Genomic DNA, 72,089 nt, shown 5'->3' on the forward strand with positions numbered 1-72,089 from the left:
TTGCCGCTGATCTGTTACCCTAAAAAAAGTCAGTTTTCTGGGACAGCTGCTGTACAACAGCGTAGCAGTGGGTAACCTCATTCACGACACACATTACAGGAAACACGAGGCCACCGCGGTCTGTAGTCTGAGGTGGCCTCGTATTAACAAACTCGTATGTGTTTCTGTGCGACGGCAACATTTATGGTTTTTTTGTCGTCAGCAGCGCCCTGCATTTCCAGCAGTTTAATCGTTTCAATGCCGCGTAAATGGCACAGCGGACTACGTATACGAGGACAGGAATGATGTCTGAAATATTCGACAGCATGTTGGCAGTCACTACGACATTACACTTTGGCCTGTATGATTTCGACTGATTGCGGAGATCTTTCCAGCTATCCTCCCATGTACCATCAGCGTCGGGAGATGTAGGGATCACGGGCAATGAACTTTAAAGGGAAACTGAGACATCCACCCAAATGTAGCAATTTGCTACAATGGAAACCCAAGCGGGTTCCTCTAAAGAAAGCCCCGCAGTTGAAGAAAAATTCGTCCTGGTCCGGGACTCGAGCCCGGGACCACCGCCTTTCCGGGGCAGCCGCTCTACCATCTGAGCTAACCAGGCGGCTAGCAGATGGCAGGGCGAAGTCGAATTTGTCGACAACTCAAATTCGACTTCGCCCTGCCATCTGCTAGCCGCCTGGTTAACTCAGATGGTAGAGCGGCTGCCCCGGAAAGGCGGTGGTCCCGGGCTCGAGTCCCGGACCAGGACGAATTTTTCTTCAACTGCGAGGCTTTCTTTCGAGGAACCCGGTTGGGTTTCCATTATAGCAAATTGCTACATTTGGGTGAATGTCTCAGTTTCCCTTTAATTACTTATCTCCACCTAGCGGATTTCCACTGAACTATTACGTCATGCAATGAACTTTGCACGCGTATTTTCTTTTCTCCTTCACCTAGCTGTCGAATGGACACGTGGTACTGAGAGACCGCCAGCTGCCTGTAGTGCCCAAAGCGCTGTTCTAAGCTGTCGGTCTGGAGCTTCCCAGAAGTACGTAAGAGCAACCCAGCTCGTCGAAACAGTAACTGGCGATTTATACCAGCACATATGTCGTTTGGTGAAGAATTGCGTGGGTTTCCTCGATGTGCATTTCACAAGCAAGGTCCTTGCTTCTCCAGTGTCCAGTCAGTCGAGAAGCTGATGCAAAAAGACCACTCTGGGACCGTCCTTTGAAGGAAAAAAAGGTTCCTGAAATACGTTCTTGAGCCTCTTCCCCCTGCGTGGTGTTCTAACGTTCACGATCTTCCACCACTTCGTTATTATATCCACAAAATTGGCAGTTTCATCGTAGAAAAGCAAATTGTGCTTGGCTCCTAGGGTTTATCTAATATATTTATTTAATAATAGTGTTAGCACATGAAGGCCCATTACCGGGTTCGTAGGGCATTGGGCAAGGACTCACGAAATATTTGCAATGCAAGTTTTACGTTTTGAATTTCAATGCTTGATGGAAAGAGGGCCTTTGTAGACAAACTGTACCCATATCTCAGCAGCTCTTCAAACTCCAATCTGTATATGTGCCGGATTGTTTGGAAAGAAGCAGAGCACATGCGTTGTTCTCGCGCTTTTTCCGTGGAAAACTCGGGGAAGAAGAAACAGAGCTTGTCGTTTATTTATTGAGCGAATTGTTTCGGCCGCACTTTAGTAAGTTCACAGTATCGATGACACAGAACAGCGGTCTTCAGTGTTCGGACGAATGAGGGAAGACAATTAGGTTGCTAGGAGGCAACGCAAATTCTGACATTGCTTTTTGATTCACTCTATTGGTGTCGATCACGACATCAACAACTCTATAACCAATATTCTCAAGGCCACAAATAATGTCTCTCACATGATTATGCAGACATACCGCATCAACTCGGTGCAAAGGACAATGTGCGCCACTTCCTTAAACTGGCACGTGAGGTTTTGTACCATAACGACAATTGCACTGTTGGTGGCTTCCTTAGAATTAGGTGCCACACCCGTAATGCTGCAAACTTTATAGTCGAAATATGGCTTGATATAGATCTAATCCACCATTAGACTCACGAAGCGTTGGGGGTGGTCAAGATCCGTAATTCTCATTTTCATGTAGCTCAGGAATGTGGCATCATCGTGCACTATCTAAGGGTTCATTCCAAAGGATGAGCAAATAGATCGCACCGTTGTCGGGTGGGGTAGGGTGATGTTGCCGTAGCTGCAAATATATCTGTATGCATGTGGCGATAGAGAAAAGAGAATGCAGGAAAATATAATGAATTTCGCGGACTACCGCCTGCGCTTTCTTTTTGCAGTCAAAAGTTTAACCTGCTCTTGTAGGAACTGTAGAACACGGGCTGCGTTTTCTTCTGGAAGAGACCACTGTTCAAGAAGAAACCGAATACTGTCGTAAACAACCATTTGTGTGTCCTGCGTGTATGAAAGCAAGTCCGCGTCCTATTTTTCGCTGTTTTCAAGGAGCTCTAGAATTTCTTTTTTGCTCTTCGCAACAACTGGAACGAGAATGTATGATGGCAGTCTTGTCACAGACGTCTTTAAAATAATTACAGTGACACTCATGTCATCTTTCACGCCTATAGAGTATTCAATAAACGGTGCTGCGTCTTCAACTACATTGACCATGATGAGGCTTTGGCTACCTTTAAAAAGTTTCCAAAATTATGACTTTCTTGCTCTTACGTTGTTATGGAAGTCATCGGTACTGGAGATCTTGTCTGCCTCCTCTGCGCGGCGGTAAGCGGGCGCATAATCTTCGAGCGCACGTTGTAAAGCAGCTGATTCAAGACGCAGTCGCTTTGACTTTCGGCTTTCTCTTGCACTTTGTTTGGTTGACAGGTAGTTCCGGCAATCCGACAAATGCGACGGTACTGCATTTGCGCGAAGCACCATGTGGGTTAACGGGGCAGTATCTGTGCGTCCGGTAGCGTCGTCCACGTACGATGCGTAACGGACGATGTCACTTTTTGACATATGTTTACTTTTCCCCTGCTATCGCTGAACCCAAGGGCTTCATGGAGGCCACAGGAGCCTAAACCGACCGCTGGGAAGATCTCTTCACATTGCATTAAAATATGTTCCATCGTTTCCCTAGCTACCGCACGAAGCACCTGCTTCGTCTTCCTTGTTGTAAAGCAACCCTTCATAAAGCCAGCCCTTTATAAGTAGGCTTTCTAATGCATCGCGTCGAAACGTAATGAGCTGCCCTTTGAGTTATCGTGAATTCTTTCTTTCCATATTTCGTTTCTTTCCTAATTACGTTTTATAGGTGCAGCCTTCTTTTTCTCACGTATTTCTGACGACCAACGTTCACTTTCACCTTTTATATTTGCTTGAAAGAGTATTTGAACCATAGATTTTTCACCTGGTATATTTCCCATTTTCTGTCTACTTCTTCCTGGGGCAACTGCGCTTTTTTTTGCCTGCCTAAGCTCGCGTGATGCTATCTGTCGTTCGTCATTCACTTCCTGTATGTCCCTGTTCCCCAACCTTTCGGTTTAATTTTGTCTTTCCAACAAGCATGTTGCTTCTCTTTCCTTATCTTACGCGTCATTCGACTTACAAGCTCACTACACCCCCAATCTTTGGTCGGGCATTTGCCAAGTTCTGGCCTTCGCGCATCCGCGCGGCGGCGAGCGCCTTCTAATGGTGCTGGCTGCAAGGAACCCAAGCGTGAACACGGAAACGCGTGGCTCGCGCGGAGCGCATTATCTAGCGGCGCGGCACAGGTGAAGTCGCGGATGCGCAGTGGGTCCGAAGGCCACGCCAGCGCTTTGTTTGGACGCACTCGCCGCAAGCCTGCTTGCCGACGTGGACACATTTCGGGCGGCAATCCGCTTGCCTCGTCATGCTTCGGCTGCACCCTCTTCCGCCACTTTTCTCCTCGGGCTCTGTTCACTTTATTCTTCCGCCGCGGCGCTCGTTCTTTCGGTTACGCCGAGGTACGACGCCGATGTTCAACACCGAGGCACGCCGACGTTCAACACAAGTACGGGGGCCTAAGAGATGCGCTCTAAATTTTATTTTGGTAGACCGTCATCGAACAATGGAGGCGAGTGCCGAGGAGGGCCTGCATTTGTCTCACGAGCTGTGATCGACGGCGATCCCCAAGTTCTGCCCACCAGAGGAGCTCATGCATCTTGCGCATGACGACATGCGGATGAATGCCCAAGCAAGAAAATTTAACCAAAGTGACTACAGTGCTTTCGCATTCCCTCACGTATGCAGTCTTAAGTGTCTCTGCCGAACTTTTTGCTTTGGGGGGTCAGGGCTGGAGGCAGGGGGGGGGGGGGGGCTGCGACTGAAGGTTTTGCAGCTGTAGCTGTGGCAGTAGTCTAAGGTTCTTCAGCGGAACGGAAAGGATGGTTTGGAATGCGGCTTCGCAAGGCGGGCTTCATTTACCAGTGCTTATGCCACCTTCACCTTAGAAACATTTTTGAAAGAGGAGCTGTAGCAGTGGATAGCGAGAAATGGATCCCGAAATTAGATATGGTTATCCTGTAGTGTAGACCAACTGGATGAGTAGTCCACCCTGTGTTGCGTACTATAAAAGGATTCGGGCAGTCACACAGATCTAGGGTGCAAAGTACACAAGACCCCAGTGAAAGGGGATGTATCAAACAATAAATTCAGAGAATCCTGAATCATTTTATCATCTAAAGGACGAACTTCGACATGCGCGATTAAGGCAAATATTATCTGGATAAACGAGGCAACTGTCGAGGCGTTCATCACCCGTATATTTGCTTATATATGACTCTCGTCGCCAATGTGTTTCTCTGGGTTGCCCACAGTGGTGTGCAACGTTGTGTCAACAAGGGAACTTTTAAAACGCAACTACAATAAAATCACTGCTTGGAAAAGCTAATACCTGTATTTGCTATCACTGTCTTAAAAAAAGTACCCAACCGATCAATTCAGTCAATTATCTTCTGCTTGAGCCTCGTTATGTGGCGACCTGTCACTGAAGCCCAGTCCCTCCGGCAGACAGGAACCGGATGCTTTTACTACTACACGTCGCATCGTCACATGACATCACATCACCTTGTTACCTTAAATATACGTTTAGGAGAGCTTTATAACGTGTGGGTGGCGGTAAAGAAGTACAGTGCTATACATGTGTTCGCGGCGATATGTTGCCAGCAACTGAATTGGAAAATTCAAATAATGTTATTCACTTGAGGTCATGAGGAATGTCATTTAAGTTTCTTGCTGTTCGAAAAAAAATGAAGCGGAAAAACCAGCAGTGCCGGCACGTGGGCGAAAAATCTGACGCGGGGGGCCAATTCGCCGAGATATGCGCGAACGAGGCATCGCGCTATGGAGGCATCGAGAGAAGGTTTGGCTACCAATAGAATTATCATTTGCTTTTCTTGCAACTAATATACTGTTATGCCATCCACTGTTATATTGCCAACAATTGTACAGATCTGTTGTAGTTTCTAACCGAGGGTCCCGTTTTCAATATTAATACCTTGGGACTCTCGTCTCTATATTTATGTACCTATGCCTTGCGTAGTAACAAACTTCAACTTCTACTTCAATGTAAGGCACGTCGTGAAGCTCGCTACAGAAAAACTGGCGAAACAACAATATACACGCGACGCCGCGACGAAAAGAAAGTGCTAACAAGCCGGACTGCGCTTTTAGGGTAGAAATTGCGCTGTCACCTGAGTTTGTGGATAGAATGAATCTTGTTGCAAGATTCGGAATAGATTCAATCTCGTTAATCAGATGTGTTTGGTACAGGTCCCAGATAGCAGAAGCGTATTCAAGCTTGGTCTCAAGAACAATTTTTATGCAATTAGTCTTACGTGTAGTGGGGCTAGACCTAGATGAAATCTCAGGAAATCCAAGGATTTGTTTGCCGATAAGATGAGTAGTGATTTGAGTGCGCTATAAGATGTTGTTAGACAGAGTAACACCGTAGGTATGTGAATAATTGAACTAGTTCAACGGGGGCGTTTTCTATTCTGTAACGGAAAAGTAATGGTTTGTGTGGGCGGGTTAAAAATACCAGTTTAAATTTACTCGGATTCAGAGTCATTAGCCATCCGTCGTACCATTCTAGCACGTGCTTAAGGTAACTCTGCAGAAAATTGTGATGAGAAATGTCAATAATAAATAAGTAAACAAACAGTTGTGCTATAGATAACGCATTCGTCAGTGAACAAGTGAATATTGCATGATACTTTTGTTACACAACTCTGAAATGTATTTGATACCCACTCCTGCCTAAGGCCTGAACTACAGGCCGGCAGTACTTAAATAAACAATAAATAAATAAAAATACACGCAGTGTTAAGTCGTTAGTATATATTGCTGCATCCCGTCCGTCCTGTACAAATCCTACGCTGACGCTCCTCACGAACGCGAACCTAATTGACGTAGACGTGGATGGTGTTCTATTCAAGGCATTGGTTGATACTGGAGCCCAAGTGTCCATAATGAGCGCTAATCTTTGTCGTCGCCTCAAAAAGGTTCTTACGCCTGCCATCACTCGGGCCGTACGCGTCGCCAATGGCACCACTGTTGCCGTCAGTGGTATGTGCACTGCGCGCGTAGGAATTGCTGGCCGCCACGTTCCAGTCCTGTTCACCGTGCTGACCAGTTGCCCTCACGACCTCATCTTCGGGCTCGACTTTCTGACGACGCATTCTGCCCTCATCGACTGTTCCACCGGTACGCTGTGCCTCGAGCTTCCTCTTGTTTCCAACGTTCGCCCCGAACAACCGAACACCCTCTGCACTACAGCGTTTGTTCGGTTACCTCCAAAAGCCATAACCTTCGTTGAATCGGCCTCAACGGCAACCGTGCCTGATGGTGACTATGTCGTTGCACCTATTCGTGACGTCCTCCTGGCGCGCGACGTCTCTGTGCCACACTCCGTCGTTACCCTTGCCGCTAATCGGATGTGTCTCCCCGTCATCAATTTTGGCTTGACGTAGCAAGTGTTACCTGAAGGCATAGTGGTGGCCACGCTCAGGTCTGTGACAGCTGACCACGTCACCGCTTTTGTAGCCGACGCATCTCCAGATCCTCCTGATTACCCAATATTATAAACGTAACAATATTATAAAGAAGAGGGGTCCTAGGACGAAGCTTTGTGGGACGCCAGACGTTGTTGGAAGTAGGTTAAAAGAATAATTATTGACAGCGACAAACTTCACGCAGTCAAGCAGAAATCATTTAACCTACTGAATGACATTAGGTTAGAAAGTTAGGGGAGAAGGTTTGGCTACCGCATGTTTTAGATACACTCCCCCCCCCCATCTAATATTTTATTCCAATCTGGACAAATGGCGCCAGTTGGCATATTATCAGGTTGAAGGTCATGAACAAACTGAGCTAATTGACTTTCCCAGGATAGATCCCTGCGAAATGCTTCTTGGGAAGGATTTCAGTACTCAAACGACTCAAGAAAGTGCGTGACGACAGCAGATGAGATGTTCCATAATAATTTGTAGCGGGGTATGACCATCATTTTCTAGTAAATTGGTACGACACCTGACGACACAGACTGATGACACAGACATAGACACAGAAAAGTTTAGTATGCCCTCGACATGTACCATGTATTTTTCAAAAGTTTCAATTTGTTTCGTCATTTTGATGTGATGTTGACACTTTCATGTTCACAATTACTTGATTTTATTGACGCAGAACTAGATAGAGGGCGTTGATGAGGCTTTGATAGTGCGGGGAAGCAAAACAGTGTTAGAAAGCTGACTCACGCAAACAGAAAAAAAGTCGCAGTTTCACCCGAAAGGCGAAGCGTCGATTGCGATAGCAAATTAGTTCACAGCTATACAAAGTAAGGATAGTAGTTTTATTGGCTCTATAAACAAGGAAACGTTCGCTTACTAACTGAATTAACAAGCATGGTGTCTTTGCGCGCATGCAAACACGAACACATCACATTCGATGTCCGCGGACACTCACTGTCAAAACGCTGGCGTGAGCAAGTGCGTTTCCAGCAGCAATCGAAGTGAGCTTCGTGCTGTGTATCGCTTCAACGCAAATTGAGTGACGTGAACACAGCACGCACAAAGGCATGAGCCCTCTGCAGATCGCTTTCAAGATACGGCGTGCGCGACCGAGCGCGGCCGCGCAAAGTACGCTGTTGCCGTCGGAGTAGAAGCTGCTCCCTTCTCTCCCGCGCTGCCTCTCCGCTTTCCTCCCTATCGCGCGCGAGATTGATCCACGATGGTCTGTTTTCCTTGCGCCAGGTCACCAAATACGCTGTTGCTGCCGGAGCACAACGCGCATTCCACCCACGGGCTTTCGCGCGACGGAAGACGGCGCGTTTGCTATTCTATCCGCTTTCCTCCTTCGCGTGCGCCAGGTTGAGCAGCGATCGTAGGCTCCCCTCGCGTGCTTTCGCTCGCACATACAGCATCTGGCGTGCGGCTGCGTATTATCGCCGTTGGAATTTATACGGAACATCACGGTGATGCCGACGACAAAAATGTGACTGGAGTGTCCATATAATTGCTACCGCAGTAAAAAAAAACGCGTTAAAAGCCTTAGTACATTTGGGTCTGAGACAACTTTGCCCGCAGCTCAATAGTGCATGTTGTTTGGCTAGTCGGTCCTACATCCTTAAGCAAGTGGCTGCGCAATACAATAATGGACGAGAAGAGAACAAGGACGGGCGTCGTTGTGCTCTCCGCCGCCATGTTTGTATTTCGCAGCATGCACCTTGCTTCGCCTGCAGCGTCTACCATGTTTATTGTTCGGTCCCCTTGACACTTTAGGTGTGGCCAAAATTTCCTTTCCTTCTTGGTCAGTATCTTATGCAAGTCGTCATGCAACAAGGAGTGCCTTGCACGCCGAACAGCGTTCTCCCTCGTGCGCGCGACCCTCTATAACGTATCCGCTTGTAAGCTTCGGGTCACTGTGGCCACTCGCGGCAAATAGTGCAAAATATAGTAATTCGCTTGATCTCCGTTTGTGATTAGAAATCTATAGCATTCAAAAGGAAAAACAGATACATTAAGAAAGAAAATGTTTATTTTATAGGTTGTATTTTAACGTATTCGATTAAGGGAAAGTGCCAGTGCAAGAATGCGCCGCATGTGCCCTGTTCGCATTCCACAGAGGATAGAAATATAATGCCCGAAAGAGGACGCGCCCGAGAAAGGCGGGGCGAGGAGCAAGTGCGCAGATAAACAGCTTGACCAAGGTCCATCTAAATAGGTCGCGAAACTTGGAACGAAAGGCGTGCCAAAACCGATCGCCAGAGATATCCGTTAGTGGCGCAGTATTGAAGCGCCACTAGGTGAGAGGGGGACAAACACTAACACTAGAAAACCCATTTGAAAAACAAACCTTTGAAAATTTTTATTCAGAATACTGCCATGGAGTAAATATTACATTTCAGATATTTTTCCTTGTGCTAAAACAAGAAATGTTATTTTTTTCTATTTCACAATTTAATAATTCGTTCTTGGTGACCCCTACCAACCAATGATTCTGGCACAAGGCTTGGCAAGATTGCAAGCCAGCTGTTATGTAGTGCGGAATGGCGTTGCTCGCTTCAACGTGGCTGTTTCTTCCGAGTTTGATTTTTTTAGCTTGCGTGTTTGTGCGAAGTGTGGGAGGCGCTTCACTTCAAAGTTCGCGTGACTTAGCGCACTGCATTCATTGGCGAAAGGTGCGAGTGCAGGTTTTTCGTTATCGTGCAAATCCGACGCGCTGTGTCTTGTCGTGACGATAAATGCGGAACTCTCCGCGAAGAAACTTAGCGCTATGATCGTTCACTCTCCTTAACAAAGGCTCTGAGTGTCCGACGGGCAGGAACATTGGTAAGTCGAATGTTTTATAAATAATAGTGTGGGGCAATGTTGGCCTCTATGATAACTGTTGGATATGAATGCATGGTGCCGCACGGAACTGCGTATGATTCTGCGAAAATGTTTCGCATATGCTGCTATACATTACGACTGTATGCTGGCCATAGTACTTTTCATGCACTGAAACATGCTCTCTTTGGTCAATTATATTTGTGGCATTGTTCTAGACGAATAAAAGTTAAGCTGGTTTTGAAACCTCTGAGGCGCTGTCATTTATTTCCGTACTATTGGCTTACATTCCCAAGAAACCTACTGGAGCAATTTCTGTCAACAACAGCCTAGTTATGTTCACTCCTATAGTTTAATGGCACGCTGGCGCTTCAGCTAAGGCGATTAGTATAAGCTTGCTTCAGCCTCAAAAGAAAAATAACTGCTGGCGTAGCGGTCGAAATGCCGGACGCTAAAGAAATTCAAACATTCGCGTCAAGTAGCATAAGATGGTAACATCACTGCCATTTGCAGTTGCGACTTCACCTTTTATTTATTTATTTTTTGCTTGTTGTTAGTTGTCCCCCCGATACGTAGATGCCGACGGTTGTGATGTGCCGTCATTTTCTTCACATGTGGGCTACTATGAAAGCTTCGCTACCAGTTTACATATACCTTGGCTTGACAGACACGGTATTACTAAATTGCGGTAATACGTTCATACGTTAATACATTGAATTCTGCAGTGCTGGCGCGTTTCGCTGCGCAGTCTTCTGTGCTTGAAACGTGGAAGCACTGTGCCGTGCAGGGTACGCTCATGTTGTTATACGCGGCTTTATCTCGACATTTCTTTTTACCTGCTGTTCTTGCGTGTTCCTTGCTATCTCCGTTCACTGAATGCCATCGAGCGAACGCGTGTAAAACTAGTGCGAAGGAGAAACTCGGCGCATCCTGCATAGCACCCTTGAAGGCGGAAGCCAGAACGTCGCTAACTTAATGACACCACGACCACTTCTTTTGCTGAGTCATCATCACTATGAAACCACAATATACAGTGATTTTTGCAAGTAGTCGTGTTTTTTTCACATGTCACCCTTCCTATAATTTACCAAACTCGAACCGTGCCGAAGCACTTTTGTTTGCTGATTAACTCTCGCTTAGGCTCAAATCTCACATACTGTGGGCGTTTATTACGCACAACTTCCTCATCTGTATGTTATCATCATCATCCTCGTACTTTTACCTATCCTCCTCTTCGCCTGTATATGTGTTCATCATCATCGCCTGTGTGCTGCGCTGGTTCGCTGACGAGCTCCCGGGCCTAATAAACGTCGTTCCAACCGAGACGTCACAAGTGGTGGAGTGTGCTCTTCGGTCCTACGTCCTCTGGCCGTCCGGTCTGCCTCCTGGAGCTTCGTTCAGGTCGCCGCTTGCGCCCACCGTCAGCTAGCATGCCGCAGGACGTGCAGCCTGGCGCTCCTATTGCCTCCATTCCGACATCGCAAGTGCCTCCTTCCTTTATCATCAACAGCGCCCAGCGTGACCCCCATCTCTTCGCTGGTCTTCGCGGAGAGGATGTCGAAGACTGGCTGGACGATTATGAGCGAGTCAGTTCCGCCAATCACTGGGATGATGTTAATAAACTACGCCATGTCTCCTTCTATCTGTCTGGCGTGGCCGAAGACGTGGTTCTTTAACCACGAGCCCGAATTGACCGACTGGACTCTCTTCAAGCACCAGCTTCGTGAAGTCTAGCCAAGAAAAGCCTCGATGCTCGCAAACAACACCTGCGCGAGTCGTACACCTCCTACATCGAGGACGTCCTTGCACTCTGCCGACGTGTGAATTCTTCAATGTCGGAGTCGGACAGGGTACGCCACATTCTCAAAGGCATTGGAACTCTTGCCTTCAATGCACTCGCCACTAAGAATCCGGCTACCGTCGCTGACGTCGTAATCACTTGTCAGCGCCTCGATGAGCTCGAGTCTGTCCGCCTACAGCCCGACATTGACGATGCCCATTCTACGGGGGACCATGACCTACGTACACTGATACGCACGCTCATACGCGAAGAGTTACAATCGACGAAGCCCAGCACAGCCGTGGGGTAGAAGCCGGGGCGGCGCCCGGTTTGCGGAACAGGACCAGCACTCCGGGACGTAGCCCGAGCCTGGAACACGGCAGCGGTTGTGCGAGCGGGAACGAGGCCCAGCTCCGCAGGACCCGCGTCGATGGTAGAAGCCGGGGCGGCGCCCGGTTTGTGGAACAGGACCAGGGGGCTCTGGGTCGTGGCCCGAGCCCGCCAGCACGGCAGCGGTCGTGCGAGCGGGAACGAGGCCCAGCTCAACAGGACCCGCGACGATGGTGGAAGCCGGGGCGGCGCCCAGTTCGCAGTGCAGGACCGGGATGCCGGGACGTAGGCCGGCGTTCGGTCCGCTCCATCTCGCTGCACTGCCCGTTCTGTCAGCATGGCTGCCCCGTCGTTCTAGATGGTCTCTCCCGGCACGCGCACCGACCACGCGCACCAGCGACGCTCACTCCCGCGCTTTTCGGCCCCGCACGCCGAGCACAAGCACGGAAAAGCCCGCGCTCGTCAAATATCGGTTCCGCACACCGATCACAAATATTAAGTTGTCGTCCTCCTACCATACTTCCCCCCTGTTCAAGAACGACGCGGTGGTGAGGTAGGACGCGTCGACTAAATATGAGTAACACACAACACAGAGTGCGCAGTTCGTCCGTTCGTCAGCTAGTTCTTTCTTGTGGTCCGTTAATTTCACTTCACATAACATAGTGCACTGCACTCAACTGTTAGAAATGTTCACTAGTTCATTGTCCCAAACTCTCCATCTATACACTTGTTCACAACACACATTTGTAACTGACATTCCAATTGTCCGAGGCCATTCCTAAATAATATTCGTTATTTATCATACCAGTTACACCTGTTCACTTTTTTTTCGCCTTTTCCTGAACTCCCATGCTTGTCTACTTTCTTTCTGCTTCCTTCTCGCTCCTACGTCTGCGGATTTCTTGTACCACTCTGAATGGCCCTGGTTAAATACGGACTTCATTTTCTGCCTCCTCGAACAGCACGTCTTATTCAGTACACGCGTTTTCTTACGCCATCGTGCTTTCAACCTTCTGTACAAGTTCTTCCTACCCTTATATTTTGCCTTACGTCTGGAGCGATTCGGGCATCTACCGGCTTTTTCGTTGCTAGGTTTCTCGGAATGCATCATGTCTGTTGCCTGGCGATCTCTGGTATCATTTCTGATTACCGATTCACTATAGTTGCCAGGTGAATCTACTTTTTTTCTGCTGCCCTCTCTTCGAAATCTTGCTTAGCTGGAGCAGGTTCCGCTAGTCGAACAGCCTCGACGCGTATCCTTTCTTCCTCAATTAGTTTGTGGTTGCTCACCGGTAGTCGCACGTTCAAACTGGTTGTCTGTTCTTGAAGCTTGAGCTTCAGCAGTAAAACGCGTTCCTCGACTTGCAACCGTCTTTCCTCGAGCTCCATGATCACGCGCTCATCTTCACGAACTTGCGCGCGGATGCGTCTTTCTGTTGCGCGTTCCGCGTCAATCCACTCGCGAAGAGCGGCGCCAGCTAAGCCCATGTCTTTGCCGATCGCGTACAGTCTCTCAATATCCATGGTTTCCTCCCGTGCGTCTAGCTTTCGGCAAGATGTTAAAGCCGATCCTGGCAAGCTCGCCAAAATTGTGATGATTATGTGTGGGCGCAGGTCAGCCAGACGCACAAGAAAGCAACCAGAGACACAAAGAGACGTATTTATGACACGAACGGCACGTGGGACGAATACATGAACATGAACTGTACAGATAAGCTGGTTAAGTGTCACGCTCGAGCACTCACAATTCTTCACAGGAGTCCGGTCTCATGGCGACGGCTCGGTGGACTTGGCACTGACGGCGGTGGGTATACGGGCGGCGGTTGGCGTTCAGGGTGGCACCGGGACGTAGCCCGGTTCCGGAGCGTTAGCTCTGGGTTATAGCCCGAGCTCGGCACCGTAGCGGTGGGATGAGAGCCGGGACGGCGCCCAGTTCACAGTGCAGGACCGGGATGCCGGAACGTGGGCCGGCGTTCGGTCCGCTCCATCCCGCTGCACTGCCCGTTCTGTCAGCCTGGCTGCCCCGTCGTTCCAGATGGTCTCTCCCAGCACGCGCACCGACCACGCGCACCAGCCACGCTCACTCTCGCGCTTTTCGGCCCCGCACGCCGAACACAAGCACGGAAAATCCCGCGCATTTCACCTCTCGGCCCCGCACACCGAGCACAAACCTTAAGTTGTCGTTCTCCTACCACAGGCGGCGTTACTCTTCACCTTCGCAGCGCTCTCCATCTCCGCCTGCATCACCTGATGCACGAGGCGCTTACCGTTCGGCCAGACGCCGTTCTCCATCACCCTACCGCCGCTCATCGTCACCACTTAGGCCTGCCTCCCTTACCTCTACCGTTCGCGCGGAAAACTAAGCGATGCAGTTTCCGGAGGAAAAACTGCATACGCACACAAGACTGAAATTCCTCCAGCACGCCCATCCAATATGATTCGCGTGTACGTTGAAGGGGTGCCCGTGGATGCTTTAGTGGATACTGGTGCGGCTTTGTCGGTTATGAATGTTCATTTGTGTTCCCGTATGAAGAAAGTTATGACGCCTTACGATGGTCCCACGCTGGTTGCAGCCGAAGGGAACACTATTCGACCTGCTGCCTTCTGTACTGCGCGTGTACTTATCGATGACATTCTCCATCACATACAGTTTGCTGTGCTATACCCGTGCTCTCACCAGCTGATTTTGGGATGGGATTTTCTATCTTCTGCCTCTGCTGCTATTTGTTGTGGGCAGCGTGTGATACACCTTACCGACACCGAACACTTGCTTGGCGAAGAAACCCACACGCCACTTCACCTGACCGCTGCGGAAGATACGGAACTACTCCCAGGACAAATCCAACTAGTTACGCTCCTATCCGACGACATTGACCATGGTGACGTCTTGGTGTTCCCTTCTTCACGTTGCCTTACTAAAGGCATAACATTTACATGAGGAATTGTTCGATTCCACAATGGATCTGCACTGGTCACTGCCACGAACGCAACTCCAGAAAAAATCCTCCTTCCGCAAGGCACAACCGTTGCATCCGTCGCCGATCTGTAGCCTGTCTGCGTCTTGCCACTTACACCAGTCTCTTCTGGAGACCCATCTTCTGGTGATTCTTCTTCGGCCGCCGCCCTTACAGCAGTCATCAGCACTGACTTGAAACCCGCGCAGACGCAACAGCTGCTGGCTTTGTTGAAAAAGCACGCCAATTCTTTCGACGTGTATTCGGCAACGTTGGGCCAAACAACCGTTGCAGAGCACCGCATTCTGACAGACAAAACATCTATCGTACGGCGCCGCCCATACCGTGTGTCTCTAGCCGAGCGGAAGATCATCGAAGACAACGTCGCAGACATGCTGGAACGCAAAGTAATTCGCCCCTCGGCTAGTTCTTGGTCGTCTCCTGTTGTCTTGGTCCGCAAAAAGGATGGCTCCGTGCGCTTTCCGTCGATTACCGGGCGCTCAACAAGATAACTCGAAAAGACGTCTACCCTATGCCGCGCATTGATGACGCCCTTGATTCCCTCCAAGGTGCGGAATACTTTTCCAGCCTGGATCTGCGTTCCGCCTATTGGCAAATCCCCATGCACGAAGACGATAAAGAAAAAACGGCGTTCGCAACCCCCGATGGACTGTACGAGTTCAACGTAATGCCTTTCGGGCTCTGCAACGCGCCTGCGACTTTTGAGCGCATGATTGACACCGTGTTGCGTGGCCTGAAGTGGAAGACCTGCCTGTGTTATCTGGACGACATTGTCATTTTAACACGAAAGTGTTTTATGCCGGGGTCCACCAAGACTTCACTGACGTATTTCCGTCACGGAAATACGTCATAGAACATAATACAAAGAAAGAAACCAGAAGAAAAAGTTCCACAAACATGCAAAATTTGGGAATCGAACCCACGACCTCTCGGTCCGCGACGATAGATCGCCGAGCGTTTAACCCATTGCGCCACAAACGCATCTGCAGAGAGCTACACAGACGCGCCTTATATATCTAACACTCCTCCGTGTACCCGCGCTCTTGCTCGGGGCGGTGCCGCCGCCTACGAGCAGAAAAGAGAAGTACTGCATTATGACACTAACGCGCACCGACAGTGAACGCTTCGGTGGTCTCAGCACAACGACGTCTCGATGCCAGCATTCGAAGGGACGCTGGCATCAAGAAGCACTACCAACGCCACCTAGGTGGTGGCGTTCACCGTACTCAGCACAGCGGAGCTTGGCCTCCGCAATTAGCGCTGAAAATGGTTCTGAAGTTGATCGCGGAGGCTGCAATTACGACGCGCTGTACGCGCTGATTTGACTCGGTGACGATTCAGTTACGTGCTTTGTCTTGCGCGTTGTATTGTGTGTCAGTTACGTGCTTCGTCTTTCGCGTTGTGCTAGCGTGTGCAGCGTAGTGCAGCTTCCATATGCACGACGGTTGCTCATGGTCATCGACGTTGGTAGTCGTGATGGAGGAGACGTGCCACCAGGCGTCAGCGTGGGTGCATCAACGCCTAAGGGCGCTTTAGCCACAAAACACCAATAGACATTATATATCAATGTGCAATAAACATTACACTACTTCTGTGAAGACACGTTTCACTTTCGTGTTCTATACCGATTCCTATATAAGAGGGATCAACCACATTTTTTTCATCCACATTTAATCAGCACCTACAACGCTTGGATGAAGTTTTGACGTGCCGCGCCCGCGCTGGTCTTCAGCTGAACACCAAGAAATGCCGTTTCGCCAGCAAAGCCATTAAGATCCTGGGTCATGTCGTGAGCAGGGATGGCATTCAGCCGGACCCTGATAAGACTGCTGCAGTTCTTCGCTTTCCTCGTCCTGACAGACCCAAAGACTTGTGCAGTTTCCTTGGCCTCCCCTCTTATTTCCGTCGCTTTATCCAGAACTTTGCCTCCATCGCAGCTCCATTACACAAGCTACTAGCTTCCGGTGTACCCTTTCTGTGGTCCCAGGAATGCGAATTGGCGTTTGCACGCTTGAAGGACGCCCTCACCTCTGCACCTGTGCTTTGCCATTTTGATGAGGCCGCACCGACTCTCCTACACACACACGCTAGCGGCCGCGGTATAGGTGCTGTTCTTCTGCAACGCGACAACTCTTCGCGAGAGAGAGTCATTGCATACGCCAGCCGTGTACTCAGCGCTTCCGAAAAGAACTATACGATCACTTAGCAAGAGTGCCTGGCTATTGTTTGGTCGATACAGAAGTTTCGCCCTTATCTCCACGGCCGCCATTTCACCATCGTTACGGACCACCACGCTTTATGCTGGCTTTCCACGCTCAAGAACTTGTCTGGTCGCCTGGGTCGCTGGATTTTACGCCTCCAAGAGTATGATTTCGAAATCATATACAAGTCCGGGAAGAAACACCAAGACGCCGACGCTCTTTCTCGCTGCCCGCTTCCTACGGCCCCGCTCGACGCCTCTGCAATCGCTTCACACGTCACCAGTTCGACCGACACCTGCTACGGTTTCCTCCCTGGCCTCTATGTACCAACTGCCTTTCGACGATGATCAGCCACTCGCCTCTCGTCAGCTGGCTGACCCGTACTGTCAACGCTTCATTGATCACCTCTCTGGGGCTTCTCGTCCACCTAACGCGCGCCTCCGTCGACAGCTCGCGCACTTTAAGCTGGACGATGGCGTGCTGTATCGCCGTATTTACCATCCTGACGGGCAACGCTGGGTGCCAGTTCTACCACGCTCTCTACGACTTCGTGTCCTCAACGCCTTTCACGATGATTTGACAGCTGGCCACCTTGGGTTCCATAAAACCTATGACCGCATTCGAAGTCGTTTCTATTGGCCTGGCCTTTCTGCTAGCGTCGCCAGATACGTCGGTTCCTGCTCTCCCTGCCAGCGTCGCAAGCTCCCAACATCTGCTCCTGTCGGCCAATTACAGCCGCTTGCGTGCCCTGCAGCCCCGTTCGAGGTTATTGGGATTGACCTTTACGGGCCCCTTCCGGTCACTACTGCTGGCAATCGATGGATAGTGACTGCCGTCGACCATCTGACGCGCTACGCTGCGACAGCTTCTGTGCTTACTGGTTCTGCTTCGGAAGTTGCTCACTTCGTTCTTGAAGCCATTATTCTACGCCATGGTGCTCCTCGTGTACTGCTCAGTGACCGTGGAAAGGCGTTCCTTTCCCAACTGCTAAACGAAGTTCTTCGAGCCTCCGGCACAGCCCACAAGACAACTTCCAGCTATCACCCGCAGACTAACGGCCTGACCGAGCGGTTTCATCGCACCCTTGCCGACATGATCGCCACTTATATTCAACCAGACCACAAAAACTGGGATGTTCTTTTACCATTCGTCACTTTCGCCTATAACACGGCCGTGCAGCGCACAACTGGCTACTCGCCATTTTACCTCGTTTATGGACGCTCGACTACTTTCTTTCTCGACCTTTCATTCTTCAAGTCCAAGGCTAATACATCTCTATCATCGTGCGAAGAGTACATTTCCCGACTCGACCACTGTCGCCATCTTGCTCGCCTGAACACAGAGGCCAGACAACAAGACCGGAAAAATATTTACGACGAATGCCATCGCGTTGTATCTTTTCGACCTGGCGACGAGGTCCTGCTCCTGACTCCTGTTCTCACCCCTGGTTTATGCGAAAAATTCCAGCCACGGTTTATCGGGCTGTACATAGTCCTTGGACAGACTTCGCCTGTCAACTATCGCGTTACTCCTCTTGACGCCCCCACAGACCGCCGTTGCCGCAATACCGAGGTTGTCCACGTCTCCCGCATGAAGCCCTTCACGCGGCGTGCCTCGACACCTTGACGGCCGGCCAGGATGGCCGCTTTCACGTCGGGGGGAAATTAGTGTGGGCGTTTATTACGCACATCTTCCTCATCTGTATGTTATCATCATCATCCTCGCACTTTTACCTATCCTCCTCTTCGCCTGTATATGTGTTCATCATCATCGCCTGTGTGCTGCGCTCGTTCGCTGACGAGCTCCCGGGCCTAATAAACGTCGTTCCAACCGAGACGTCACAATACATATATTTGCAAGTCACTTCCCCACTCCATAACCCCGTCATTCACACTTAATTCACACTTTATTCACTCTTGATTGACCCTATCACTGCTTTGTTCACCTTCATTCACTCTATCATCTCGGTTTTACTTTCATCAGACTTGGTTTGCTCTATTACTAAACATTTTAAATTTTCATCACTCTTGATTCACCCGATCACCACTTGATTCACATTCATTCGCTCTTAGTTCAGTCTCATTTACTCTTCATAATATTGGCTCACCCTATTTCATCATTTCCTTTCGTTTGACTCCTGTCACTCAGCTAAAATCCTTTAATTCACAATCAATTCACTCGTAATTCACCTCATTCACCTCTATGTATACTCATTATCACTGCAGTTCACTTGCTTATTCATTCTTCCACCCTTTATCACGGTTTCGTGGCATTAGCGCCCCTTATCCTAAGGGGACCACTTAGTGTCGACGACGCGGTTTTGAGATAGTCTTGAAACGGAGACCTCACCTTGAGCCACATAAGGCTTTCGCCTTAATAAATAATTGTTTAGTAATCCGTTTTCTGAACTCTGCTCCAACAAAATTTCGTATGTCATTTAAATACCAATATTATGCACATTACGTTGCGTGACCCGCACTACATCGTAATATAAAAATTTCAGGCAGCATTTCAGGTAAGTCTCAGCAGGACTACCTCAATCCTAATGGGAGCGGTCGCATTTGAGAGAGCTAACTTAGCCATGGTGGATATAATCGATCAAGCTGAAACTTGTGCTCTACATCAGTTATAAGGCCTACGAGCGGACAGTTCTTTGCAGGAAATTCACGCTTGGTCGTCTATGGCACCCGCGCGTTCTGCACGCAGTGTCCAGTAATGAAGACGCAGGAAGAATGAGGGGACGCACATCCGTACCCACCACATCTTTTTCACCACGGCAGGCCCACAATGAATAGCGCGTGATCACGATTGCAAGATAACACCATAATATCGCCACCACGGCTGATTCTGCTCTCTAAAATGCAAATATCCCCCCCTCGGATGAAATGAGGTGCTGCCGAGTTCTGCATCTATCAACAGCGAGCAAGAGGCGAAATTGAGCTCCGATTACGTCATGCCTGCCATGATGACGGCGCCATGTGTGCGCGTGGCACGCACTTCATGGAGCAGCGGTTTCTTTCCTCTATATAATAATGATGCTAAAATGAGGTGCTTCGATGGTACAGCTGCATATAAATATATACAATAGGACAATAACATGCTTTCGTTACATGTGGTTTTAGCAAGTTATACTCTGACCGATTACGAAAACGTTTCACGTCAGAAAATGTCTTTTGGTATCACGTCTGCTCTATTCTTAATGAGGTTTGCAGAAAGTTTTCACGATATTGTCCGTATAGTTTCGTATTGTAATTAGTAATTTTACTTGCAGATTCTTATACGCCAGAAAGTGATTCGCCACTTGTAGTAGGCGGGGACTGCTGTCCGAACAAAACTGTAGCCGCTGGATGACGAAATTAAGAGGACGACCGAGATGGCGAGGCCATTATGCGCGACACGCATGTACGTAGTAGATGGAACAAAATGACTAGCCACGCGAGTCTCGAACGCTGGCGTGCGCGTCACAGGTTTGTCTGATCACGTCACCAGCTGTTTTCACGAACCCTCACATGAAGCTATGCCCGCCTATATATGAAAACATCAGCTGCTTGCTATAATCAAAACTCCGAATATTTTCCATTGGACGGTTCCGCAAACGAGATTTGTGGCTGTGGCTGCGGCAAATGTGGCGGCGGTACGGGAACTCACAGTAATCGCTGAAGTCCTTCAGAGTTCGCTGGCGGCCCTATCCCTGAAACAAATGTAAGAATTTCAGGCAACAGAATATTACAAACGTGGGAACAATGTCTGTAGCTCCTGGTGCGCGATCACTCTAATGGTATCGCGCAATGTCCCGGGTGCTTAGTGCTTCAGCTACGGCTTAGCCTGCCGTGGGTTGGGTGGTTAAATTGCCATCTGCGCATATCAAACATATTTTGATAGGTGGCGTTTCTGAAACAAGAAACAAGTTCCCCAACAGTCTTTGGTGGGCTGGGTATCAATCGGCCAAATATCTTTTGTTGCACACCCCACATGAGCAAGCAAACTTTCCGTTCGTCTCACATGTCGTGGTCAGCTTGGCAAAAAAGCGAGTCAACTCCTTAGGGAAGGTTGCAATGTTCTCGTTTCATAGTTGTAATCGGGCTCCAAGCAGAACTTCTGTCCTCTATTAGAGCACGGAATTCGTGAACATGTTATGGGAGTGCGAACAAGGGCGGAGGGGGGGGGGGGGGGTCAGAGACGGAGACGCAGCCTCGAACCGAACGCGCAGGAAGACTACGCTGCTCAGCTGCGCCCTAAAGACCAACTCTGGGCCTTCCAGCGGGCCGAGGAAGCCGCCAGAGCTCAAGGGCTCGTGGCCGACGCCTAGGCTGGGATATTCGCCCAAATCCCTGAATAACTCGCCAGACTTTCAATAAAGTTATCGTTTTTCTTCTGCAAGTAGAACATTGTGATATAGTGGGCGGTTATATGAAGTGAAGTTTCTCCGGCTTTTCAAGGAGAAATACAGATGTCGGAACTCTCAACCAAGTTCAACCTGGAAAACGTAGATACATTATCAAATGACTGCAGCCAATTCTAGGTATTCTGACTATGATCCATAAAGGTCGCTGTCACCCTAAATTGTTGTAGTACGATGACCCTAGACAATGCTGGTTGTGTCATCGTGGTTGCTGACTTCTCTGCCACATTGTGTGCAGCCAGTTCGCTGGTCACTGGCGATGTTGGATTGTTTTCATAGCTTGCGCTTACATCGGGTTTCAGGTACACAACAAAGAGGCAGCTCCACCAAATGGCTAGTTGTCTGAACAATGAAGAACCAGGTGGTGCCAAAACTGTGACTCACAAATCTAGCTCTTTGTTGTGTCGAACGTACATTCATAGTTGTTTTTTCAGTGCAACTTAATTTTCTGGCCCCATGTTCGCCCAATAATAGTTAGGATCTTTGTTGATAGTACGGTTTTCTTGCGATAGAAACCGTACTATGGTGATGCGAATGAAGTACTTTAGCAGTGCGTGTTCAAAAGACCATAGCGTTAGGCTGGCGCTCTAACATAATTAAGCACCACCATTGTGTGCAATTGAGCTCAGAGAACCGGAATGCAAAATATCAAACATATTGCTCATCCCGTGCTGTATATCACATAAAAACACAAAATGTGAAGCTCAACACACTCCACCAGCATGACACTAAACATTAGACAGTTTTAGCAGAGCGCCGCTTACACTCCGCTCCGCTCATATTTCACGCTCTGAGACATTGCAGCGAACCGCGTAGATTTCGAATTTAATAAACGCGTCTTGCGTGACGGCAGCGACGCGCTATCAACTCGGCTGCAAAACTAAGTGGACACGCTCACAAGCTCCGCTCAGTTGGCTTTGTAGCGGAGCGAGAGATGCGATCTTCGTTCCACTGCCGGTATGAGCGTTGTGCGCAAGCGCACTAGCGTTCCCGCTGAGCGGTTGTGTGGCATTTGTTAGCATATGCTGGTCTGAGCGGAGCGGACAGCAAGCGCTCAGCTAAAACACTATATTGGCATTTGCATAACAGAGAGCGGAACGAACAGTATACGTGAAAATTTTAATAAATATTTTCTTAGACGCTGATAAACAACGATGTTTTTTTCGTTCTGATGTTCTACGCCATCCAGGTCCACTGCCAGCAACGCCACTGGCTCATCAGTTAAAGCTGATTCACACTACGCTGACACGAAAATGATTTTGGCCTGCCGACTGAAGACGCAAGCAGGTTATAGGACGGAAAACGCTGTGGCCAACGATTTAAAGTAAGGAAAACGCTGTCACCAACAGTCGGCAGATCAAAATCGTCGCCGTGTCGGCCTAGTGTGAATCAGCCTTTAACCAGAGTTTCTGAGACACCTTCAGCGCAATCAACCTTGCTATCTAATTCAATCTATCGCCTTTGCGCATAGGTCTCAATGTTTTTCTCTCAGCGAATTAGGTAGCTGCACGCAAAAGGGTGCACATTGTTGAATACGCTTTGTTAATTGCATAATTGTCATCATCATCATCAGCCTATATCTATGTCCACTGCAGGACGAAGGGCTCTCCGCGCGATCTCCAATTACCCCAGTCTTGCGCTAGCTGATTCCAAATTTCGCCCGCGAATTTCCTAACTTCATCCCCCCACCTAGTTTTTTGCCGTCATTGACTGCGGTTCGCTACTCTTGGTATCCATGCTGAAACTATAATGGTCCACCGGCTATCCATCCTACGCATGGCCGGCCCAGCTCCATGTTCTCCGCTTAATGTCAAATAGAATATCGGCTATCCCCGTTTGTTCTCTGATCCATACCGCTCTCTTCCTGTCTCTTAACGTTAAGCCTAATATAATAATACAGTAACAATAATAATAATAATAATAATAATAATAATAATAATAATAATAATAATAATAATAATAATAATATAATAATAATAATAACAATAATAATGACAAAGCACTGGGCGTATGCAGGCGTGCCTAGCTTTTTCATATTACGCGTAGGCTACTTCTACGCCTGTATACCGGGCGTTGATTTCTAAGTTTACGAAATTTTTAAAAATAGCCTGTGGCAGGTACCAGAATTCGCATCGTTGAGCTAGGTTATTCGAAATGGCGGAAATTAGTAGCATGAGAAATCGAAACACAGATTCAAGTAATGAACAAAAATAGACTAACGAAATTGTTGGTTAATTACTTTACGACACATATTGCAATTTACGAATTTGAGCCGGCGAGTTTGCAAGACGCATCCACTTCAAATGAATTTCCAGGATGGCACCAGTTTCGAGATATTATTTCCCAAAGTGTAGGACGGAATACACGGGCGTTCCAGTTACTTTTGTGCTTCAATGTATAACAGAGCATTTTCGTGAAAAAGTGAGTGGAACAACAGTGCATGCTTATGGCGAATTTGATGACGCATATCTCAAACTGGTGTCATTCTGTAAAGTCATTCTAAGTTAATACGTAAGACAAGGTCAGCGGCTACAATTTGTAAATTGCAATATGTGTCGTAAAGTAATGAACTAAGAAGGTAAGTAGTGATTTTTTGTTAATTAGTTGAATATGTGTTTCGATTTCTCGTGATACTAATGTCCGCCTCATCGAATAACGCAGCTCAATGATGATTATGCTACCTGCCGCAGGTGATTTCTAAAAATTTCGTCAAACTTAAAGATAAACACCCTGTATATTCAAAGTCCTAGTGTATAGTACTACAGCAACTAGTCTAAGCGAACTTATTAACGAGATCTTGCGCTCTCTCAAAATCTGAATTAGTCTTTACATAGAGCTAATTCAGGAATTTGTTGATTAAAAAGGCAGCATGAGCAACGAAATTTTGTTTCGGTTCCCACCACTTTTTAAAATTTTGTCGAGTGATATTTTATGCATGGGTTGGCAATCTCATCAAGGATCAGAATAATGACAATCACATTTGGAACTATTTCAGTCTAATAAACTTGAAGATATGACGTAGAGATAGGTGTATCTGACGACATCAAAATCCATTTCCACAGCGCAGCTTTAAGTTGTGTACAATGGTACTCAGCTGCCAGGGGCGCGATCGGAGATATTTGTTCGTTTCGCGTTCTGTTCAGTTGCTGCGACGTCACAAAAGTGGCAGCATGCATTTTTTTAAGAACGGGAGGAAGATAGCAGCGAATCGGCAAGCGGTAAACCATTCCGTAACTACAACCGCCGTTTTGATCCAATCCAATCCACCAGACGTGCCATGCGAAGCCAGTCTTGTAGCGTGCGGATGATAGCACGAACTTGACATCTCTCGTCGCGTTCTGCTCCTAGAAGACGACGTGCTCGTAATCAAAATGATTGACAGGAGCGTTTCGTCATTCTGACGTCACCCAAACGACGAACTCCCCGGACGTTTGCCGCTTGCCGATTGGCTGCTCTCACCTTTGCGTTGTCACAAATTTTGCATAGGCCACTTTGTGACATTGCAGCAACTGAGGAGAACACGAAACGAACAAAGACCTCCCGTTACTCGACTCATGCCGCGAATTGATCATCTTCTGCTCTACTTGGTATTTATTAGGAAGTGACCTTACCAGCAGTCAATTATAATACCGGGAGTGACAGTCAATTATAAAACTTGGAGTGACTGATTGGATTTGCTGACGCTAGGCAATAAGGCCGTCTACCGCCAAGTTATTCGTAGGCTGTTTTCTGCTGGCGGGGAAAACGTCATATGAAGTTCGGGAACCTGACATTTGTCCAATGTGGGAGCCTGACATTTGGGCAGCTGACATTTGTCCAATGCTATAAAGAACCTCGCAGGTATAATGGTGAAAGAAAGTGCCTAGATAACTTGAAATATTACACCGTACAATGTTGAACTACTAATATACACAATGTCGCAGCTAACTTTAGCCAAAGGTTTACAAGTAATCCTAACTGCTTTAAGGCTGTTTCACATGATGCGAGTTTAATCGCACCGGCAGTGCGATTTCCGTCGCATGCGACGAAAATCGCAGTAGCAGTGCCGACTCTGCAATTTTCGGCTGCGACCAACCGGTTGGTCGCAGAGTCGCAGCGATCACTGCGATTTTCCGTCGAAACAGTGCCAAGAGCTATTTCGCGGTCAGTTTTGGAAAATAGCGTCGGTCGCTTAAGACAACGTTTATAGTATTTTCTTGTCTATAAATGTTGGCTGAACAAGCCTCGAACAGTGCAACTGATTGAGTGAAGCCGTGGATTGCGCAATCGGTACGTACCATCAGCACCGACACGCGAACTGTGCAGATAAAAACTCGTATGTCAGATTCGGTTCTGTGGTTTCTATGCGTTTGTTGACACTCTACGTTGCTAATCTCAGCCGACGCTTTTTTACGTTTGCTTCGGCTGCTGATAGTACGTACTTTTGCGTGCTTTTCCTTTATTCACACGCGCTGCGATTTTGTAAATACTACGAGGTGTCCCTTACGGGAAGACATGACCTTCGGATGTCGTCCCAATTTTCTGGTTGTACAAGCTACTCGCGATATACAAAAACGCCGCAGTTGCAGCGCGGTATGCTTTTACGGGCGGAACAATTTAAAGAATTTGCAACTACACACAAATGCTACGGTCAAATGGTCACGCTATACGCGCGACAATTTAGTTGCAGTCGGTTGGTTTGGGCTTTCATGTGCATTTTCCCCAATTAATAATCTAATTTCAAGGTTCTGTTACTTCCACTGCGAACGGGACTGCTTATCAAGCTCGCAAAACGAACGTGCAAACTATATATCATAATGAATGTTCTACAATAGCATATTTAGCGTATTGACTGGTAATAAACAGCTTTGTCAATTTGTTTTCGAAGCATTATTTAAAAGGTTTTTTCTCATTTTTCTGATGTATCATTTTCTCCGGCACAACAACGAATAAAGTTTCAATGTGTTGCTGACTTTGTACCCTTCTTCTTCTTTCTGGGGTTTTACGTGCCAAAACCAGTTCTGATTATGAGGCACGCCGTAGTGGAGGGCTCCGGATTAATTTTGACCACCTGGGGTTCTTTAACGTGCACTACAACGCAAGCACACGGGCGTTTTTGCATTTCGCCTCCATCGAAATGCGGCCGCCGCGGCCGGGATTCGATCCCGCGATCTCGTGCTCAGCAGCGCAACGCCTTAGCTGACTGAGCCACCCCGGCGGGTGACTTTGTACCCTTACTGCAACTGTATCGACCCTCACATTAAAAGGTAATTGCATATTTCGCTTACTTCAGTGCATCGAATTCCTTTTGTTTATGCTGCTCGTATCGCAGTATTCTAAGAAACTACTTCGTCATAAAAATCCTTGCCGTTCATTGCTTCCCTCTCTCTACTTCGTGTAAAACTAATGCAACAATGTGAAAATAAAGCAAACACCGTGTTTTTATAAGCAGTAGACAACACAATAAACAAGAACAGATTAAAATTTTGCAGTCAAGTCACCCTGTCGCATTCATTCATGTGAATGATTGCATCTTTTCAAGCGTGGGTGGCTCTTGCGTGTCCACAGCTCATAAAGTGTGCAGACTCATCACAAGGCGTAGGCCTTGCCCAACAAGATGGAGGGAATGCTGCTTATGAGTCTGCAATGACATGTAATACTGCGTAAACTCGTATAACCATATCCCATCATAACTCAGCTGAGCTTGCACCGAGTCATATTCACAAAAAATCACCTTAGCCGAGCTCGCTCTGACTCAGATTTACCAAAATTCTACTCAGCTGAGCCTGCTCTGACTCATATTCAGCAAAATTCTACTCAGATGAGCTTGCACTGAGTCATATTCACCAAAAATCTACTTAGCCAAGCTTGCTCTGACTCATATTCATCAAAATTCTACATTGCCAAGCTTGATCTGACTGATATTCACCGAAATTATACTCGGCCAAGCTTGCTCCAACTCATATTCACAAAGATCCTACTCAGGCGACTTTGCATTGAGTCATATTCACCAAACATCTGCTTAGCCGATCTTGCTTTGACTCATATTCACCAAAATTATACTCAGCTGAGCTTGGCCTGACTACCGCGTGACAATATTCACCAAACGTTTTTTCAACCGAGCTTGCTCTTACTCGCATTGACCAAAATTCTACTCAGCCAGGCTCACACGAACTCAGACTCGTGGTTAGTTCGAAGTCTTAGTGAGCCGACGTTTGAGTCAGTTCACCGAGGTATATATACATAACAATATGTGACCTGTGCGGTGCATGAGCAAACATTGCATATGTGTTGCATCGGATGAAATAAGGACAACTGTACACATTGCAGTTAGTTTTGAAGAGTTTAACTGACCGTTGCATGTAAGCTTCGCCTCATGTCGATTCAAGCAAGTGCATTGGATGTGCATCATATTTTGCCAATCCTGCTGGCTATCTTGGCCATTACTGGGTGGTCACATTTTGTACATTTCTGCACAAAGTTGAATAAATGAGTGTGGTGCAATATAATAAAGAAAAGATGCTTGCATCACTGCAAGTACAGCAATCAGAACATGATACAAACACATGCACATAAGATGCGCACAAATGCTAAATACATAAACAGACGGAATCAGTTGGCCACCACCTACTGCAAAAAAGAAAGACAATGCACAGGCTAATGATGCTGTGGGATCCCGCATAACCATTCCCCTTGCCAGGTACATGGGCTATAGGAGAACCACACGTGGAACCTAGCAGTTACCTCGATGGTAGCAGCTATGGATGCTTTTGCATTCGCAGCTGGCCACTCAACCACTCAAGTGTGTACTTGTACTTAGGCACATTTTTTATTGTATATATCTTAAAAATCTAATGTGGCCTCCTCAAAAACTTGAGAATGTTTGGATTCTGAGGCTTGCAAAGGTAAATATTTTAACACGAAAGTGTTTTATTCCGGGGTCCACCAAGACTTCACTGACGTATTTCCGTCACGGAAATACGTCACTATGACGTATTTCCGTCACGGAAATACGTCATAGAACATAATACAAAGAAAGAAACCAGAAGAAAAAGTTCCACAAACATGCAAAATTTGGGAATCGAACCCACGACCTCTCGGTCCGCGACGATAGATCGCCGAGCGTTTAACCCATTGCGCCACAAACGCATTCGCAGAGAGCTACACAGACGCGCCTTATATATCTAACACTCCTCCGTGTACCCGCGCTCTTGCTCGGGGCGGTGCCGCCGCCTATGAGCAGAAAAGAGAAGTACTGCATTATGACACTAAAGCCCGGGATACATGGAGCGAACTTTCTCGACGAACTTCACGCGTCAAGTAACGACGCGGCGACACGACGCAGGATGTTTGCTGTGTTGCAATACATGCGGCGAACGCCGCCGCGCGTTGGCCGCCGTGTTGGCGGCGGTCCCGGCCGCCCGCTTCGAACTGAATTTGGCGTTGTCCTTGTAGAATTCACTTAGTTGGAAGCAAATGACTGCGTAAACGGCTTTCGCTTAGTCTCAGGCCGCTTCGACGACAGAGTATTATGGATAACCTTGAGTAGTTTTCGAGATCGCTTCTCGTTTCGAACGCGTCTAAGCCTAGCGAAAGAAATATCCGATGCCAACGCCATCTATCGGGGAAGTCGGGAGATAGGCATGACGACAGCATGTGGCCTCTGAGATCAGAAGATTTCTGTTGAAGGTTGTTGTAGAGAGCTTGCACTGCTTGTCTGTTTCCTCGCAGATCAGCGGATATGGGATGTACAAATACAACGCGATTCCTGAGAGATCATACTAGGAACTACTCAATCGGTGCAGAGACATGCAGACACGGCAACACCAACGCGATTGCAGACGACGCGAAAAGGCGCGCGCGCGCGAAACACCAGCATGCATTGCGACCGGAACTAGTGCCTCCTGATTGGCTGTCGTCCACCGCTGCGCGCTAGACGCTTCCGGCGGCGGCGTTCGCCCGACGAAAATGTTTGGACAGGCAGATCGGCTGCGGACGGCAAATTTCTTGACGCCGGCCGTCGGACGTTCGCCGCCCGACGAAGTTCTTCGCTCGGACGCCGGTTATTCGCTCCATGTATTCCGGCCTTAACGCGCACCGACAGTGAACGCTTCGGTGGTCTCAGTACTACGACGCCTCGATGCCAGCATTCGAAGGGACGCTGGCATCAAGAAGCACTACCAACGCCACCTAGGTGGCGTTCACCGTACTCAGCACAGCGGAGCGTGGCCTCCGCAATTAGCTCTGAAAATGTTTCTGAAGTTGATCGCGGAGGCTGCAATTACGACGCGCTGTACGCGCTGATTTGACTCGGTGACGATTCAGTTACGTGCTTTGTCTTGCGCGTTGTATTAGTGTGTCAGTTACGTGCTTCGTCTTTCGCGTTGTGCTAGCGTGTGCAGCGTAGTGCAGCTTCCATATGCACGACGGTTGCTCATGGTCATCGACGTTGGTAGTCGTGATGGAGGAGACGTGCCACCAGGCGTCAGCGTGGGTGCATCAACGCCTAAGGGCGCTTTAGCCACAAAACACCAATAGACATTATATATCAATGTGCAATAAACATTACACTACTTCTGTGAAGACACGTTTCACTTTCGTGTTCTATACCGATTCCTATATAAGAGGGATCAACCACATTTTTTTTAGAACTCTCGACAACTTATTGGAAATTTTCCCGTAAAGATCGCACAGGCAAATATGGTTTTAATGGCGAATAATTTTGGCATTTAGGCAGAACACAAAATAGTTGAACATGATCATTCAGAAGGACCATACTATATTCAAATAAATCGAATTTCTAGATAACACGATCTGGATATAAAACAAACCATTACCTACCAAGTGTTTTCAGCATATAAAGAAAGCCCAGAGTTTCCTTCTGAGATGTATATCTTCCGACTGTTTACCAGTCTACACAAAATTATCTCTCCATCAATATAAACTCGGAATGCTATCACGGCCAGAGGATTCCTGGAATGAGGGACCCTCCCACCTAGAGTGTTCCACAGCTCAAACGCTCGGGAACACCGTCTCGAAAATTAAAGTTTATTTCATCATCATCCATTAATATGAAAAAATCTGAACTCTTATTTTGGTTTGACTTCAGTTTTTCTTCTTTTAAAAGATTCACAGTTCACTAGGTGTTTTAAATTTTATTGTTTAATGCTGCTTTATCCATGTTTATTCATTCCGAGTTCTGCCATACTTCTTGTGTAGACTGTCACGATTTTATTGTTGCGTTCCCAGTAATCTCACAATTGTTCAATATTGCATACGTATTACGCTTTTCTGCTAATAATGTGCTGTATTTCAGCATTTCCTCATATGAAGTCTCCCTGGCAGTTCATTAACCTGTAGTCATGTATACTGTACGGTACGCATTATTTGAAAATGAATATTTCAAATCCTCTAAACATAATACACTTGATCGGGTCTTTTTTAGAGTGCATCCGCATATTGTGTTTCAACGTTGCCTAATGTTGGGACACTCTGTATAAGAGCGCTCCAAACCATACAAAAAATCACCGCCCCGTCCACTCCGTTAAGACGGTCGAACAGCGAAGCTGCGTTCGTTACACCGGCTGTTACACCATGCAAGTCAAACTTGTCCAGCAGTGTTTCCGCCTATGTGTTTCCGCATCTCGGGCGCGCACTTCGTGATCGGCCTCCTGACGCAGCCGTTTAAATTTCGCATAGCGGACGCGCAGCTTGGGGTGGGCCCTACGACGAAGAGCCCATTCACGAGCCAACTCTCGCTGGCGCTCGTGGTAGACAGCTTCTTCCTCAGGAGTACGAACCTCTCGTTGTCTTCCCATAGTTGTAGCTGGGATTGAAAGTGCGGAACCACTAATCCAAAGCTCCGTATATACAACCCACGCTAACTCGAACTCCTCTCTCACCCCACTCCTCCGTTGACCTACTTTATTCCTACACCGCCATCGGTTGGCGCGCCTCAAGCTCTCCCCCTCCAACGCGAGTATTCACGGCGTGACCTACGTCAACCCCCCTCACCATTCTCCTTTTTATCTGCACCCTCTCACAGCATTCTCACAGGGGGAAAGGCGTCGCTCCAACCCATTTCCCCCGGCTGAGCTCTACTTTTCCTCTCTCCCTCTAGATCACGTGGGCACTTTCTAGCGAAGTCCGACAACGACGGCACAGAGTCCGCATAAACAGCTTCGCTGTAAAATTCATAGCACAAAATGAAACTGATAATTGACAAAACAAACTTCCTTTGCCCAAGTCCCTAATGGCATGCCTAGAAGCGAAAATAGTGGTAATGCGTAAAACAGGTGACAGAAGATGTTTCTGAGATTCTGTGTAGGACTGGTGTCCAGGTGCTGCTTGTTCAGCCACCGACGGCTTTGCAGAGCACTAAACCAGGAAAGGCTTAGGAGTGAGGATCAACGGCGAATATCTCAATACCCTCGGTTTGCAGATGACATTGTCCTATTCCGCAACAATGGGGACGAATTACAGCTAATGATCGAGAACCTTAACCGACAAAGTGGGGTTGAAGATTAGTATGCTGAAGACAAAGATAATTTTCAATAGCCTGGCAAAGAAACAAGTGTTCAGGATCGCCTGCCAGCCTCTAGATTCTGTAAAGGAGTACGTTTATCTCGGTCAGTTACTCACAGGGGACCCTGGTCATGAGAAAAGAATTTACAGAAGAATAAATTGGGGTTGGAGTACACACGGCAGGAATTGCCAAATGCTGACTGGGAGCTTGCCACTGTCGTTGAAAAGAAAAGTGTACAATAATTGCATTCTACTGGTGCTAACATATAAGACAGATACTTGGCGGTTAACAAAGAAGCTCGAGAGCAAGTTAAGGATCGTACAAAGAGCGATGGAACGAAAAATGTTCGCCAGAACGTTAGGAGACAGGCAGAGGGCAGTGTGGATCAGAGAGCAAATAGGTATAGCCGATATTCTAGTTGACATTAAACGGAAGAAATGGAGCTGGGCAGGCCCTGTAATGCGTAGCATGGATAACCGGTGGGCCATTAGAGTTACAGAATGAATACCAAGAGAAGGGAAAGCGCAAGCGAGGACAGAAGAAAACTAGGTGGGATGATGAAGTTAGGAAATTTGCAAGTGAAAGTTGGAATCGGGTAGCGCAAGACAGGGGTAATTGAAGATCACAGGGAGAGCCTTTCGTGCTGCACTGGACATAAATATAGGCTGATGAGGATGATGAGGAGGAGGATACTTACTGACGCATCACCACTTTCTCTTATATAAAAGGGAGACCCGTGTAGCAAATCTTTCAGTTCATTCTAAGACTGCCATGGTTAGACCACGGAATTTAAAGACATCAGAAGAATAGCGTGAATACAATGCTCGACCATGTGTGGTGTTTGAAACAGCTTCGCTGGACATTCACGTTCGGTGGGCGGGATGGTGGCCAATTTTTTTTTTACAAGATGCCTCTCTGTGCAGCGGTGCTCTCTTCATTTGGCAATTCTAAAAACGGCCTGGTGGACGCTAAGTTTGTTGATTATTAATTAGCCATCATAGGTGCACACAACACACGACAAAGTCCACAAGAAAAGGGCATTGTTAGATAATAACGAATCGCGTCTAGAGACCCGACGACTGCCTTTGCGTATGCTCTGCCCATATATCACTCTCAAATGATGCGTCTGAAGGGACAGAATATGTTAACAATTCGCAAGTTACTCCTCTAGGCGAAGCAGCCCCCGCGATTCACCACTGTTGAAAGAAAGCCACACGTCAATTCGCTTAACACGCTTATCTCATTTTTGGGTTGCTATACTACAATAGCACAGCCTTGCATGAAATGACAACAAATAACTTATTCCCCTAATGAAATTGCATGACAAAATTGGAAGATCAGCAGACATGCTGGTGTTAAGCTGAAGACTCGCACTTGAATAAAACCTAGATATACAATTAAATGGTTATTTAGAAATGCTTGTCACGAAGCTCTAAAGAAAGTCCGGAAAGTATGATTCAGCCGGAGTTTATATTAATGGGAAAGTTGTTGCAGCATGTAGTGTCTGTAACATCTACGGGGAATATTTCCCAGAAATCCCAAGCTGATCCGCGGTTCAAGATCCTTACTGAGATGTTCCAAACACGTCACCAGCAGGTCTACAATCGACAAAAGTGAACAGTTCTTTTTAGGCAACGGTTAAATCACTTTCTTGATAATCAATTCTGGTTCCAATACCGCAGTGCCCACCTCTTTTTTATGATGAACTTATGCCGTCACAAGACCTTAAGATACATTTGGTGACACATTTTTAAAAATGTATTTAAACAAGTTTATCATGGATATTCTCACAAATGAATCATTACTACATGTTGAAAGTATTTTTGAGATATACCATCTGCTTTCTGCCATTGCCTAAAATATATTCGACTCAGAGTTCAAGGTATATCTTGTGTGACGGTGTATATATATATTTTCAAACTCATGCCACGTACTTGAGAGCACGACACTATAGCAAGAAAACCTCACATTTAAAAAAAAATCCTGAGTGTCTGACAACTTTGCGTCCTAGCAATATTTATTGTCCAATCAACACCTCTGCGGTCACGAGCAACTTTCTTGGTAAGGTTCCTTTCTTTCAGTTCGATCAGTTTATATTTAGTGGAAATTTTAGGGATGAAATATTGACAAAATTCAATCACGGCAATTGCACTTACGTCTTAACTAAACCACAAGTATTAACCAGACAATCCCTAATGAACGTCCAGTGCATTTCTTTACTGCCATTTTAGTATTACTTAAACCGGTCCTGATCTGCTAAGTGTAAGGTATATCGGTGTTTATGTAAGTCATACTCAAGTCAAAATTTGCACTTTGATCTTAAGAACACTGAAGCCACACCAGAAATTCACCAGAAGCCGGAAATGTCTTAACAGTTAGAGTGAGTTACTTACCTGAGTTAGCACTATGGCGTACGGGTGAATTTTATAGAATTGTAATGCTCGCAATATTTTGAGCAACACAAACAGTATTCTTAGAGATGTGGATAGCGTGGAAGCGTTTTAATGATGGCGAAAATATTTTGCTTTGATTGCCCTGTTGAGTCCGAAGTGTGGTTGGAATATTTCGAAAAAAACTTGAATCTGTCAGCAAAGACTGGCAAGACTAAGAAACTAAATTCTGAGTTGTTCTTTGTGCAAAGTGAGGTAACGGCTCCCCGAGATGGCTGTGGCGAAAGTCTCATCGGACGTATCTCCTCCGTGTATGTACTAGTATGGTAGACGGGTTCGGCAGTATTTTATGAAAGTACTTGAGACCGATCTTGCTCACTCATCTATCCAGATTCCAGTGATGGTGGGCGATCCTATAATGGTGTCGAATCTACTGACGACACAGCTGCTTCGTCGACTGACAATTCACTATCATCCGTAGACGTTTTGCGAATTTCTTCCGCGACCTCACTGACATCCATCAGGTGATCGGTGGTAGTATCACCACCAGCTGGCTGATTTCCAAGAACCTTGTCCGGTAGGTTCCTACGCGTGCACCCACAAAGTAAGCGTAGCGGTGACAGTTGCTAAAGTGTGATGTGCTGCATGTGCGCCCCACCCTTCCGCACCGCAAAAAAAGTGACCATGTGCCAGGAGCCAAGCTGAGGCACTGAGTTTCATTTCATTCATTTCATTTCATTCTATACCCTTAAAGACTCCTTGCGGGGTTTTACATAAGGGGTCGGTGTACAAAATCAATAGGGAAGGTTGTCCACTATGTTATTTTACACAAAGAACAATTGTTAATTCTTCCATAAAGGCAGATTAGGCGCTTATGGCAGAGATGTCGTGGGGAAGGCCATTCCAGTCTTTAGCTTTTCATTTCATTTCACATGGTCAGTAGGTGAGGTAGATTACTGTTAGAAACTCCATCTTAAAATGTTAATGCCCCTCCGCAATTAGTCATTTGCCACACCTACATCCCCTCGCACCGCCGCATTACTGCATGATAGATTGCAATGTACCACTGTGTTCTATTGCTTCAAGAATACGCCCTAATTGGAGGGGTGGGGATGTGAGACAAGCTTCATGTTTAGTTTTTTTTGGCATTGCGAGTCTACCAAGAGCCACAACTAAAGCTGCGTTTACTTTTGGCAAATGCTTAAACCAAAATACTGCGACTTTTAGCATTACACACTTAACACTTTTCTTAACCTTTATTGAATTCGTGGTCATGCTTACTGCACTAATATAAAAGCCGTAATTATTCAAGCAGAAATTGCGATTGTTTTCTTCACACTTTTATGTAGTGCCATTTTTATTCGTAATAATGTTTGAGCTTTAAATAGTGTCTATCTCTTTTTTGTAAAACAATATTTATACTACACAAAGGTTGTAGCCCAAACTATACTGTAAATCAGTAACAATGGAGGCGCTGTGTATGTTAAAGATGCAATGGGCACGGAACTAGTTTCCTTCAGCAACTTCCGATGAATGCTTGCAGGAAAGGAGGCTAATTAACATTGTCGTTTTGTATTTATACAAGATTCTTTCGAACTAAATATTATAAAAATGAACATGTGATATTGCTTTGAAGGCGTATTAGACACCAGCAGGTCCTTCCGCATAAAGATACTTTATTCTCTTAACTTTCGCGCATTTGCAATGTGTTCTATTTTCCATTCATGTATTACTGCACATATAATTGTGAACCCTACTGCTTTTTATAAATTATCTAATTTCTTTGCATTGTTCAAAATTTGACGTCTATTTCTACACTGTATTTTACTATGCCACGTATCACATTGCTCGAATATCATGGATCTCATGGATCTTCAACTAGTGAATCTAAAAATGCAAGTGGCTAGTTTCCAGACACACTGTGAGCAACTTGGCATGTAAAAGTTTACAGTCACTTGAGCATACGCTAAAGAGGATAAAGACGAAAGCCTACGCAGTCACGAGACGTTCATTAGATTGCTTTGAAATTCTCATTCGAATGCGTTGATACTTACAATTACTTGCTTTCTCTTTGTTCTTCTATTTACTTATTCTCATTATTGTTCGCCAAGACATCGCCACTAATTCTGCGTCGTTAATTGCCCCTTAGAACGGTCGTGGCTTTTTCTTTCGTTTGCGTTCGTCGACTTTGTGTGGCGCAGGCAGATTGAGTGGGACAAGAAAATGCGCATAAAACTAACAGTGGTAAGTTTAAGGAACAGATTTATATCCAGTTTTCGCAGGCATACTTGTACTCTTCAAAACTTCACAAGACACGTCTACATTGCTCGGAAAATATAAACAAAACCTGCGAAACCGCACTGAGACACTTCTGTGACCACACTGATTATTTAGAAAGGCCTCAGCTCAACGTGAACAGAGGTAATGGAGCTCTTTTATTGATAAAGATGCTGATAGCTTACTGGCGCATGCGTCACGAAATGTGGTTATGTTCGTAGATTCTATAGTCATTACTAACTTGCTTCTACTCACTGGTAACAGTTTATTTAATGTGTCTGAGACGTAACCTGAGAGGTCATATGAGTTTTGATATACCATAACGCCGGATGGTCGTCGGATTTTTCGACCCATGAGACATCTAAGGCTTTCGCCTTAATACGAAATATGATAAAGAAATATGGAAAGCGTACGTACATATGTTTGGGACAATTGGCGCATGCTAATGAAAATTTGGCATTTGTTCTGCAGCTAAAAAACTGTAAAACCTGTTTTAACTCGTAGAGCCACAAGCGCTGTACAATGCCGCATAGCGTCTACGTAACGTTAGAAATTTAGAATCATGGCTGAACAATTCGTAGCGCGAGTCGTCCGTGTATGCGTTCTACTCAGCACGAATTCCGCGGTCACTGGTACGAAACAAATATTCGGCCTGTGGACCTATAATGAAGGTGGTGCCGTATTACGAACTTTCCAAATTTTCTATAGCTTCCACCAGGGAGAAGTGTGTCTGGACTAACACGCAAAATAAGTATGTGTGCGATTGAGGTCTAATTACAAAGAGAAAAAAGAAAGACGATCGCGGCATTTAAATTTCTGCTCTGCTGGCACACAGAATTCTGACGCCAATGTCAGCATCGCAATTTATTATATTGAAGAGGTCCAAACTCGAGGCTACATAAAAACCTAACTACCGCAATGGTCGTGCAGTATGGCAAAGGATGTCTCCCAACAATGAACAAGCGTTTGTTCGTGTTGTTGGATGAAAAACTGGCTTGAAAATCTAAAATCCTGACATTCGAACGAATAATAGAGGTGATTTGTGCATGTGCGAGCACCTCTCTCTCTCTCTTTTGTGTGGGCACTCACGATTCAGCGCCGTATTAGTCTCGCATACGCGTGTGCTGGCGTATGCATCTCAATGTACTTTGTCTGCCTTTTGCGTACAAATGACAATGTGTTCGACATTGGGACTGCACCATCGTTACCAAGCCTTCTTTATTAGGCTTATTCACTTGACGAAGCTTGCATAAATGAACGTGGAACTTAAAACCAAGACGCAAAGAATGCGCTAGTAAGAAGTTCCTGAAAGTTAGGCTCGTACAATGGGCCATTCTGGCGTATTTCGTATACGTCGAGACCGTTTATATTTAGCCTCGGCCGTATATTTCGTCGTGCCTTATATATAGGGTTCAGCGTTTTTGTTTAATAAAAAAACGATAAAATTATTCCAAATTTTTTCGCCGTATTTCTTTTTAACGGTCACTTTTTAAAGGGACCCTCACCAGCTCTGGCCATTTTGAACTAAGAGATGCCGTGCATACAATTGCCGCTAACGATAGTGTCTGCTAGGTAGTACGTCGCTATGCGCCGTGGAAAGAGCTGAAATTTCAAACCGAACGCCGTTTGCTCTTCTCCTCGCAGGCGCTGCGCTCCAAGTCGGAGGGTTGACGCATATGGGCAAGAGTGCCTACGTACATGAGTCTGTGCTGTGACGTCGCTCATAGTTACAGGTCACAAGTCGAGAATTATTGAAGGCAATATCTGGTATTTGTGTAATCTGGTTGGTTCATTAGACGAAATAAAGTTTAGAGAAAGATTAAAACACAGAAACAGAATGTCTGTGTGTTAATGCGAAGATTTATATATCTAGGCGAATTGAAAAGGCGTGTGTTAGTGGCCTGTCCAGAGAAAACTATCGCCATCATTGGCTCGAGCGTCAGCGCCTTCTTCCGCAGCTGCCTCGCTGGCGCCCCTCGGCATGCGCTCGTGCCACTGCTCCCGCATTCGTCGTCGTCGTCGTCTTCTTCCAGAGATGGCTCTTTGCCGCTCATCATTCCAGCGCAAGAGGCAGTAATGTCGCCACTACTGTCTAATTTAGCACTGCTGGACCTACCTAGGGCACTCAATGAGATACACGGAATCTACCACGCTTTATACGCAGATATTACAATATGGACCAACACCCGCAGCATGGGACAGATGAAAGAAGCACTCCAATGGTCAGTGGATACTGTAGAGCATCTCGGCCGCGCTTGCGGATTTCGATACTCCCCTACTAAATCAGAACTCCTGGTATTTAGGAAACGTGGCAACCAAATTCCGTTGAATATCCAACTCCATCAATCCCCGGTCAAAAAAGTGGACACTATCCGCGTCCTGGCAGCATACAATTATAATCAGGGCAACAACAACGCAGGAATTCAAAAGCTTCGCACTTCCTGCACCAATATCTCACGAATTATATCCAGAAGTGCCAATGGACACCGTGGCATTACACAAGCAAACATACTGCGTCTCGTACAGGCCTTTGTGATCAGTCGTGTCACTTACAGCTTCCCGTACCTGCGCATTCTCAAAAGGGACGAACACAAACTGCACCGCCTACTCCGCCTTACATATCGGAAAGCCCTCACTGTACCACCATGGGCCATGAATGACAGGCTCCTTGGGATGGGCATCTATAATACAGCGTCAAAGCTATTCTAAGCTGATTACATGTACGAAGTAATTCGGCTCGCACGCACCAAAGCAGGTCGCGCTACGCTAGAAGCAGGGGGAATCGTTCCACCCACGCAGGTCGCCAGCAAGCGATCACTACCACCAGAATAGTAGCAGGAAGTCATCGCTCGCCCGTTGCCACATAATATGCACCCCGTACAACACGGCAACAGGAGAGCTGCCGGTGCGAAAGCCTACGACAAATATTCGGATCAAGCAGGCGCCTTCTTTGTAGATGCCTCCGGACCGCTGCACAACCACTCCACAGCAACCGTTGTACCCAGGGGACAGGTGGTAGACTGCATCTCGGTCACCGGACTAGACACCACAGCCATGGAAGACGCCGGTATAGCCTTATCCATGCGTAATCCGCGAACCACCTTTGTCCTTACGGATTCCCTGGCCGCGTATCGTAACTTCGCAAGAGGTCAAGTCGGCCACCTTGCAAAGTCAATACTGCAATAGGTTGCGGCCAATCGTCGAGATGGTCAGTGGAAATAGCTGCTTGATTGATCAACATGATTCAATCTGGCATGATTGGAGAAGAGAGGGTTAGCGAAAACTCAGTTGAATTTCCGACAGCTGATCGCACAGAAGTAAGGTAGAAGCGGTAATGGTTTCGTATTCGTGCGCGGTCGCTGAGGAGACGTATGGCGCGCCGCCGTGAACGCCATCTCGTTTCTCTAAAACAAACTGCTCCGCGAAAAGGGTCAATACTCCCGGTTATCACAGCTGCGGAGCGCGGGGTGTGACGACGTACAGAGGGCGCAGCAAGCGCCCACCGGTTTACCACCGGCAGGAGCGGGGGCCGCGAGGTCCATGGTGTGACGTCACACAGAGGGCGCTTGCTCGTCCAGTGCATTTCTTTACTGCCATTTTAGTATTACTTAAACCGGTCCTGATCTGCTAAGTGTAAGGTATATCGGTGTTTATGTAAGTCATACTCAAGTCAAAATTTGCACTTTGATCTTAAGAACACTGAAGCCACACCAGAAATTCACCAGAAGCCGGAAATGTCTTAACAGTTAGAGTGAGTTACTTACCTGAGTTAGCACTATGGCGTACGGGTGAATTTTATAGAATTGTAATGCTCGCAATATTTTGAGCAACAAAACAGTATTCTTAGAGATGTGGATAGCGTGGAAGCGTTTTAATGATGGCGAAAATATTTTGCTTTGATTGCCCTGTTGAGTCCGAAGAGTGGTTGGAATATTTCGAAAAAACTTGAATCTGTCAGCAAAGACTGACAAGACTAAGAAACTAAATTCTGAGTTGTTCTTTGTGCAAAGTGAGGTAACGGCTCCCCGAGATGGCTGTGGCGAAAGTCTCATCGGACGTATCTCCTCCGTGTATGTACTAGTATGGTAGACGGGTTCGGCAGTATTTTATGAAAGTACTTGAGACCGATCTTTCTCACTCATCTATCCAGATTCCAGTGATGGTGGGCGATCCTATAATGGTGTCGAATCTACTGACGACACAGCTGCTTCGTCGACTGACAATTCACTATCATCCGTAGACGTTTTGCGAATTTCTTCCGCGACCTCACTGACATCCATCAGGTGATCGGTGGTAGTATCACCACCAGCTGGCTGATTTCCAAGAACCTTGTCCGGTAGGTTCCTACGCGTGCACCCACAAAGTAAGCGTAGCGGTGACAGTTGCTAAAGTGTGATGTGCTGCATGTGCGCCCCACCCTTCCGCACCGTAAAAAAAGTGACCATGTGCCAGGAGCCAAGCTGAGGCACTGAGTTTCATTTCATTTCATTCATTTCATTCTATACCCTTAAAGACTCCTTGCGGGGTTTTACATAAGGGGTCGGTGTACAAAGTCAATAGGGAAGGTTGTCCACTATGTTATTTTACACAAAGAACACTTGTTAATTCTTCCATAAAGGCAGATTAGGCGCTTATGGCAGAGATGTCGTGGGGAAGGCCATTCCAGTCTTTAGCTTTTCATTTCATTTCACATGGTCAGTAGGTGAGGTAGATTACTGTTAGAAACTCCATCTTAAAATGTTAATGCCCCTCCGCAATTAGTCATTTGCCACACCTACATCCCCTCGCACCGCCGCATTACTGCATGATAGATTGCAATGTACCACTGTGTTCTATTGCTTCAAGAATACGCCCTAATTGGAGGGGTGGGGATGTGAGACAAGCTTCATGTTTAGTTTTTTTTGGCATTGCGAGTCTACCAAGAGCCACAACTAAAGCTGCGTTTACTTTTGGCAAAAGCTTAAACCAAAAATACTGCGACTTTTAGCATTACACACTTAACACTTTTCTTAACCTTATTGAATTCGTGGTCATGCTTACTGCACTAATATAAAAGCCGTAATTATTCAAGCAGAAATTGCGATTGTTTTCTTCACACTTTTATGTAGTGCCACTTTTATTCGTAATAATGTTTGAGCTTTAAATAGTGTCTATCTCTTTTTTGTAAAACAATATTTATACTACACAAAGGTTGTAGCCCAAACTATACTGTAAATCAGTAACAATGGAGGCGCTGTGTATGTTAAAGATGCAATGGGCATGGAACTACTTTCCTTCAGCAACTTCCGATGAACGCTTGCAGGAAAGGAGGCTAATTAACATTGTCGTTTTGTATTTATACAAGATTCTTTCGAACTAAATATTATAAAAATGAACCTGTGATATTGCTTTGAAGGCGTATTAGACACCAGCAGGTCCTTCCGCATAAAGATACTTTATTCTCTTAACTTTCGCGCATTTGCAATGTGTTCTATTTTCCATTCATGTATTACTGCACATATAATTGTGAACCCTACTGCTTTTTATAAATTATCTAATTTCTTTGCATTGTTCAAAATTTGACGTCTATTTCTACAATGTATTTTACTATGCCACGTATCACATTGCTCGAATATCATGGATCTCATGGATCTTCAACTAGTGAATCTAAAATGCAAGTGGCTAGGTTTCCAGACACACTGTGAGCAACTTGGCATGTAAAAGTTTACAGTCACTTGAGCATACGCTAAAGAGGATAAATACGAAAGCCTACGCAGTCACGAGACGTTCATTAGATTGCTTTGAAATTCTCATTCGAATGCGTTGATACTTACAATTACTTGCTTTCTCTTTGTTCTCCTATTTACTTATTCTCATTATTGTTCGCCAAGACATCGCCACTAATTCTGCGTCGTTAATTGCCCCTTAGAACGGTCGTGGCTTTTTCTTTCGTTTGCGTTCGTCGACTTTGTGTGGCGCAGGCAGATTGAGTGGGACAAGAAAATGCGCATAAAACTAACAGTGGTAAGTTTAAGGAACAGATTTATATCCAGTTCTCGCAGGCATACTTGTACTCTTCAAAACTTCATAAGACACGTCTACATTAATCGGAAAATATAAACAAAACCTGCGAAACCGCACTGAGACACTTCTGTGACCACACTGATTATTTAGAAAGGCCTCAGCTCAACGTGAACAGAGGTAATGGAGCTCTTTTATTGATAAAGATGCTGATAGCTTACTGGCGCATGCGTCACGAAATGTGGTTATGTTCGTAGATTCTATAGTCATTACTAACTTGCTTCTACTCACGGTAACAGTTTATTTAATGTGTCTGAGACGTAACCTGAGAGGTCATATGAATTTTGATACCATAACGCCGGATGGTCGTCGGATTTTTCGACCCATGAGACATCTAAGGCTTTCGCCTTAATACGAAATATGATAAAGCAATATTGAAGGCGTACGTACATATGTTTGGGACAATTGGCGCATGTTAATGAAAATTTGGCATTTGTTCTGCAGCTAAAAAAACAGTAAAACCTGTTTTAACTCGTAGAGCCACAAGCGCTGTACAATGCCGCATAGCGTCTACGTAACGTTAGAAATTTAGAATCATGGCTGAACAATTCGTAGCGCGAGTCGTCCGTGTATGCGTTCAACTCAGCACGAATTCCGCGGTCACTGCTACGAAACAAATATTCGGCCTGTGGACCTATAATGAAGGTGGTGCAGTATTACGAACTTTCCAAAATTTCTATAGCTTCCACCAGGGAGAAGTGCGTCTCGACTACCACGCGAGATAAGTATGTGTGCGATTGAGGTCTAATTACAAAGAGAAAAAAGGAAGACGATCGCGGCATTTAAATTTCTGCTCTGCTGGCACACAGAATTCTGACGCCAATGTCAGCATCGCAATTTATTATATTGAAGAGGTCCAAACTCGAGGATACATAGAAACCTAACTACCGCAATGGTCGTGCAGTATGGCCAAGGATGTCTCCCAACAAGAACAAGCGTTTGTTCGTGTTGTTGGATGAAAAACTGGCTTGAAAATCTAAAATCCTGACATTCGAACGAATAATAGAGGTGATTTGTGCATGTGCGAGCACCTCTCTCTCTCTTTTGTGTGGGCACTCACGATTCAGCGCCGTATTAGTCTCGCATACGCGTGTGCTGGCGTATGCATCTCAATGTGCTTTGTCTGCTTTTTGCGTACAAATGACAATGTGTTCGACATTGGGACTGCACCATCGTTACCAAGCCTTCTTTATTAGGCTTATTCACTTGACGAAGCGTGCATAAATGAACGTGGAACTTAAAACCAAGACGCAAAGAATGCGCTAGTGAGAAGTTCCTGAAAGTTAGGCTCGTACAATGGGCCATTCTGGCGTATTTCGTACACGTCAAGGCCGTTTATATTTAGCCTCGGCCGTATATTTCGTCGTGCCTTATATATAGGGTTCAGCGTTTTTGTTTAATAAAAAAACGATAAAATTATTCCAAATTTTTTTGCCGTATTTCTTTTTAACGGTCACTTTTTAAAGGGACCCTCACCAGCTCTGGCCATTTTGAACTAACAGATGCCGTGCATACAATTGCCGCTAACGATAGTGTCTGCTAGGTAGTACGTCGCTATGCGCCGTGGAAAGAGCTGAAATTTCAAACCGAACGCCGTTTGCTCTTCTCCTCGCGGGCGCTGCGCTCCAAGTCGGAGGGTTGACGCATATGGGCAAGTGTGCCTACATACATGAGTCTGTGCTGTGACGGCGCTCATAGTTACAGGTCACAAGTCGAGAATTATTGAAGGCAACATCTGGTATTTGTGTAATCTAGTTGGTTCATTAGACGAAATAAGTTTAGAGAAAGATTAAAACACAAAAACCGAATGTAGTGTGTTAATGCGAAGATTTATATATCTAGGCGAATTGAAAAGGCGTCTGTTAGTTGCCTGTCCAGAGAAAACTATCGCCATCATTGGCTCGAGCGTCAGCGCCTTCTTCCGCAGCTGCCTCGCTGGCGCCCCTCGGAATGCGCTCGTGCCACTGCTCCCGCATTCGTCGTCGTCTTCTTCCAGAGATGGCTCTTTGCCGCTCATCATTCCAGCGCAAGAGGCAGTAATGTCGCCACTACTGTCTAATTTAGCCCTGCTGGACCTACCTAGGGCACTCAATGAGATACACGGAATCTAGCACGCTTTATACGCAGATATTACTATATGGACCAACACCCGCAGCATGGGACAGATGAAAGAAGCACTCCAATGGTCAGTGGATACTGTAGAGCATCTCGGCCGCGCTTGCGGACTTCGATACTCCCCTACTAAATCAGAACTCCTGGTATTTAGGAAACGTGGCAACCAAATTCCGTTGAATATCCAACTCCATCAATCCCCGGTCAAAAAAGTGGACACTATCCGCGTCCTGGCAGCATACAATTATAATCAGGGCAACAACAACGCAGCAATTCAAAAGCTTCGCACTTCCTGCACCAATATCTCACGAATTATATCCAGAAGTGCCAATCGACACCGTGGCATTACACAAGCAAACATACTGCGTCTCGTACAGGCCTTTGTGATCAGTCGTGTCACTTACAGCTTCCCGTACCTGCGCATTCTCAAAAGGGACGAACACAAACTGCACCGCCTACTCCGCCTTACATATCGGAAAGCCCTCACTGTACCACCATGGGCCATGAATGACAGGCTCCTTGGGATGGGCATCTATAATACAGCGTCAAAGCTATTCTAAGCTGATTACATGAACGAAGTCATTCGGCTCGCACGCACCAAAGCAGGTCGCGCTACGCTAGAAGCAGTGGGAATCGTTCCACCCACGCAGGTCGCCAGCAAGCGATCACTACCACCAGAATAGTAGCAGGAAGTCATCACTCGCCCGTTGCCACGTAATATGCACCCCGTACAACACGGCAACAGGAGAGCTGCCGGTGCGAAAGCCTACGACAAATATTCGGATCAAGCAGGCGCCTTCTTTGTAGATGCCTCCGGACCGCTGCACAACCACTCCACAGCAACCGTTGTACCCAGGGGACAGGTGGTAGACTGCATCTCGGTCACCGGACTAGACACCACAGCCATGGAAGACGCCGGTATAGCCTTATCCATGCGTAATCCGCGAACCACCTTTGTCCTTACGGATTCCCTGGCGGCGTATCGTAACTTCGCAAGAGGTCAAGTCGGCCACCTTGCAAAGTCAATACTGCAATAGGTTGCGGCCAATCGTCGAGATGGTCAGTGGAAACAGCTGCTTGATTGATCAACATGATTCAATCTGGCATGATTGGAGCAGAGAGGGTTAGCGAAAACTCCGTTGAATTTCCGACAGCTGATCGCACAGAAGTAAGGTAGAAGCGGTAATGGTTTCGTATTCGTGCGCGGTCGCTGAGGAGACGTATGGCGCGCCGCCGTGAACGCCATCTCGTTTCTCTAAAACAAACTGCTCCGCGAAAAGGGTCAATACTCCCGGTTATCACAGCTGCGGAGCGCGGGGTGTGACGACGTACAGAGGGCGCAGCAAGCGCCCACCGGTTTACCACCGGCAGGAGCGGGGGCCGCGAGGTCCAAGGTGTGACGTCACACAGAGGGCGCTTGCTCGTCCGGTGCATTTCTTTACTGCCATTTTAGTATTACTTAAACCGGTCCTGATCTGCTAAGTGTAAGGTATATCGGTGTTTATGTAAGTCATACTCAAGTCAAAATTTGCACTTTGATCTTAAGAACACTGAAGCCACACCAGAAATTCACCAGAAGCCGGAAATGTCTTAACAGTTAGAGTGAGTTACTTACCTGAGTTAGCACTATGGCGTACGGGTGAATTTTATAGAATTGTAATGCTCGCAATATTTTGAGCAACAAAAACAGTATTCTTAGAGATGTGGATAGCGTGGAAGCGTTTTAATGATGGCGAAAATATTTTGCTTTGATTGCCCTGTTGAGTCCGAAGAGTGGTTGGAATATTTCGAAAAAACTTGAATCTGTCAGCAAAGACTGACAAGACTAAGAAACTAAATTCTGAGTTGTTCTTTGTGCAAAGTGAGGTAACGGCTCCCCGAGATGGCTGTGGCGAAAGTCTCATCGGACGTATCTCCTCCGTGTATGTACTAGTATGGTAGACGGGTTCGGCAGTATTTTATGAAAGTACTTGAGACCGATCTTGCTCACTCATCTATCCAGATTCCAGTGATGGTGGGCGATCCTATAATGGTGTCGAATCTACTGACGACACAGCTGCTTCGTCGACTGACAATTCACTATCATCCGTAGACGTTTTGCGAATTTCTTCCGCGACCTCACTGACATCCATCAGGTGATCGGTGGTAGTATCACCACCAGCTGGCTGATTTCCAAGAACCTTGTCCGGTAGGTTCCTACGCGTGCACCCACAAAGTAAGCGTAGCGGTGACAGTTGCTAAAGTGTGATGTGCTGCATGTGCGCCCCACCCTTCCGCACCGTAAAAAAGTGACCATGTGCCAGGAGCCAAGCTGAGGCACTGAGTTTCATTTCATTTCATTCATTTCATTTCATTTCATTCTATACCCTTAAAGACTCCTTGCGGGGTTTTACATAAGGGGTCGGTGTACAAAATCAATAGGGAAGGTTGTCCACTATGTTATTTTACACAAAGAACACTTGTTAATTCTTCCATAAAGGCAGATTAGGCGCTTATGGCAGAGATGTCGTGGGGAAGGCCATTCCAGTCTTTAGCTTTTCATTTCATTTCACATGGTCAGTAGGTGAGGTAGATTACTGTTAGAAACTCCATCTTAAAATGTTAATGCCCCTCCGCAATTAGTCATTTGCCACACCTACATCCCCTCGCACCGCCGCATTACTGCATGATAGATTGCAATGTACCACTGTGTTCTATTGCTTCAAGAATACGCCCTAATTGGAGGGGTGGGGATGTGAGACAAGCTTCATGTTTAGTTTTTTTTTGGCATTGCGAGTCTACCAAGAGCCACAACTAAAGCTGTGTTTACTTTTGGCAAATGCTTAAACCAAAAATACTGCGACTTTTAGCATTACACACTTAACACTTTTCTTAACCTTTATTGAATTCGTGGTCATGCTTACTGCACTAATATGAAAGCCGTAATTATTCAAGCAGAAATTGCGATTGTTTTCTTCACACTTTTATGTAGTGCCATTTTTATTCGTAATAATGTTTGAGGTTTAAATAGTGTCTATCTCTTTTTTGTAAAACAATATTTATACTACACAAGGTTGTAGCCCAAACTATACTGTAAATCAGTAACAATGGAGGCGCTGTGTATGTTAAAGATGCAATGGGCACGGAACTACTTTCCTTCAGCAACTTCCGATGAACGCTTGCAGGAAAGGAGGCTAATTAACATTGTCGTTTTGTATTTATACAAGATTCTTTCGAACTAAATATTATAAAAATGAACCTGTGATATTGCTTTGAAGGCGTATTAGACACCAGCAGGTCCTTCCGCATAAAGATACTTTATTCTCTTAACTTTCGCGCATTTGCAATGTGTTCTATTTTCCATTCATGTATTACTGCACATATAATTGTGAACCCTACTGCTTTTTATAAATTATCTAATTTCTTTGCATTGTTCAAAATTTGACGTCTATTTCTACACTGTATTTTACTATGCCACGTATCACATTGCTCGAATATCATGGATCTCATGGATCTTCAACTAGTGAATCTAAAAATGCAAGTGGCTAGGTTTCCAGACACACTGTGAGCAACTTGGCATGTAAAAGTTTACAGTCACTTGAGCATACGCTAAAGAGGATAAAGACGAAAGCCTACGCAGTCACGAGACGTTCATTAGATTGCTTTGAAATTCTCATTCGAATGCGTTGATACTTACAATTACTTGCTTTCTCTTTGTTCTTCTATTTACTTATTCTCATTATTGTTCGCCAAGACATCGCCACTAATTCTGCGTCGTTAATTGCCCCTTAGAACGGTCGTGGCTTTTTCTTTCGTTTGCGTTCGTCGACTTTGTGTGGCGCAGGCAGATTGAGTGGGACAAGAAAATGCGCATAAAACTAACAGTGGTAAGTTTAAGGAACAGATTTATATCCAGTTCTCGCAGGCATACTTGTACTCTTCAAAACTTCATAAGACACGTCTACATTGCTCGGAAAATATAAACAAAACCTGCGAAACCGCACTGAGACACTTCTGTGACCACACTGATTATTTAGAAAGGCCTCAGCTCAACGTGAACAGAGGTAATCGAGCTCTTTTATTGATAAAGATGCTGATAGCTTACTGGCGCATGCGTCACGAAATGTGGTTATGTTCGTAGATTCTATAGTCATTACTAACTTGCTTCTACTCACGGTAACAGTTTATTTAATGTGTCTGAGACGTAACCTGAGAGGTCATATGAATTTTGATACCATAACGCCGGATGGTCAGTCGGATTTTTCGACCCTTGAGACATCTAAGGCTTTCGCCTTAATACGAAATATGATAAAGAAATATGGAAAGCGTACGTACATATGTTTGGGACAATTGGCGCATGCTAATGAAAATTTGGCATTTGTTCTGCAGCTAAAAAACAGTAAAACCTGTTTTAACTCGTAGAGCCACAAGCGCTGTACAATGCCGCATAGCGTCTACGTAACGTTAGAAATTTAGAATCATGGCTGAACAATTCGTAGCGCGAGTCGTCCGTGTATGCGTTCAACTCAGCACGAATTCCGCGGTCACTGCTACGAAACAAATATTCGGCCTGTGGACCTATAATGAAGGTGGTGCAGTATTACGAACTTTCCAAAATTTCTATAGCTTCCACCAGGGAGAAGTGCGTCTCGACTACCACGCGAGATAAGTATGTGTGCGATTGAGGTCTAATTACAAAGAGAAAAAAGAAAGACGATCGCGGCATTTAAATTTCTGCTCTGCTGGCACACAGAATTCTGACGCCAATGTCAGCATCGCAATTTATTATATTGAAGAGGTCCAAACTCGAGGCTACATAGAAACCTAACTACCGCAATGGTCGTGCAGTATGGCAAAGGATGTCTCCCAACAAGAACAAGCGTTTGTTCGTGTTGTTGGATGAAAAACTGGCTTGAAAATCTAAAATCCTGACATTCGAACGAGTAATAGAGGTGATTTGTGCATGTGCGAGCACCTCTCTCTCTCTTTTGTGTGGGCACTCACGATTCAGCGCCGTATTAGTCTCGCATACGCGTGTGCTGGCGTATGCATCTCAATGTGCTTTGTCTGCTTTTTGCGTACAAATGACAATGTGTTCGACATTGGGACTGCACCATCGTTACCAAGCCTTCTTTATTAGGCTTATTCACTTGACGAAGCGTGCATAAATGAACGTGGAACTTAAAACCAAGACGCAAAGAATGCGCTAGTGAGAAGTTCCTGAAAGTTAGGCTCGTACAATGGGCCATTCTGGCGTATTTCGTATACGTCAAGGCCGTCTATATTTAGCCTCGGCCGTATATTTCGTCGTGCCTTATATATAGGGTTCAGCGTTTTTGTTTAATAAAAAAAAACGATAAAATTATTCCAAATTTTTTGCCGTATTTCTTTTTAACGGTCACTTTTTAAAGGGACCCTCACCAGCTCTGGCCATTTTGAACTAACAGATGCCGTGCATACAATTGCCGCTAACGATAGTGTCTGCTAGGTAGTACGTCGCTATGCGCCGTGGAAAGAGCTGAAATTTCAAACCGAACGCCGTTTGCTCTTCTCCTCGCGGGCGCTGCACTCCAAGTCGGAGGGTTGACGCATATGGGCAAGTGTGCCTACGTACATGAGTCTGTGCTGTGACGTCGCTCATAGTTACAGTCGAGAATTATTGAAGGCAACATCTGGTATTTGTGTAATCTAGTTGGTTCATTAGACGAAATAAAGTTTAGAGAAAGATTAAAACACAAAAACCGAATGTCTGTGTGTTAATGCGAAGATTTATATATCTAGGCGAATTGAAAAGGCGTCTGTTAGTTGCCTGTCCAGAGAAAACTATCGCCATCATTGGCTCGAGCGTCAGCGCCTTCTTCCGCAGCTGCCTCGCTGGCGCCCCTCGGCATGCGCTCGTGCCACTGCTCCCGCATTCGTCGTCGTCGTCGTCTTCTTCCAGAGATGGCTCTTTGCCGCTCATCATTCCAGCGCAAGAGGCAGTAATGTCGCCACTACTGTCTAATTTAGCCCTGCTGGACCTACCTAGGGCACTCAATGAGATACACGGAATCTAGCACGCTTTATACGCAGATATTACTATATGGACCAACACCCGCAGCATGGGACAGATGAAAGAAGCACTCCAATGGTCAGTGGATACTGTAGAGCATCTCGGCCGCGCTTGCGGACTTCGATACTCCCCTACTAAATCAGAACTCCTGGTATTTAGGAAACGTGGCAACCAAATTCCGTTGAATATCCAACTCCATCAATCCCCGGTCAAAAAAGTGGACACTATCCGCGTCCTGGCAGCATACAATTATAATCAGGGCAACAACAACGCAGCAATTCAAAAGCTTCGCACTTCCTGCACCAATATCTCACGAATTATATCCAGAAGTGCCAATCGACACCGTGGCATTACACAAGCAAACATACTGCGTCTCGTACAGGCCTTTGTGATCAGTCGTGTCACTTACAGCTTCCCGTACCTGCGCATTCTCAAAAGGGACGAACACAAACTGCACCGCCTACTCCGCCTTACAGATCGGAAAGCCCTCACCATGGGCCATGAATGACATCGGAAGCCACCATGGGCCATGAATGACAGGCTCCTTGGGATGGGCATCTATAATACAGCGTCAAAGCTATTCTAAGCTGATTACATGAACGAAGTCATTCGGCTCGCACGCACCAAAGGAGGTCGCGCTACGCTAGAAGCAGTGGGAATCGTTCCACCCACGCAGGTCGTCAGCAAGCGATCACTACCACCAGAATAGCAGCAGGAAGTCATCACTCGCCCGTTGCGACGTAATATGCACCCCGTATAACACGGCAACAGGAGAGCTGCCGGTGCTAAAGCCTACGACAAATATTCGGATCAAGCAGGCGCCTTCTTTGTAGATGCCTCCGGACCGCTGCACAACCACTCCACAGCAACCGTTGTACCCAGGGGACAGGTGGTAGACTGCATCTCGGTCACCGGACTAGACACCACAGCCATGGAAGACGCCGGTATAGCCTTATCCATGCGTAATCCGCGAACCACCTTTGTCCTTACGGATTCCCTGGCGGCGTATCGTAACTTCGCAAGAGGTCAAGTCGGCCACCTTGCAAAGTCAATACTGCAATAGGTTGCGGCCAATCGTCGAGATGGTCAGTGGAAACAGCTGCTTGATTGATCAACATGATTCAATCTGGCATGATTGGAGCAGAGAGGGTTAGCGAAAACTCCGTTGAATTTCCGACAGCTGATCGCACAGAAGTAAGGTAGAAGCGGTAATGGTTTCGTATTCGTGCGCGGTCGCTGAGGAGACGTATGGCGCGCCGCCGTGAACGCCATCTCGTTTCTCTAAAACAAACTGCTCCGCGAAAAGGGTCAATACTCCCGGTTATCACAGCTGCGGAGCGCGGGGTGTGACGACGTACAGAGGGCGCAGCAAGCGCCCACCAGGTTTACCACCGGCAGGAGCGGGGGCCGCGAGGTCCATGGTGTGACGTCACACAGAGGGCGCGGCGAGCGCGCCAGCTGTTGCTGTTGCCAGGCAACGGCGGACGCGCGCCTGTAGGAGCGGTAGCCGCGCGGCGACCGCGACGAGCCGGGTTGGTGGAGAATCGAGGACCGTTGTGTGACGTCACAGTGCGGCCACGGCTCAAAGTGCAGCGACGGCGAAGAGGCGAAAACCTGGCGTAATGTAGCTATCGCTACAAAATTCACAGTCGTATGCACGAAGCAGGCCATAAAGAAAAAGTCACAGGCCTGCGCAGCACACGCAGCACAGTCACGTAAGCTGGAGAAGCGGCTCCATAGCAGTTTAATTCTCTGCACCAAGCACTACACTTCGCGGCGAAGTCTCTTCGCGTCGTCTTCACGGGAACAATTTGAACTGTCCGCCCGGCGTCGACGGCGAGCGGTGGTTTGCGCCGCAACACGTCGGGCTCTGCACAGCGGTCTGCTGAGTCCGACGTTGCCTGGTTGCACCCGCGCGTGTAGCTCTACGATTCGCTTCTTCAGCAGAGGTAAGTACATTTCCAGGAGGCGCCATAACGTATACCGAAGAGTAAACACAAGCATGCAGACTACATGGCGCACATGCCACATCCCTTGACCCGTGGCACGATGCGATGCTGTTGATGTTGACGATTATAATGAAAATGATGATGGCTTATTCGCATCCCCTTCGAAACGGGGTGGTGAAAAAATATTCACTTAGCCTGCTTGAGTTAACCAGATCCAGCTACATGCAGCTAGCAACTGCTGCATGTCGGCATACCTGGTGAAATGTAGCGCAACTGCAATGCAATGTTCGCACGTATCGACGCTACGAGGCGCGCATGTCACATCGCGTGACATGCGCAGCTGAATGATGAAGAGATTATCGTGTACGCCTTGACCGAAACGCATCTACGAGATTTGGAGCAGCCACCTGTTATTGACAATATTGTATGGGAAGGGTGCAACAGAATGACCGGGTCAATGAAAGGTGGAGGCGTAGGCGTACTAATTAGGCGAAGTCTGAAGTGGTAAAGGGTAAAAGGGACATGTAAGGAGCATTTATGGATTAGCGACACATGACAAGTCAAAAAGACGTGGCTGGGAGTAGCTACCTACGGACAGGTAGTGATAGCAGAGAGAAACATTAGGAATTGGTTGATTGCATTAGAAGTGATATTAATGAGTTCAAGAAATCGGGCGAGGTGATATTAGTGGGATATGAACGCGCACATGGACGATTTAGACGGATATACTGATTACAACGGTTCTCTAGTGCTGTATCTGTGCGATGAACAGAACCTCATAGTAGTTAACAGGGAGAATAAGTGTCATGGACAGATAATGTGGCAAAGCGGAAACAGGCAGTGATGTATTGACTACGCCTTAGTCTCAAAAATGGTCTACGAACTACTAGACCAAATGATAACAGACGAAAATGTAAAAAATAGCCTGGGTAGTGATCTCAGACATTTAGCGTTAAAGTCTGGGAGAGATAGTAACGCAGAACACGAACCAATAGCCTCAGAATATTTAAAAATGAATGAAGAGCAAATAACAGACATCGCAAAAAAACATACAGAAAAAAATGAGGCTTTTCCTACAGCAGTATAAGAAAATAAGGAACTGGTAGACGTTACGCAGTTGTTGGATTGGAAAGAGGAAACCCTGTAAGTGGTGGAATAAGGAAATAAAGCAAGCTGTTGAAGGACGGAAAGAGGAGTCTACTAGGGATAATCGAGAAGCCAAAAAGTAGGGATTACATGAAGATGTGCTCCTTAAATGGAACATATACCAAGAAAAAAAGAAGGTGGCGAGTGAGCTCGTGCAAGAGAAAATTAAATGCACATGTGAACGTTGGGCGCATAACATTATCAGAAGAGACAAGCGGCGCCCCAAAAAGATTCTAAAACCCTATAAAAGCACTAGGAGCTGCAACTATCTATTAAGGAGACGATGCGCTGCTGTACATCACAGACGTTATTAGGAATAACTTCGGCAGGAGAACAAGCGTAGTTCAGACAACAGATCCAGCAACATCAGAGAGGCCTGGGAGATCAAAATTTAGCATAGAAAGCGTTTATTGGAAAAATGCAGCAGAAGATGTGCCTAATAACACGCAAGCAGGACCCGATGAAATCCCAATGCAAATAATTAAAAACCTAGGTCCAAAGTGCAAGGCACTGCTGACTAAGCCATAGAGCAAGTGATTAGAACGAAAAGAACTCCGGTTGGATGGCGCGAAGGCAAGAGAACCTCATCTACAAAGGCAAAGGAGATAAGGGTAAGACAAGCTCGTACGGGTCAGTCACAGTAACGTCGGTGATATATAGAATGGCAATGCGAGCCATCAAATTAGAGCTATCGAAGTGGGTAGAGAAAAACACCGCATATCCACGGGGTGAATGATAATGAGTGGGCGAAGCTCCGGAGGGAATCATCGGTAAACCGTGAATCTTCCGTGTAATTCGCCCAGTCTCGCCGCACTAAATCGAACGATTGACTTCCACCAATGACACGCGCCATATGTGACGTCATTCATATTTTATAACAGCGCCCTTCATTATAATTGCACCATCTCCCGCTTAAGGGGACGCTAGCACAAACGCGTTAGAAACGTGCAGTACTCTCTAGTAAGGGGGAGAGGCCACAGCGTCTTACGCAGCCGTTTACACATGCCGGAACGTGCACCGCGTTTGCCGACACCATCACATGACTGCTGAGAGAGTATAACCCCCGTATTCATAAACGCTCCTCGACTTGAACTTGACTTGCCACCGCCTTCAACGCGTTTCGAACGCGCTGCCCAAGGCGGTGGCAAGTCAAGTTCAAGTCGAGGAGCGTTTATGAATACGGGGGTAAGGCGGAGAGGCCACAGCGTCTTACACCAGCTTCTTACACGGGCCGTAACGCGCTAGCACAAACGCGTTAGAAACGCGCAGTCTTTCGGGTATTCGTTGTGATCGTGGTGCGTGTGTTCATGTGCGATTCGTGGTGTAGTGGCTAGCGCCGCGCGTTCGGAAGCGAGGGATCCCTGGTTCGATTCCGCGCTACGGACACAACTTTCGGAATTTTTTTTTCATAAAAGTAGACGTGGCTACCTACTGCGACGACGACGACTACTACTACTACTACATATTACAGAAGAGGGACCGACCCACACCGTAAGAAGTTTCACCCCTAAAACAATTTATTGGTGGAACTACAGAATGGGTTCAGGCCAGGCAGGCGATTAGAGGATAAAATGTTCGTACTAACTCAGTGCATAGACATTTGAGTAGCTCACAATAGGCCTCTATTGATATCATTTATAAATATTAAAGGAGCCTATTACAACGTAGACAGGGAATTGATATGCGATATTCTTAAGCACGAAGGCATTCAGGACGATTTCGTGGAGCTGCTGAAGGAGACATTTAGAGACAACCGAGTACAAGTTGTATGGGAAGGTCGAAGAGGTAATGAAATGGTAAGAATTCACCAAGAATTGAAGCAAGGATGTCCTCTGTCTCTATTGGTGTTCACGCTTTATGTTAAGGGTATAGAAAGACGACTGGAAAACAGCGAATGAGGGTTTGATTTGTCCTACATGCGTAATGGACAAATGGTACAACAGACGGTCCCTGGGCTGATGGACGCAGACGACATAGTGGTATTAGCGGCCAATAAAAAAAGGTTTAGAGATACTTGCGAATATCTGTGGCAACACAGCGACAAATCTGGGCCTTAAGTTTAGCACAGAGAAATCGGGAATTGTGTTCTTTACTGAAGAGACGAGTAATTATTAAGTGGTGTCAATTCAACAGCAAGTAATACCCATAATCAAGCAATATAAGTACCTCGGCGTATACATAAACGAAGGAGAGACTTACTCAAGGAGTGAGTGAGTACGAACTTTATTGAGGTCCTGAGGAGAAAGAATTAAAGCGGGGCCGGAGGCCCCGCCAATCGATCCGGTGGCTCCACCCAGGTCGGGGCCGGTAGACAGAGTCCTTCGGCGACGGCCCGGGCACTTACTCAAGGAACCAAGTGGTGCGTGGAATCCGGAAAGGAGTAATAGGGTCAGTGCTAACGTTCGCAAATGCCACTCTATGCTTAAAATCGGATATCTGGTCGGGATTGGAAGTTAACCAAAGATCAGTAGGCCGGTTGGCTTTGGGAGCCCACGGTGAAACCACAAATGAGGCAGTGCAGGGTGACATGGGTTGGGCCTCTTTTTATATCAAAGAAGCACTGAGCAAAATAGTTTTGAAGAAAGACTCAGAAACATGGATGAAAATAAATGGCCGAGTAAAGTGCACAAGTATCTGTACCTGAAAAGCGTGAACAAAGAATGGAGGAAGAGGTCAAGAAAGTTGGAAACCAAGTACAGGATAATCGAAACTGTAAATAGACAACCAGGAGTCATCAGAAAGAAGGTGAGAGAAATAAAGACAGTGAATTGGATGCAAAAGAATGGAAACGAAGATGACCATGGAGATTTACAAGAATGAGAAAAAAGAAATTAGAAGGGAAAATCTGTACGATAACATAAAGGGCAGTGCCTTGATATTTCAGTCTCGAGCGGGCTACCTATGGACCAGAACATACCGGAGAATATATTCGGAACTACATGGGGCATGTGTCATCATCATCATCATCAGCCTATATTTTAGGTCCACTGCAGGACGAAGGCCTCTCCCTGCGATCTCCAATTACCCCTATCTTGCGCTAGCGTATTCCAACTTGCGCCTGCAAATTTCCTAACTTCATCACCCGATCTGGTTTTCTCCGGACCGCTACTGCACTTCCCTTCTCTTGGTATCCATTCTGTAACCCTAATGGTCCACCGGCTATCCATCCTACGCATTACATGGCCTGCCCAGCTCCATTTCTTCCGCTTAATGTCAACTAGAATATCGGCAATCCCCGTTTGTTCTCTGATGCACACCGCTCCCTTCCTGTCTCTTAACGTTAGTTCTAAGATTTTTTCGTTCCATCTCGCTTTGTGCGGTCCTTAGCTCGTTCTCGAGCTTCTTTGTTAACCCCATATGTTACCACCGGTAGAACGCAATCATTGTACATCTTTCTTTTCAACGACAGTGGTAAGCTCCCAGTCAGGATTTGGCAATGCCTGCCGTATGCACTACAACGCAATTTTATTCTTCTGTAAATTTCTTTCTCGTGATCGGGGTTCCCTGTGAGTAATTGACCTAGATAAACGTACTCCTTTACAGACTCTAGAGACTGACTGGCGATTCTGAATTCTTGTTCCCTTACCAGGCTATTGAACATTATCTTTGTCTTCTGCATATTCATCTTCAACCCAATTCTTACACTTTCTCGATTAGGGTCCTCAATCATTTGCTGTAATTTGTTCCTATTGTTGCTGAATACGACAATGTAATCTGCCAACCGAAGGTTGATGAGATATTCGCCGTCGATCCTCACTCCTAAGCCTTCCCAGTCTAAGAGCTTGATTACTTCTTCGAAGCTTGCAGTGAATAGCATTGGAGAGATTTTGTCTCCTTGCCTGACCCCTTTCTTGATAGGTAACTTTCTGATTTTCTTGTGGGGAACCAAAGTAGCTGTGGAATCCTTGTAGATGTTTGCTAAGATATTCACGTATGCCTCCTGTACTCCTTGATTACGCAATGCCTCTATGACCACTGGTATCTCTACTGAATCAAACGCCTTTTCATAATCTATGAAAAGCCATATAGAGAGGTTGATTGTACTCCGCAGATTTCTCGATTACCTGATTGATGACATGGATATGATCCATCGTAGAGTACCATTCCTGAAGCAAGCCTGTTCTCTTGGTTGGCTGAACTCAAGTGTTGCCCTAATTCTGTTGGAAATTGGTGAATATTTTATACAATACTGAAAGCAAGCTAATGGGTCTATAATTCTTCAATTCTTTAACGTCTCCCTTCTTATGGATTAGTATAATGTTGGCGTTCTTCCAGCTCTCTGGTACTCTTAAAGTTTTGAGGCATTGCGTATAAAGGGCCGGAAGCTTTTTAAGCATGATATCTTCTCCATCTTTGATTAAATCTACTGTTATTCCATCTTCTCCACCAGCTTTTCCCATGGTCATGTCTTTAAAGGCCCTTCTAACTTCATCACTAGCTATAGAAGGAGCCTCTGTATCCCGTTCATCAGTATTTCGAATGAAAGTACTTGGCTGTTTTGGGCGCTGTACAGGTCAGTATAGAATTCTTCCACTGCTTTTACTATGTCATCGAAATTGCTGATGATATTACCATTGTAAAGGCGTTTATTAGACACCAGCCATTTCGGCCGTCTGTTGTTTGAAGGTCCGAGCTCTAAGCACGAGCGGTGTTTCTCGCAGAAAACGCAGGAGGGATCGACCCACTAGAAAGGGCTGTAGAGCGTGACCCGGCATGGCGTTCGTATTCTTCCTTACAATCACCCCCGGGAGCGAAGACGGAGCCGTCGGGCGCCCTAACAGCCGGTCACTATGACAGGGTCATAGTAGGGCTTGAGGTGCTCGACGTTGACATTGCCGCGTCCACGACGGCGCATGTCCGCAGAAGGTTCAACTCGTTCGATCACGTAGTTGACGGGAGATGTGCGTTCGACAAAGCGGTAGGGGCCCTCATACTTGGGCACTAGTTTGGATGAGAGACCAGGCGTAGCGGAAGGAATCGAGAGCCACACAAGCGCTCCAGGAAGGAAGGTGGGTGCAGAAGTGGTGTCACTGCGTGTGCTCTTCTGCCGCTCTAGGTCATTGGATGTAAAGACCTGTGCGACATCGCGGCACTCTTCAGCATGTCTTGCCGTGTCAGAAATGGGCGCACATTCAGATGCATCCGGCCAGTACGGTAGAATTGTATCAATGGTGTGCGACGGTTGCCGACCATACAGTAAGAAAAAAATGTGAAAAGCCAGTGGTGCTCTGAGTGGCAGTGTTATACACGTAAGTTACAAATGGCAGAATGACGTCCCAATTAGTGTGGTCGGAGGCGACGTACATCGCAAGCATGTCCCCGAGCGTACGGTTGAAGCGCACTGTAAGGCCATTGGTTTGCGGGGTGGTACGCTGCAGTTGTGCGATGATCAACGTGGCATTGCTTGAGAATGGCTTCAACTACTTCGCACAGGAAGACACGCCCACGATCGCTGAGTAGTTCTTGAGGTGGCCCATGTCGCAGGATGAATCGTCGAAGCAGGAAGGAGGCAACATCGCGCGCTGTACCTGCCGGTAGGGCGGCTGTTTCGGCGTATCGCGTCAGGTGGCCGACGGCCACAATGGCCCAGCGATTTCCAGCCGACGTCAAGGGCAGGGGCCAATACGAATGGATGCCGATGCGTCCAAACGGTCGGGTATTGCAAGACAAAGGTTGCAGACCGGCTGACAAAAGACGCGGTGAAGATTTGCGGCGCTGGCAATCGGGACAAGAGCGAACAAACTTGTGAACGTAGCTGTACATACCGCGCCAGTAATACCGCTGTTGAAGGCGCTGGTCAGTCTTGAAAACTCCGGAGTGTGCACACTGTGGATCAGCATGGAAAGCTGCGCATACTTCGGAACGCAGACTTCGGGGTACAACTAACAACCACTGGCGCCCGTCGGGGTTATAATTGCGTCGGTGCAGCAGGTGGTCGCGAATGGCAAAATGACGTGCTTGGCGACGCAACGTGTGAGTGCTTGGTTGTGCCGACGAACTAGAAAGCAAGTCTATAAGGGAGGCAATCCAATGGTCCTTGCATTGCTCAGGAGCGATGGTGTTAAGGTCGAGCGAAGAAGCAACAATCTCAGATAGTGAGGAGCACGCATTGTCAGGCAAGGGAGTGCGCGAGAGGGCGTCGGCGTCAGAATGCTGGCGTCCGTTGCGGTACAGCACCCACACATCGTAGTCCTGCAGGCGAAGTGCCCATCGAGCAAGACGGCCCGAGGGGTCCTTCAAGGACGACACCCAACATAGTGCATGGTGGTCGGTGACTTCGCCAAATGGACGACCATATAAGTAAGGCCGGAACTTAGTCAGAGCCCAGATGATAGCCAAGCATTCTTTTTCCGTCACAGTGTAATTTGTCTCAGCTTTCGTAAGCGTACTACTTGCATAAACGACGACATATTCAGGAAACCCTTGTTTGCGTTGGGCAAGAACAGCACCGAGGCCGACGTCGCTGGCATCTGTGTGCACCTCAGTAGGGGCTGTCGGGTCGAAGTGACGCAAAATTGGCGGAGACGTAAGTAGATGCCGGAGCTTCGTGAAAGCTTCATCGCAGGGGGATGACCACGAAGTGAGGGGCCCGTTGCGTGACAGCAGTTTCGTCAGGGGTGAGATGATGGCGGCGAAATTGCAAATAAAGCGTCTGAAGTACGAACACAGACCACTGAAACTGCGCAATTCTTTGACAGACGTTGGCTTAGGGAATTCGGCGACGGCCCGTTTGGCTGAATCTGGGAGTATCCCATCCTTGGATACGTCGTAACCGAGGATTGGCAGCTGCCGAGCAGCAAATCGGCTCTTCTTTAGGTTTAGTTGTAGGCCAGCATTTGTTAAGCACGTCAAAACACACTATAGGCGTTGAATGTTTGTTGTGAAGTCCGGCGCAAAAACAACGTCGTCAAGATAGCACAAGCATGTGTGCCCCTTCAAGCCGCGCAGAACTGTGTCCATCATGCTGTCTAAAGTTGCGGGCGCATTACAAAGTCCAAAAGGCATTACATTGAATTCGTATAAGCCGTCGGGTGTTACAAAAGCTGTCTTTGGCCGATCGGGGTCTGCCATGGGTACTTGCCAGTACCCTGAGCGCAGATCTAAAGACGAAAATAATTCTGCGCCCTGTAGACTGTCAATGGCGTCATCTATGCGAGTCCTTGTGCGCGATCTTGTTGAGGCGCCGGTAGTCGAAGAAGAAGCGCACAGAACCATCTTTCTTCGTAACGAGGACGACAGGGGATGCCCATGGACTGTTGGAAGGTCGTATCACCTCGCGGCGAAGCATGTCGTCGACTTGTTCATTGATTACACGACGCTCGGCAGGAGATCCACGATACGGTCATTGCCACAATGGCGGTTGCGAGCCACTGTCGATGCGGTGCGTAACAGTGGATGTCCGGCCTAGGGAAGATTGCCCGACATCGAAAGCAGAACAAAATTCTTCTAAGAGGCACAAAAGTTGAGATCGCTGGACCGGCGTAAGGTAATTGGCGATAGAAGAGTCGAACACATCACTGCACGGTCCCTCACATGTAGAAAGAGCAGTGAGCGCACTGGAACTACCACAGAAATGGTCATCGGGGAGGTCTGTAACTTGCACGTCTTCGATCGCTTGTACATCTCCGAGACATTGCTCTCGGAGCAGCATCACAGAGTATGGAAACGGGTTGCAAACGAAAATGGTGCTGTAGCCCTGTTTGATGGCCACTGTCGAAAAAGGTCACAGCAGGCCTGTCCAGGTGAGAAAGCGGTCAGATGGAGACAGTAGCGCAAGAGCGTCGGAGAGGCCGCTGCAGTACATGGGGGACGACCGTTGACGTGTTGGGAGGAGCGTGAGTGTCGTCTTGAACAAGTAGCCTCCTCAACAGCGAATTATTGTCGGTGAGCGGCAAATTTAACAGCGGCGAGAGTTCCATTTCTGCCCGTGCGCAATGCATAACGGCATTGTGGCGCGAGAGGTAATCCCAGCCGAGGATAACGTCATGAGAACACGAGGTGAGGATGATGAATTCGATGGCGTACAGAAGGTCGTCAATAACAACACGAGCAGTGCAAGCCGCTAAGGGGTGGATATGCTGAGCACTGGCAGTGCGGAGGGACAGTCCAGAAAGGGGCGTCATGACTTTTCAAAGTAGGCGGCAAAGCATAGCGTCCATAGCACATGCGGCGGATCCAGTGTCCACGAGTGCAGATGCGCGAATACCGTCAATAAACACTTCGATCACTTTTGAAGGACTACGTTGAGGACTTTCACGTTTTGACGGTGCCGCAGCCCTTGCCCCTTGGACTGCGACGATTAGTTTTCCTCGTCCCGAGTTGCGGGACGAGGTCGCATCAGCGACAGTGAGCGACGGCGTGGAGACGGTGGACGGCGGGTAGTTGGCGTTGGGCGCAGAGTCGGTGACATAGCGGAATGGGGGTCGGAATATGGACGGTCGAGCTGGCTTGTCACGGCTGATGCGTCGCTAAGCGGCTCAACCCGATTACAATAACGAGCGATGTGACTGCCATGGCAGCATGCCATGCCGGTCACATCGGCCGGTTGTCGCAAGTACGCCACCGGTTCGCTGGGGTAGGTCCCATCCATGTAAGAGGTCGCGTAGGACAGGGCGGCTGCTGGTATGACGGCATGGCGGGCTGCGGTCGGGGCCTAGCCGCGACGTTGGCATAACCGAGAGGCACACGCGGAGAGAGTGGTTGAGTCCTCGCGACGACTTCAGCGTAGCTGAGTGGTGCAGCCATCGGGTCCTGTTGGGGCGTCGCGACGACATCAGCGTAGCTTAGTGGAGCGGCCGCAGGAAGATGCTGATGCTGGTCTGGCAAGACCTCAGCGATTTCCTGCTCGATCACGCGACAGAGCATGGGCATAACATTCGTTGCGGGCTGTTGCACATGGGGCGGCTGAGTGAAGGTTAGCAAGGAGAGCTGGCGTGCAACTTCCTCCCCAACGAACGCTTTCATTTCTGTAAGCAGTGCGGACTGGTCGGAAATGGTGGTCAAACCAGCAATGTGTTCGTTACGCGATTAAGGGCGACGTGTCAAAGAGCGCTGCCTTCATAGCTCCTCGTAGCTTTGGCAGAGAGTAACGTTGTCTGACATCGACTGAGGATTTTTCGCAAGTAGCACGTGGAACGCATCGTCTTCGATCCCTTTCATGACATTTCGTATTTTGTCGGATTTAGACATCGTCGCGTTGACACTTTTGCACAAGTCCAGAACATCTTCAATGTAGCTGGTAAATGATTCACCCGGCTGTTGTGCACATTCGCGCAAATGCAATTATGCTCGCAGCTTGCTCACCGCAGGGCGACCAAATACCGCCACCAAAGAAGTTTTGAACAAGGACCACGTCGGAAAATCGGTCTCATGGTTGCTGTATCAGAGACTGGCTACACCCGCGAGATTGGCTACACCTGAGCTTGGCGGGGTCGTCCCATTTGTTGTATATGGCTGGTTGTAGATGTCCACTATGTCCGGTTAGGCTCAATCCCTCATACGTTGTCAGCCAGTCCTCCACATCGGTTTCGTCCTTGCCGCTGAAGATGGCAGGGTCCCTGTGGCAAGGCACACCAGAGCACATGACCGACTGAGGAGGCGCTTGCTGTGATGGGGTAGGTGGCGCTTGCTGGGATGCGTCTTCGGGCATGATAGAGCGTAGGGTACGGGATCGAAGCTCCAGGATTAACGCTGTAGGCAGAAGCACTCTCCACCATTTGTAAAGGCGTTTATTAGACACCAGCCGTTTGGGCCGTCCGTTGTTTGAAGATCCGAGCTCTAAGCACGAGCAGCGTTTCTCGAGGAAAACGCAGGACGGATCGACCCACTAGAGAGGGCTGGAGAGCGTGACCTGCTATGGCATTCGTATTCTTTATTACACCATGCTTATCTTTCAGTGCATACATCTTGCCTTGTCCTATGCCAAGCTTTCTTCTTACTGATTTTATGCGCGTCCATATTTTACGGCTTCCTTAATCTTTCCCACGTTATAATTTCGAATATCCCTTACTTTCTTCTTGTTGATCAGTTCTCACAGTTCAGGGAATTCTATCTGATCTCTTGAGTTGGACATTTTCATGTTTTGTCGTTTCTTTATTAGGTCCTTTGTTTCTTGGTGGAGCTCACCTACTAGTTGCCTTGGTGCCTTGCCTCCCACTTCAATTGCTGTTTCTGAGATCAACCTAGTTGCATTTTCATTCATTGTTGTTGTTGTTGTTGCCTTAAAACATGGCTCGTACCCACGAGGGGGATTCGCCACACGGGATAAAATACAATATACACCTAACAACGAACAAAGGGGTAAAAGTGAATAATCAAAATTAGGATTTTGGCAACTCCTTAACACAGATTTTGAGACGTCCTATACATAAACTAACTAAATAACAAAAAATTAAGAGAAAACTAACTACAAAGATAGACATAAAATAACATGTCCCACGGTCGGTACCCTAGCAGCGTAACCTTGCGGATGCTTCAATGAATTTGTGTACAGCAGTGATCATAGAACCCTGACTTGTGCCTAATTGACAGGCCCCAAAAGACAAAATGTTTGGCGTTGTAAGTGCCAAACCCAGATTACTACTTGGAAATAACAGAAACATTCTACAGAGGGATGAGAAGCGGTGGCAAGAAAGAAAGAAATGGTCGATAGTTTCCATTTGATTACAAAACGAGCAGAGGTTAGTGATTGATAAACCAGATCTATGAAGATAAAAATTTAGGCGGGGAACTCTGCAGCGGAAATTTGACAGCGTCACCTCACATTGGCGTGAAAGGCACTTGCTCTTGTTCCACCGAAATTTTAAATGTTGAAAATCATCTGAAGAAAGTAGGACGAGTCATGGCAATTCAGCAATAAAAGGCATTTAAATCTAGCTCCTGTTATAAAAGAGAAATCAGGAAGAACATTCATGACCGGACCATTTAGTGATGTCGAAGCTAGCGAGTCAGCTGATTCATTTAAAAAGATTCCACTATGTCCGGGGACCCAGACAAAGCGGACTTCGGATAAATTTTTTGGGACAAGAGTCGAAAATATACTCAGTTGGTGTGACTGATTATTGGAAGTTAAATGTGTACAGACCGAAGGCGCATCTGTAACAACTATTACCTTAGAATTCTGTGGACCCAATTTTCGGATGGCAAGAATAACTGCCAGAAAATCTGCAAGAAATATTGGAGTGTAATCAGCGAGACGGAGAGCAAAAGACCAGTTGAGTTGATTCGACAAGATGCCAACACCAGCCTTCTCTAAATTTTGTGATGCATCCGTAGAAATAATCAAATGAGACGTAAATTGACTAAGATGGTCTTGAAGGAGACCTTCAAGTATGCGCGCAGGAAGAAGTTTCGCGTGTTTTGGAAAAATATCATCAAAAGTGAGTTTTATTTTGAACGAATTAGATTTTGGAGAAATCAGGCGTGGTAGGCTAACTTGAAGTTTTGATAACAGCGATTCAACAAAAATAACTTGTGGCTGTCGGTAACTCAGCCATCCAGTTCTGAAAAATGATTCTGGTGAATTGATGAAAACGGGTTCCAAATTAGAAAGGGGTGTATCATAAAGCTTCAGGAAAGTCAGGACAGTAAGTTGCTTAAATCTGGAATCAAGCGGAATAATTCCAGACTCCAGATAAAGCACATTATTAGCCACAAAACTTGGCAGCCCGAGGCAGAGACGCAGTGCTTGCCTTTCCAGTAGAATTAAAGGTGTTAGCTTGTATGCTGCACATCCTGAAAAAAGAACACAGCGAAATTATAGAATGGAGCGGACGTAAAGCTTATAAATCATCAGCAACGTAGTTCTACGTATCCCTGTGTTTTTATTGCTGAACCGGCGCAACAATGCCATTGCACGTTCTCCTTTATTAGCATTTGCTTCTATTTGCTGCTGCCAGTTTAGCTTACCATCATAAGTTATCCCTAAGTACTTCAAAGTTGGAACTTGCGGAATCAGCTGACAGACAGTGACAAGAACTTTTATTGGTCGTGAGAAACTGGCCAGGGGGAGCCGAAGGACTCCCTCAGGTCAAGTCGGTGGCTCTGCCCACGATGGCACTGGGAGGCGAAATCCCGTTGCGATGTCGTGGGTCCTCTGGACTGCCTGGAGTTGGATGTGGTGGTGGTCGCTTCTTAGGAACTCCTCCCACGGTTCCTTTGTGGCAAGTATAGAGTTTTCTATGGCTGGGCACAGCCAGAGCATGTGATCGAAAGTGCATGAGTCGGCTCCGCATTTGGGGCACGATTGCGGGAAGTGCGGGTCTATCCTGCTAAGGGACCGCGGAGTGGTGTAGACGTGCGGGTTTGTAACATTCTGAGCGTGCTAGCTTGTGGTTTATTTAGTTTTGGGTGAGGAGGAGAGAACCACCTCCTTTCCAAGCGGTAGTGTGAGACGATCTCGTGAAAGGTACACAATGGGTCTTTCTGGATGCTAGCTTCGTTACGAGGAGGGCCGTTGACGGCTGCGCGGGTCGTGAAATCGCGCGCCAGCCGATGAGCCCGTTCGTTGGGGTTGCAGCCGTGCGGTTGGATTGAGTCTCCCAGGTGGGCCGGGAACCATGAAATGTGGAAATATGCTTCCGTGCCAATTTGACTGAAATTAGTGAGCTTGTTGATCGCAATTCTATTTGCCCGTTGCGACACGCGCGCCGCCGAAAAGGACCTAATGGCTGTACGGGAATCCGAGAAGACGAAGAGGGGAGAATGTGCGCTGTGTATGGTCAGGGCGATAGCCGCCTCCTCCACCTCGTGAGCAGAATTGGTGCGCACAGACGCCGCGTTCACCAGATTGCCTTTCGCATTCACTACCGATAGGGCGAACGCGTCTTCAATGTCGTATCTAGCGGCGTCTACGAATAGAGCGTGTAGTCCCTGTCGAGTGATCTGTTTGAGGATTGCCTGAGCTCTCGCACGTCTTCTACCCTCATTGTGTACTGGGTGAATGTTGCGCGGAATCGGGTCTACCTTGATTAGGGAACTAACGCTTTTAGGTAGACAGACTTTATCCTCCGGGTCGTGCCTGGGCCGAATGCCTGCCTCCTTTAGAATTCTATCTCCTGCCTTGCTGGACGATAGTCTATAAACCTGCACCGCCGAGTGGGCTTCTATAATTTCGTCTATCGTGCTATGGAGCCCTAGCTTCAGTAGTCGTTCCGTGCTCGTGGACTGGGGAAGTCCCAGCACACGTTTGAGACCCGTTCTTATAAGCGCGTCTAATTTGGCCTTCTCTGCCCTGCTCCAATTAAGGTAAGGGGTTATATAGGTAATGTGGCTTAGGAAGAAGGCCTGGAAAGCTTTGATAAGATCGTCCTCCTTTAGCCCGCCTCATTGGTTGGAGATGCGGGTGATCATTCTGATGACGTTTCCAGCCTGACCAGATAACTTATTGAGAGCCGTCGCGTTGCAACCCTTGGCGTCGATGAGCAGACCTAGAATTTTGACCGAGTCTACCCTCGGTATTGGCTGTCCGTTTTTGGCTTTGATAACTATCGGAAGACTTTCCAGAGGCTCGAGGTTTCTGACTCCCTGCCTAGATTGTCTGTACAGCAAGAGTTCTGATTTGGACGGGGAGAGATCGAGCCCCATGTCGAAGAGGAATCCCTCGATGGTTTCTAGCGCGTTCTGTAATGAGTGTTTAATTGTGGCCATTGATCCTCCCGGCACCCAGATCGAAATGTCATCCGCGTAAATGGCGTGTCCCACGTTCTGAATCTCGGCGAGGCGAGCGGAAAGCCTGTGCATGGCTATGTGGAACAGTAGCGGGGAGAGGACCGAGCCCTGCGGGGTGCCACGGTTTCCCAGCTCGTATGGACCTCCCGAAACCGTTCCTAGCCTGATGTGCGCCTTGCGGTTTGCCAGAAAGGATTTGGTGAAGTCGTGAAAGTTCCCTCCCAGGTTAAGGGCAGAAATTTCTCGCAGTATTTGCCTGTGTTTGACCCTGTCGAAAGCTTTGGCGAGGTCCAGCGCGACGATTCCCCTTACATCACGGGTCTTATTATCAAAAATAGCCCTCTTGAGAAGAAGCATAGCGTCCTGTATTGATAGGGACTGTCTGAACCCAACTAGGTTTTGCCTAAAGAGTTCCCTGCTCTCAATATGTGCAACGATTCTGTTGTCGATCGCGTGTTCCGCGACCTTGGCGATGCAGGACGGAAGAGAGATGGGCCTCAAATAGTGGATGTGCGGTGGCTTACCCGGCTTAGGGATGAGTACTACTTTGCCGCTGCGCCATTCTTCTGGGACTTGGCCGGAATTCTACACCCGGTTGATCTCGTCTTTAAGTGTTTCGATGGCCCTGTCATCCAGGTTCCTAAGGAGCTTATTCGGTACTCCGTCTGGCCCCGGCGCCGATCTGCTGTTAAGGTTGTACAGGACGTGTCTGATTTCGGACGTCTCAAATGGCTCGTCCAGATCTGGCGCTGGATGGCCCGACGGTCCGAACCTTGGGCCAGGGGGAGGTATGTGTACGCTATGTTTTCGGTTACCTCCTTCTCTGTGAGGCCTATCGAGAATTATTTTTTTACGAGTCTATCCGAAGCGAGATTGAGTGTGCTCCTAGATTGCTTATCGCTGTTAAGGAGATTTTTAAGCAGGCTCCATTTACTTCCCCTTCGCATGCGACCGTCTGTTTCTGCACATGTGTCATCCCATTGCTGTCTGGCGATTTGGGATGAGTAGGACTCGATTTCCCTGTTGAGGCGCGCGATTCTCGCCCTTAGTCTGGGTTGAGTCTACAGGTCCTCCACCTTTCCAAGAGGGCATTCTTTGCCTCCAGGAGATGGGCAAGCTTCGAATCCATTTTAGGTGCCTCTATGTCAGTAGTGATTCGGCTGATTACGATAATGAAGAGAAATAGAGACAGGATTTGACAATGGAAACACCAGTAGAGCGCATTTCTTTACGTTAAGCGAAAAAGACAGGCCGTCCAGCCAGGACTCGACTTCAGACAAATCAGATTCCAAAATTTGGTATAACGTATTAATATCCCTTGCTGATGAGAAAAATGCAATGTCATCAGCATCGAGATAGAGTTGTATATCCTGATGGATTGGCACAGAAGATAACAAAATATTAAACAAAAGTGGCGAAAGAACTGATCCCTGTGGTACGCCTCTCGTCTGTTTATACGTATCCGATGTCACCCCATCCTTGAAACAAAACAATTCTCTACCAGAAAGGAACTCTTGTATCCAGGCTACTAAATAGTCTGGAACATAAAAGTGAACTAATCGAGAAATTAAAATTTCATGTTCGACACTGTCATGCTTTTGCAATATCTAAAGTTACCAATGCCGCTATATCTCCTGATTGTCCTGCGAGTCGAATGCGGCTTTCTAAATCAACGTGAGCTGACCAAATGGAACATTGAGGCCTAAATCCTATTTGTCTCGAGCACAGAATACCACGAGAAGAAGTAAATTCATAAAGCCGGACATGAATTCCTTTTTCTACAATTTTGACTAGATTCGATGTAAGTGCAATTGGCCGAATGTTGTCCAAGATATATCCGAGGTCTTGTTTTTTGAGCAAAAGCACAATTTTTGCAATTGTAGTGAACAGTTAACTATATTCAAGAGCTCAGCTGGGAAAGAGTTAAACAATAATTTAGTCATAGTAATGGTGATACAGTCTGATCCAGGAGCCGATTGATGTGCAGTTAAGATGACATCGGATAATTCTGTCATGGTAACTTCTACAAATTCAGATGTCGAAATTTTGAACCTCCTAGGTCTTGGACACAGCGAAGAAAAGCGTGCTTCAAGCCCTTTCGCGACATTATTTAGTGAATCCGCCGCTTCTTTGGGGGATAGAACAGCAGAAAATGACCATACGGACTGTTGAACATATTTTTGTTGCGTAAGAACCTAAAAAGTGCCGATCTTCTTTCTTGTTTTCACAAAGACGTATGTAGTGCATTTTTTTGTTCATCTTTAGCTATCGCCACAGTTCGCTTAAATAGAGCTGCATAGAATTTATAGTCCATCCAATTTTTCGGTGAATGTTGGAGACTTTTCTACGCTGCTTTTCTTCGTCTATAATCCCGTGTGCAAGCTTCGTTCCACCATGATGACTTCGACGGCGAGCTGCCAGACATAACCGTAAACTCAGCAGGCTTAATAGAAGAGTTTAAAAGCGATACCACTGAGTCAGCCCTCCGTTGTTCATCATATGTACTCAATGCTGATAAGGCTGTATTTATAGTTGATTTATAAGTTTTTTAATTAATGAGTCGTCTTTGTCGTATAATAGGAGCCTGACGTGAAAGCATAATTTCGAAAGTGATGGGTAAGTGATCGCTACTTGTTCCATTGTCAAAGGTGTCCCATGATGCAATAGACATATTAGCAGAGGAGAAAGTCAGATCTAATGCCGAAGAGAATCGACCACGTAGAAAGGTAATTTTTCCTGAATTGTGACATTGAAAATTGTTGTCATGCACCCAATTCCACAACCTCTTTCAACAACCATCTGTTTTAAATCCCCAAGAAGTATGATGCGAATTAAAATCTCCTGCCAGGAGCGCTGCATTTGAACAGTTTCGGAACAGCGAGTCCAGGTGATCAGTGTTCTTGACTCCGTTCGGGAAGTACGTATTAACCACTGTAAAAACAGAGCAACCTGGCAGCAAAAAATCTAATCCTAAAATTTCGCAGTCTGAACACACATGTTCAAAAGTTACAGTTACATTATGATACATTTTGATGAAACTAGTATTAGCAGCCCACCGCCCCTACCTGGACGATCTAAACGAAATGTTCGAAAATTATTAAAAGTAAATCTTTAATGTGACGAAAGCCATGATTCTTGAAATAAAATAACATCTGGTATTATTTTGTGTACTAAATAAAGAAGGTCAAGTAACCTGAGGATATAGAGCGGCAATTCCATTGGAGAACTTTAACTGATGCTATGGCGATCCTAGAATGGTTGATTCCACGGCAGAACGCAACGCATCCTGCTCGGGGTGATCACTGTTCTTTCCTTTTTTAGGCTTAGATTTAGGAGTATCCGTGGGAGAAAGTGGGGGACCCTTGCGTTTACTGCTGATGGTCCCAAGCCTCATGTGTCCAGATGAGTGGCTAGGTCCCGCAGTTGCTGAGACCGGAGAACACACTGAGGTATAGGACTCAACCTCTGCCTGATTTTCAAAGTTCGATTCATTTGAATGGCGCGCGGGAATACTACACGGAGTGGGGTTAGCAGCAGCAGAGTGCGATTGGAGGAGGCTATTGAATTTGGCAGTTAGCATCTAAGTTAGACCTTCGGCAAAAGTGTTAAACAGTCGCTCAATAACTATTGGCATTGCCTTGTCAAGGGCTGCGGCTACAGCAGCCAAAACTGTGGCTTCTAGAGATGTTGACTGACGGGAAGCAGCTGCTGCGTAACCAACATCGCGCTCCCTTATTGCTGATATTGCTTCCGCACGGGAACAATGACATTTCTCCGCGATCTCAAGCACCTGAATCTCATGGCCTCGCGCAGGGAAGTTACTATCTGTAGCACTATGAGATCCATCCAACAAGCAACACCTAGGTGCATCTTCGTCGCAGGCTGATGTAGAGTGAGAGCCGCCTCAATTACAGCATCTCACTGAAGATCTACATGCATTAGCACTGTGCCAAAATCTCCAGCAGTTTCGGCAGTGCAATGGCCTAGGTGACAATGTCTCCACGCGGAACAAATACGGCTAAGCCTTCACTTCATACGGGCGCGTTAAACCGGCGAACAAGACGATAACGCTCTCAGCTGGGACTAGGTTATCACCCACCGACCTATTGCATCTGTAAACAGAAACAACACCAGCCGGAGAGAGCATCTTCAAAGGGGCCTCAGGAGTAATATCGGTAGGAACCCCGCGAACACTGCCTTTCAGGCATGCGAGATGAGGAGGGACGAAAGCACGAACCGCGATGCTAGTGAATCTCGTGCAGTTAAGCAAATCATTAAGGCACTGAACATTAGAAGACTTACATAGAATGCCTGCCTTGCCAAAACGCCTCACCTCCGAGGTGTCAACCAAGTGCTCGGTAATACTGCGCAGCTCCTCATGGAACCTTTCTGATTCGGTCAGCCGAATGGAACCGCCATCCCTGGAAACGAGCGCCACAGGT

The sequence above is a fragment of the Dermacentor silvarum genome, chromosome 5 (assembly GCF_013339745.2).
Source record: "Dermacentor silvarum isolate Dsil-2018 chromosome 5, BIME_Dsil_1.4, whole genome shotgun sequence".
In the NCBI taxonomy this organism is placed as follows: domain Eukaryota; kingdom Metazoa; phylum Arthropoda; class Arachnida; order Ixodida; family Ixodidae; genus Dermacentor; species Dermacentor silvarum.